The 72,089-nt window shown below is 34.9% G+C and overlaps 3 protein-coding genes across 3 annotated transcripts; all 3 read left to right on the forward strand.

Moving 5' to 3' along the window:
* Positions 1 to 1,530: 1,530 nt before the first annotated feature.
* On the forward strand, positions 1,531 to 7,743 carry LOC143620953 (serine/threonine-protein kinase 12-like). The gene is made up of 11 exons (XM_077092514.1): positions 1,531 to 1,926; positions 3,465 to 3,539; positions 3,679 to 3,774; positions 3,855 to 3,940; positions 4,020 to 4,140; positions 4,226 to 4,305; positions 4,894 to 4,956; positions 5,063 to 5,175; positions 6,458 to 6,546; positions 6,635 to 6,756; positions 7,249 to 7,743. Exons 1-11 carry the CDS (start codon positions 1,627 to 1,629, stop codon positions 7,448 to 7,450), a joined length of 1,347 nt encoding a protein of 448 aa, XP_076948629.1. The 5' UTR covers positions 1,531 to 1,626; the 3' UTR covers positions 7,451 to 7,743.
* A 26,365-nt stretch (positions 7,744 to 34,108) lies between these two features.
* LOC143620895 (phenylalanine N-monooxygenase CYP79D16-like) lies at positions 34,109 to 36,147 on the forward strand. The gene is made up of 2 exons (XM_077092477.1): positions 34,109 to 35,105; positions 35,366 to 36,147. Exons 1-2 carry the CDS (start codon positions 34,176 to 34,178, stop codon positions 35,996 to 35,998), a joined length of 1,563 nt encoding a protein of 520 aa, XP_076948592.1. The 5' UTR covers positions 34,109 to 34,175; the 3' UTR covers positions 35,999 to 36,147.
* Positions 36,148 to 50,476: 14,329 nt separating this feature from the next.
* On the forward strand, positions 50,477 to 52,513 carry LOC143620896 (phenylalanine N-monooxygenase CYP79D16-like). Its single transcript, XM_077092478.1, has 2 exons — positions 50,477 to 51,473; positions 51,734 to 52,513. The coding sequence occupies exons 1-2, from the start codon at positions 50,544 to 50,546 to the stop codon at positions 52,364 to 52,366; spliced, it is 1,563 nt and encodes a 520-aa protein (XP_076948593.1). The 5' UTR covers positions 50,477 to 50,543; the 3' UTR covers positions 52,367 to 52,513.
* Positions 52,514 to 72,089: the final 19,576 nt, after the last annotated feature.

Here is a 72,089-nt window from a genome sequence, read left to right on the forward strand (position 1 = left end):
CTAAAATCAGCGTGTTCGGTGTGAACAGAGTGACCATCTTCCTGCGCGCGCGCCATTTTTGTTGTTCCCTGAATGGTTTGTTTATCAAATGCGAGCCTTTGTGTTAAGTCGGCTAACTTTTTGTGTTTAACCAGCTCATTGTATTTGTCCATTAAACGTCGTTGTTCGTTTATGAGCCATTCTTTAGGGTCATTGGTTTCAACTTCCGGACCCATTGGTCCTTTTTGTTTTGCACCAGTCAGATTTTGGAACGTGAGATCGTCTGGAGGAGTTTCAGTCTGGCTATGAGGTGTTGTGATGAAGGGATGGTTACTGGTGGTGCGCGCAGTATCACGCGGCGCCCTCAGAAACTGCTGTCTCTCATTAACATCCTCAAGCTCATTATCCTCCAAAACTTGATCGCTGTTTCGAACACCGGAAACCATGGTGAAGATTTTCAGAGAGAACTGATGAGATAGTGGTTTTGTTGCCGTTGTAACAGGTGATGGCGCCAATGAAGAAACGTGGATCGACTTACTGGTAGACGATCAACTTTCCTCGGGTATGAGTATGCTATATCACCGATGGTTTTCCGGAGTATGAATTCTTCCACCTACAAAACGAGCAGCACCGTGAACTTACCCCTCAGAAAGGGACAGAGGGGTCCTCTTTGGGGTAACCCTCCGGTGTGAGAATAAGATATTGTAGGAGAAGATAATAATAATCAGAAAGTGAGTAAGGATTTAGAATGTATTTTCTTGCTTACCTCCCCTTGTGGAGGTGGTGTGGTATTTATAGTGTTAGGGTTTCCAATGATTGGGCTCAGACCCAATTAGGGCCTTTTTGGCCTCCTCCTATTGCTTCGCGCCACGTGTCCTTAGGACACCTGGTGCTTTTTCATTGACTATTCTCTGACCAAGGTATTTCACCTGACCCATGTGCAATCACGTGGTAGCACATGGGTTTTGCTGAGTTGTCCACCCTTCATTGGCAGCTGTCAACATCAGCATATTCTTTATTCCTTAAAGGATACCTTCTGGAATGTTGTCTGATGAGCACAATCATGGTTGTCCTTATCCTGATTTGGATAAGGACGTGGTTGATTATGTGCATGTGTGATATGCGCCTATCCTGAGGATGCGCGAGGTCTTCTCTTTATTCTCACGCGCAGATGTTTCATGCGCAGATGTGATATGCGCAAGCATATGTAATATGCGTGAGCATATGTGATATGCGCCACGCGCAGATGCGCCATGCGCAGTTGTGATATGCGTGAGCATATGATGCGTGAGCATATATGATATGCGCCACACGCAGATGCGCCACGCGCAGATGTGATATGCGTGAGCATATATGATGCGTGAGCATATGTGATACGCGTGAGCATATGTGATGCGTGAACATATGTGATATGCGTGAGCATATGTGATATGCGCCACGCGCATAGGTTTTGGCTTTGTGTCTTCATGACATCCTGATTTTAAGCCTCTTGTCTATATCTTGTGGGTTGACCCGCCCCGCTCGATGTTAAGGCGGGTGCATACCTCTCCATCTTCCAATACACAACAAACCCACTTCAATTCAATCCCAAATCCACCCAATTCGTATTCAGTTTTGAATCTTGAGGTCCAATTCGTTATTCTTGAGATGGAATTAAACCCAAAAGTGAGGTTTAGTTTAGGAAAGCAGTCTTCGATGAAGCCCGAAAGGGGTTCGGGTTCAGAACTGGAGGAGATTGATCCAAGGGTGAGGTTAATGTTCTTGGCAAGTGAGGGTGATTTGGAGGGGATTAAGAAGCTTTTAGGCTCAGGAACGGATGTGAATTTCAAAGATATCGATAACCGGACCGCGTTGCATGTTGCGGCTTGTCAAGGGTTTAGTGATGTGGCTGAGTTGTTGCTGGGAGCTGGTGCTGAAGTTGATCCTAAAGATAAATGGGGTAGCACGGTACGGTTTCGTTATTATGTTTGTTTAGTTGAGTTTATATAATGTGATTGGTTTTTGTAGGGATTGATATATTTTAGACACATTTTGTTGTTTGGTAATTGTTAGGATAGGTAATGGTTATACATTCATGTAGGGGCAGTTAGCATAGGACAAGTATTTGTGGGCGGGAGGTGGGTTCGGTTTGTTATTGTACCGTCATTCGCTATAGTAAACAACGTGTTTAACATGCTAAGTTTAACATTTATCTAAAATTCTGCATTAAAAAAAAACTAGTAATTTTGCCTCATAGAAGCGTATTTAAAAAAAGTAAGAATTTTGTGGCCGAAGTTGAGAGCCTGAAAGTTTTGTGGCGAAAGTTGGAATGGGAAAAATATTGACGTTGCGAAGTTGAAAATGGAGAAGCGTTGGGGTGGTTAAAAGCGAAAAAGTTTTTTGTGACCAATTTGTAAAAGTCTTAAGTTTTGTGGCAATCGTTGAAAGAGCAAAAGTATGCTGCCAAAGTTCTGTGGCCGACATGTAAAAGTATAAAAGATTTGGGGCGAAAGTTGAAAGAGCAAAGATTTGTGATAGCTTACTTATCCGATAAAATAATTATAATTATTTGTTGATTAATAATTGTTATGGAAAATAAAATATCTTGCTAGAATCACAGGGACTAAATTCAAGTAACCAAATTTGAGTTGCCGAAATTAACATATAGGAGCAGTTAATATAGGATACCTAAATGATTAGTTCTAATGTTAATTGTTATGGTGTCAAATATTGGGCATATTAGGTAGGAAGGAAGGAGGTAGTACTAGGCTAAATTACTTGCAATGTAGGCTCCAAGTTTAAGGATATGGTTTGACTTTTGCTGTCAAGTTGTGTGTGTTATATATTCAAAGTTCCTTATCTATCTTTATATATTGGTGTAGTTGTGCTTTGTTGAATATTATAATTATTAAAGAATAACTGTGACATGATGACTGTTTAAATATCCAAAATTAAATCAGCATACCGTTTAAATCACCATGTGTAGAACAAGTCAAGTAAATGTGATATAAGGTGCTGCAACTTGTTGACATTATGTGATAGCATTATAGATCCTTAAGCATATATACTTATCCGTTAGAATAATTATAATTAATGTAAGTGTGTATTTAAGTCTTTCATTCAGTTGACCTTTTTAAATTTAAACCAACTAGGATCTTTTCATGTATGAATATAAGCCACAAACCTTGATAATGACACTTGATGTGCATCTTTTATTGACTTTTGCATTTGGGCTTTGGTTGACCTAATCAATGTGATCTAAGTCCACAACCACATGTTCGTAAACTTAATACAGTAGTGAAAATTAGGATTAAAAAGCAGGTAATGAGAATCAAAACTAACAGAAAGATGAAAGTTAATTAAATGGTTTCTGTTTATTCTCATCTCTTTGAAGTTTTCAACATTTTCTTGATTTGTTACACTATTCTATGAAAAAGTTTATATATGTCTTGTTTTAGCAATATTTTGACTGCTATTTGATATATAATGTTTTTTCGATTTAACAGCCTCTTGCTGATGCCATCCATTATAAGCATCATGGTGTGGTTAAACTTCTGGAGAAACATGGCGCCAAACATTTGGTAAGTTATCTTTTCGCGTGTCATTATAATTTTCTTATGCTACATATGTATAATATGTATATATTTTTTAATATCTTATACATTTAGGTGTTCTTCTAAATGTTTATTTTGTTGGTTCATGCTTTTAATTTTCATTTAGATGGCTCCCATGCATGTGAACAATGCCCGTGAAATTCCAGAATATGAAATAGATGCCAAAGAACTCGATTTTACAAACAGCATTGACATTACTAAGGTAAATCATCTTTCATTTTATTTACATACACACACATATTATATGTATATAATATATTTATACGTGTTAAACTTTACCAGGGGACCTTTGCGGTGGCTTCATGGCGTGGAACGCAAGTTGCTGTAAAAAAGCTCGGGGACGAACTTTTTGTTGATGAGGACAAAGTGTGAGTTGTTATCGCTAAATGATCTGTTTTAATGCTTTATAAGCCCTCTTTTGTTAATTCTTTTGTTTTATTTATGCAGGACGGCTTTTAGAGATGAACTTGAATTACTTCAAAAGATACGGCACCCGAATGTGGTTCAGTTTTTGGGTGCTGTAACTCAAAGTAGTCCAATGATGATTGTCATTGAATATTTACCAAAGGTGTGCATTTTGCTATTCATAATTCATATACTATGATCACTTACTTTTAATATCCTAATTTATTAAAATGTTTGCTAAATTTTAGGGTGACTTTGGGGCGTATTTGAAAAGAAAAGGAGCATTGAAGCCATTAACAGCTTTAAAATATGCCTTGGATATCGCTAGGTACCTGCCTTGTCTCAGTTGAATAAGTTTAGGGGTGTCGATCTGGTCGGGTTGATGGGTTGAAGAGCATGATCCATATTTTTATTAGTATCAAAAACATCAACCAGAACATGACCATTTAACCCCTTTATCTAAACGGGCCAAACAGGATGGCAGGTTGATGATTAAGATTAATAATGAAGTTCTAAACGTGTTAATCGGGTTAGTAAGTTGTAAAAATATGGGTTAGCGGGTTGACCTAATTAACTAAACAGGTTAACCAGGTCTTTTAAATAAGCAGGTCAACCCGAAGACGACCTGTTTTAAACGGGTGGGGTGACCTTCTTAAACTTAACCGGTTAAACAGGAAAACTCGAACATGGCTTGTTAAATAAACAGGTCAACCCGAACAAGACCTGTTTTTTAAAAAAAAAAAACTGGTCTACTCAAGCACGGCCCCTTTTCTAAAAGGGTTAGATATGCCAACCCAAAACCGGATTATTTTCGTGCCATGTCGAAAATTGCCACCCCTATATGATTTTTATGGTCGACTTATTATTGCGAATTCAACTAATTATAAATTGTGATTGAACTTTGACAAATGTTCAGAGGGATGAGTTATTTGCATGAAATTAAGCCAGAACCAATCATTCACAGAGATCTTGAACCTTCGTAAGTTTTAAATTTAATATTAACCCTTTCAGTTACGAATGTAGCGAAGTCTTAATCTTCATTAGCTTGTTAAATTCTTTCTTATCGTGCGTTACTATGTTAACAGAAATATTTTGCTGGACGATTCTGGTCATCTTAAAGTTGCGGATTTTGGAGTCAGCGAGTTATTAAAAGGAACGTCCAAACATAAAAAGCTAATGAATTATCAAGATACTTCATGTGAGTATTGTTATTGTTTGCAGTTATTAAAATTATAAACTATTGTATCTACCATATATTAAAAAGCAAAAATGCAATGTATTATTCACCTTTTGCATATATGCAATATTAAATTTTCACTTGGAAATGTAGGCCAGTTATTTAGGGGTATAAATAAGCCGAGCCCGAGTGGATGGAGCTCGGCTCGTTTAGACTTAGGGGAGCTCGAGCTCAGCTCGTTTTGAGCTCTTCTTTTAAAGCTCGAGCTCGGCATGTGAATTGTTTTTTTCAAGTTTGGGCTTGGCTCATTTATTGTTTATTAATTAATTAAATACGTTTTTAATTATTTATATATTATTTTGAGAAAAAAACTTTAAACGAGCCTAAGCTCGACTCAAGCTCGAATTTGAAGTGTAAAACTTATGCATAGAAATCCAAAAGAGGTAAAACTATAAAATACACAAGACTCGAGCTCGGGCACAACAACTAAACAAGCTTTATTTGAGGCTTGAGCTCGAAAAAGCTCGACTCGTTTCGAGTTTTTTTTATCAATTTGAGCTTGAGTAGCTTGTGAGCGGCTTGGCTCGTTTACACCCTACCTGTAAATGAATCAAACATTCAGTGGGAAGTTCATTTATTTAGTAAACAAACGAACATGAACGAAACATTTTGCTCATTTAGTTAATGAACGAACGTGAACGCATGTCCCGTTCACGTTTATTATTTTTAAGCCCAATTGGTGTTGACGTTCACCTTTAACTAGTGCTTGCTCAGTTACATACATTTATGTTTGTTTGCCTATGTTCTGTTATATTCGATCGTGTATGTTCGTTTGCGTTCTGAACTGGTCGTATATACTATCAACGAGCCAACATAAACAAAAAACGAATACGAACATGTTCATTTTCTTAACGAACGAACATGAACAAGAAAACCCTATTTGTTTACTTGTTTGTGTTTGATCATTAATTGGTTAAAGTTTTTTAAATGGTGTTCGCTCAATTATATTCGTTTGCGTTCATGAACCCTCCTTTACACTATTGACGAATGAACATAAACGGAAATGAACACGGGCATGTTCATTTTTTAGTTACAGTTAAGGGAACGAACACAAAAATGTCTTGTTCGGTTTGTTTACAGGCCTAAGGAAATGTAACCATTTTCTAAAAAAAATGCATCTATTTGTAAAAGTTTGTTAAAAAGAAGTTTGTTGCATATATGTAAAAAAGTGATAAGCATGTTGCATTTTCTTGCAGTTTGCTCTTTTACAAACTATAGTTTTTAATTTGGTTACGTGTGACAGCAAGGCGATATGTTGCTCCAGAGGTGTTAAAAAATGAAGATTATGACACAAAAGTGGATGTTTTCTCGTTCGCTTTAATTTTACAAGAGGTATACCTATGAATCAAGTTTAAATATCTATTAATGTTATGTCTTAATTTTTTATTTGACTAATTATGTGTCTTGTGATTTGGTGAAGATGATTGAAGGATGCCAACCGTTTGTTACAAAGGATGAAAAAGATGTCCCTAACTTATATGCTTCAAAAGAACGTCCTCCTTTTAACGCTCCATCAAAGAGTTATCCAGATGGCCTTAAACAGTATGTTCTTTATTCCTTATTTGTAGGCGTGTAAGCGAACCAATGTGAAGCGTTCGGCTGAAAGTTCGTTTACGTTCTTTTATTTAATAAACGAACGAACATGAACAAAAAGTTTGTATTTATTCAATTAGACGAACGAACATAAACACATGCTTCGTTCGTTCATTTATGTTCGTTTATTCTTTTTCTTTTATGTGCGTTTATGTTCGTTCATTTGTTTGTTTGTGTTCGTTTATCTTTGTTTAATTTTGTTCGTTTATCTTTGTTCAGTTATGCTCATTTAGGATCGTGAATTGTTCGTTTTATTTTAAATTAACGAACACGAACATGTTCATTTCTTAAATGAACGAACACGAACACAAATACTTGTTCGATTAAGTGTCCGTGTTCGTTTGGTTCGTTTACAGGCCTACTTATTTATATGTTTCATGAATCATAAAGATATCTCTTTATAGTTTTAATCTCATCTGTTTGTAGTGGTTTTGTTAACAGATTGATTGAAGAATGCTGGCATGAGAATCCATCCAAAAGACCATCATTTAGGCAGATAATTGTGCAGCTGGAATCGATATACGATTACGTTGACCATAAAAACCGTTACAAGATCCAACCGTTTAAATGTTTCGGGCTGTTCACAATGTGTAAAGGAGATGAGGCCGATACAAGTATTCACAGCCGTTCGTCGCGCATCTAATCAAACATTTGTCATGTTTCAAGTAACTTGCAAATAATTCTTTTTGTGACATAGGATGTGGAGTTTGGTATTATTAATTGGTTTAGAGTGATTTGTTATTTTTAAGGAAGGATGGTTAGATCATAAGGATTATTTAAACAAATTTGCATTAAAAAATTTGTGAATTAATTTTTAGTTTTTGGAAGATGTGGTTCAGTGAAAAAGACATTGATGGAGAATATGGGACAATGAAAGTGGGCCCATTGATGGGCTCTAACTGATTGGACAAGTAACAACTTAGATAAGAATACAATTCGTTGAAAATACTTGTCATTTTTCATTTGTTATGGCATAAATAATTAAATGTTTGAAGTTTTAAACTCATAACGTTTTGAACAATTATCAGCTTGTATTAATTTTTTGATTCTGATATTTGTATTTTTTAAGGTTTGTTGATATGACTATGATGGCAATTTATGCATCGTGTCTACATCGAAATAATTAGGTTTCAGGTTGTTCTTTTTGTATTTTATTATTTTATAATAATCCGTTTAATCAAAAAGAGCATTTTTTGGTTAATTTGTTTTAACTTATTTGACGTGTTAATCTGATTAAAACTATTACACATAGTCCAACCCATTTAAAACATTTAAACCCCATTTAAAACATTTAAACCCCTTTACTACCATCCAACCCATTGAGGGTGTGTTTGGGATTCCTTAATTAAATGAAAAGGACTTCTTATTAAAAGACCTTATTAACTTATGAACTTTTTAAAAGGAGTTTTTAAAAAAATGTTTGGATTAACTTATGTGTTGGAGAAAACCAAAATGACTAAAAAGGACACTCTTTTTAAAATGAAGTGTAATGGGTTTTGAGGGTTAGAAGGGTATAATAGGTAAATCAAACACATTAAGTTAATAAGTTAGAAATTCCTAACTTTTCAAAACCCCTTTATTTTGCCTTGCTCATAAGTTAAAGCCCATAAGGCCTTATGGTTTGCCAAATACCTTATACATCTTATTAACTTTTCAAAAAGTTTATAAGTTATAAGTTGATGAAAATAAGGAACCAAACACCCCCTGACTCGCTTAGAATATTGGGTTGTAACTGAAGGGCTTGTAGCCTATCTATATCAAAGAATGTAAAGACGTTCGTTTTTAAGTGGTTGAGGATTCTATCTCATGATATTCTGAAGTAGGTCTAGAGGAGCGTATTTTAAGATTGTCTAAGTTATGTAATGTATTTCAAGCGTGTAATATATGTTACATTTGAATTTACCAATTCAACTTGCCAACCTGAAACCTGTTAACTCACTATGATTATCAACCCATGAAAGTTTAGGGATGACAATGGGATATGAGACATACTTTGGTAATCTCCGTCCTAATCTGACTATTTTTAGATCCCATATTTGTTGATATCCATTAGTCATTACCCATTGGATTCATTGTTATACTAGTTTATAGATATATTACCTACTTGGATGGATTAAATCAAGGGACCTTGGGTATTAACAGTGGACAGTTAGGGAATAACAAAAGTTTTTGGACAAAACCTTCACTAGGAAGTGAGAAATAGACATTTTGGTAATTGTCCCTAAATCCCTCTTTGTTAGGAATGCTCATTACTTATAACCTGATCATAAACTCAATTTGAAAACCAATTTAAAATATAATATATACAATCACGACCTCTAGCAGTTTATAATTTTAATAATTCAAGTTTCTAGCAAATTCAACGCACTTTATCTTAAGATTGTATAATATATATTCATATATTCATTTTAGATGCGGGTAAACGAGTTCGATAATCAGGTTAATATCATTTGAGAGCATCCACAACGTGGCTTATGTGGCCACATCCGTGATCTACAGTTTTTATAGTGTTGAATGAGTGTTTGTTCAAAATTTGATGTGAAGGATTGTAGTCGTTTGGTGCTCGGGATGCTGTAATGCCATATTCGTCCTAAACTCACAATTTTTTTAAAACTAATCCTACATTTAGCCGCATAACCTGAAATTATGTCCATCCTAAATATCTCGGGGGTCTGGGTTTCCTTTGCCTTTATGCATGCAAGTTATCCATTTCTGCATTCTTGCAAATGATTTCTTCCCCAACTTGATATACACACCAGAAAATGGTGTTGTTGTGTTTATTTATTACATGTATACTGATTTTACGACATCATTTAAGTAGTCTTTAATCCAAATTTCTATTTTCAGCATGGTTCTTGGTCCCTTCATCTACCCAACAATCAAGTGACTCTCAAGTAGCTCAAAGGTAGGGCTTGGTACTTTTGCCTGTAGTTCTTATAATTTTATGTCATGTTCTTTTTCAATATCATTCTTTAAAGTTGAACTTTTTATTAAAAATTTGAAGGGCAATTACACATCTTGACATTTTAATCATACATAGTTCCAAATCCAAATCCAAATCCAAATCCAAATCCAAATCCAAATTTTGATTTTGTTTTTGTGTTTTTTTAAAAGAAAGGATTTAAATCTTTAGTCAAAAGTACCAAAAAGATTTATGTATATGCATTTCAATGCATCATTAATGAGGCCATCTAAATTTTTTTTTATGTTTTTCATATTACAATCTACAAAGAAAGGAACAACATATAGTTTGATGTTAATAATTAGTTTAGGGTTGTGACAGGTCTTACTGTTAGGTCATGGGTTGCAGACTTCAACATCACATTTGATCTATTAAAGCTATGGTTTTACTTTGTAATAGTGGTCCCTTGCTCCTTTAAGGTCATTGGGATCTACATGCTATGAAGGAAACCTTAATTGACATTAGTCCTACTGATATCAATTAAATCATTTTTGTGCTTTTGAAACTTTTATAAATTTATTATTTTAAGCATTAACATTACAACTTATAGCTTTGATAAATTTAAGAAGTTTAATTTGATTTTGAAACTTTTATAAATTTATTATTTTAAGCATTAACATTACAACTTATAGCTTTGATAAATTTAAGAAGTTTAATTTGATTTCAAGAAAAAACCGTTGAATTGGTAACTAAGGGTGAGTGCAATGAGGCGACAAAATGGAGGTTTTGGGGCTAAAAATTTGTTGAACACCGTTACATAGGGGCGACAAATGGGGCGAAATGGGGTGGGCGAGGAGTTCATGTCGCCCACTATGTATGTTTGTTATATTATTATTATAATTTGTGTGTGTGATATACATACATATATATATATATATATATATATATATATATGTTTAAGTTCAAGAGACAAATGATATTACTACGAAAAATATGAGAAATGAATATGAGTCACTAGTTTTATTTTAGATTTTAAAAGCTTGAAGATAAATGAAAAAGATGTAAATGCAACAATTAGTACACACACTTTCTCTTCAATTAATACAACTAATATAATCATAAAAAATCTCTCTAATTAATATATCTACCAAATTTAAGTATAATAATTAAAAAGATAAAAACATTAATTTAGTTTTATAATTTATTTACATCTTCTTCATATTATCCAACAAAAATACAATTTATTCATATAATACTAGTTCTTTATATTAAAAAAACAATTTATTTTCACTCAATTTATTAGCATATATTAACGCGTAATTTTTAAAAATAAATATCAAACATAATATATTTTTTTTAATTGATATATCTAGAAAAACTATTGTCATAAATAATAAAAAAATGTCATACAAATGTGTCTATTAAATATAAACAATAAATATACAACCTACACAAAATTATATAAACTACACATGTTTTGAGCAATAAAAAACGTACAACATACAAAAAAACATACAACTTACATACTTAATTCGACATCAACAATTATATAAACTACACAAAGATACACATATCTTACACGTGTGTAGGTTATATGTTTTTTGTGTGTAGGTTATATGTTTTTTTATTCTTAAAACAAGTGTGAGTTATATATTTTTGTGTAGGTTGTATATTTCACAATTAATGCAAACATGTGTAAGATAGTTTTTTGTATTATTCATCATAATGTAACTACGTGTTGATTGATATTGATAAGTTGGGTTGGAAGAAATTGGTTTTAAATAGAAACAAATTTTAGTGTATGAATAAATTGTATTTGTGTAGGATAAAATTTTCGTGTGTAGGTTATATGTTTTCGTGTGCGTGTGTATTTTATTGATGATAAATTGTGTGTAGATTATATGCTTTCTAATTTTTATAACAAGTGTAGGTTATACGTTTTTGTGTAGGTTGTATACTTTTTTGTTGATATTTAATGCAAACACGTGTAAAATAGTTTTTTGTATTATTTATCACAATATAACTACGTGTTGATGGATATTAATATATTGAGTTGGAATAAATTGGTTTTTGATAGAAAGAAATCTTAATGTATTAATCAATTGTACTTGTGTAAGATAAAAATTTAAAACACAAAATTAAGTTATAAAAATAAATGAATTCTTGGTATTTTTCAATTATTGTAATTTGATTAGTTATATTAATTGAATAGAAAACTATTGTGATTTATTAGTTATACTAATTGAAAAGAGAGAATACATTTATAGTTTCTTAATTTTTGTTTAAGTTTTTAGACCATGTGTAGTCATAAAGTCTCACCCCTAGGCATTATGCGCCGTCATCAAAGTCAAAGTTATTAGACGTGGAAGTCAAAGTTTTTAGACCAGTTTTTAGACGTGGCATCCAGTCAAAGTTATGCCTTTATACAAAAACAGGGTGTAGTCATAAAGCCTCATCCCCAAGCATTATGCGCTACGTGGCGCTCATTTCACTTTTACACTTTTTTGTTTTTTTTTAATTTTTATTAAGAAAAAATTAGTTTGTTAGTTATATTATTGTAATTTGATTAGTTATATTAATTGAATAGAAAACTATTGTGGTTTATTAGTTATATTAATTGAAAAGAGAGAATACATTTATAGTTTCTTAATTTATGTTTAAGTTTTTAGACCATGTGTAGTCATAAAGTCTCACCCCTAGGCATTATGCGCCGTCGTCGAAGTCAAAGTTATTAGACGTGGAAGTCAAAGTTTTTAGACCAGTTTTTAGACGTTGCGTCCAGTCAAAGTTATGCCTTTATACAAAAACAGGGTGCAGTCATAAAGCTTCATCCCCATGCATTATGCGCTACGTGGCGCTCATTTCACTTTTACACTTTTTTGTTTTTTTTTTTTAATTTTTATTAAGAATAATCAAATAACAATAATATTCTATTAAATAAATATTACATTAAAATAAAAAAAAACTACTCGTCGTCGTTGTCGTCCTCGTCGTCTTCGCCCTCTTCGTCTTCGCCCTCGTCGCCGTTATCATCGTCTTCATTGTTGCCCTCATTTTGATCATCGGCTTCACCAAGAAAAGATTGATTCATCCAAAGATGTTGGACCAAATCCTCCTTTAGTGCGTTATATATCTCTTTTGACCGCACGAAATCCGAGTTTTCGAGTCTTTGCTCCATACTTGCTGGAGTCTGTGGTGGATTCGGGTCCGGTATGAAAGTTGGACATGTTGCTCTTCCCTCGTCCTCGATGATCATGTTATGCATTATGATACACACATACATAGCACATTTCATTCTTTCTAAAGACCATAGACGATAAGGATTTTTAAAAAAATGCCATCGTTGTTGAAGAACACCAAAACACCTCTCGATATCGTTTCTCGCAGACTCTTGCACTTTCTTAAAATCTTGTCTTTTTTCATCCGTCGGGTCTTTAAATGTTTTAACGATTATCGTATACTCTGGATATATTCCATCACCCAGATAGTACCCATGATGGTAGAAGTTTTCGTTAGCCGAAAACGAAGCGACGGGAATGGTCACAGATATGTGACTCTCCATCACAAGAGACTGCTCTAAGACTGTAATGTCATTGTTGGAACCGGGAATACCAAAGAATGCCGACCAAATCCAAAGGTCGTATGAAGCAATCGCTTGAATGCTGACCGTTGGTCCCTTTTGGTCACCTCGTGTGTATTGACATTGCCATGCAGTTGGACAATTAGCCCATTCACAATGCATGAAATCTACACTCCCTATCATGCGGTGGAAACCATGCACCCTTGTATGTGCCTCGTAAAGACGTTGTAGATCGTTCAAGTTGGGCTCTCTCAGATAATGTGGGCCATATAGTTTCAATATTCCTATATTTTACACAACTTTTATAAAATAATTGATTAAAGTAAACAAGTTATATAATTATTAAAAAAAACGTACCGTAACAAAAATACTCCAAGGTGTCCCGAGTTGTTTTATAGGCCATCTTTAAATACTCGTCGTTGATGTCGGCCGTGTTTCTGTATGCGAGCACGCGTACGGCTGACGTAACCTTCTGAATAGCCGTTAATCCTAGTGTCCCTCGGCCGTCCGGCTTTTGCTTAAAGTAATAAAGCTCACGCTCCAAATCATTGGTGATGCGCATAAATAAATTTTCAGACATCCAAAAACGACGCCTAAAGGTCAACAGGTTGTTGGCTTCGGTACGATCTTGTTCGATATATGCTCTTTTTGAAACTGGGGGGTGGTGGAGAGCTAATCGCACTCGTAACGAAACTCATATAAGTTGTCGCGAGCACAATCACACTCGTAACCGCCTCTTCCTCCGCGTCTTCTTTGGCTTGTTGGTCGGGCCCGAAAAACCGTTTATATATAGATGGAGGATCCATTTATAGTGAAGTTTGTGTGAAGAAATATAAAGTTGAAAGAGATATTTTATAAATTTGATGAGTTTTGATTGGGGATGAATTGATTTAATATATAGAAAATATTTTTTTTAAATTAGTAACGGTCATATGACCGTTCGAATTAAATATTATTATTTTTTATTCCTTTTCCGGCGTTTTACACATAACGCGCAAAAAAAACCCGGGTGTTCTCGGGCATTATGGGCCAAAACGCCGTCCCATAACACGCCACTACGCTTGGTCTTAAAACTTAAATAAAATTAGTGGCTCATATTCATTTCGTATTTCTCGCAGTATTATTATTTCTCTCTTGAACCATCTCATATATATGTGTGTGTGTGAGAGAGAGAGAGAGAGAGACTATAACATCATTACACTCTTAACACAAAAACTCAATTTTTACTGACTGGACATCACATTGTGCAAATCGCCCAATTTTATAACTCCTCCACTACACATAACCTAACAACCATGTATTCAGAAAGTCACCGTCTACATATACATGGGCGGATCTATACGTGTGAGTGCGTGTTCACGGGAACCCACTGAGTTTCGGATTTTATATAGAACTCCGACAAAAAACATGAGAGTGAACCCACATATAAATTGTGATTGAACTCATACTCACAATAGAGACTTGGTCTAGTGGTAAAACCTTGCTTTCCTAAACTAAGAACCTGGGTTCAATTCTCACCCAAAGCAGTTTGTTTTTAGTGATTTAACTCCTTTTAATCGTGTATGCTGTACAGATCCTAATTTTGTTTGATATTCTTACCCTCAGCAGTTTATTTATAGTGATTTAAACTCTTTTGTATGATAAAACAATAAGTCATCATCATTATAATACGCATGTGGCTAAAAATAATGGTTTGTGATTGTATAATAATTATAGTGATGATGCATGTAAGCACACAAATACACATTCAAACCGAGCCGAACCATTGAAATGATCCGAACCTTCAAACCGATCCGAATAGTGAACCCACTGATCCGCCACTGTACATATAATACATAACACACCACTACTCACGGTTGTCATGTAAATAAATTAGTTTTTTGGTTGGGTAACTTGACACCGCAAACTACATTCATGTATTCTTTTCAAAATAAAACGAACTCACATGAAGGTTATAATAACCTAAGTTAAATATAAGTTGATTTGGTTGCATTTCTATTAAAACCAATATCCATTTAAATTAAAATAATTTATTTCTTATATGAGAAAGTGATACTCGTCTAAATTTAGACGTAAAACCCACTAAAACTACGTAATTTTTTATTTATCAGTTAAATGGTTTTCTTAAACTTTACTTTTTTATTTTTTGTTATAATTACCGAAACTTTTTCATGTTTGAAACTTTTTCATATTTAATACTATTGCTTTATATCCATCTTTCGACTTTTGATACCGCGCCTTTAATTTTTTTTGTGTTTACTAATTTATGTTTAAAAAATTGTGTTGGTATCGCCAATACGAACCGAATTTGCATCGGTCGACAGTTGTAACGTGTTGTTTTTTTTGGGGTTTTATATGTGCTAATTGGTTGTATTTTGGTATTGACGGGTTTATTTCTTTTCTTTAGTTCCGATGTCGTAACCTGATACAGACTAATTTTGTGTCGGCTCGCAACACGTTCGTGGTTTAACGTTTTTATGTATGTTTTTCGTTCGGTTTAATGGTCACGTCATGAAGCACATGTCCTAAATACTAGTTTATTATGTTATATAGTATAAAAGAGAAGCTTGGTGACGTAATAGCATGATTGGTCCACTTAGCCTTTTGTGATTGGTCAAGTTATTTATTCTCTTGTATTTCTATTAAATTTGATAATTAAACAGTTATTCGTGTCAATCACCACAGCAACAACTAGAAACGGACTCGCTCGGGTTTTACCGATCCTCCGCCGCAACATTCGGGCTCTACCAACGCCCAAATTTTACCAACCTTATTGTTTTGGTTCTGATACCATAACGAACGTAACTGGAATCGACCTAATTTGGGTTAACTCACCTCCGCGATACCCAAGATAAATAATGCTCGAGTTTTACCGATCGATGCCACCCGATAGGTCCACCTCAATTTTTCTATTTTTTTGTTATGTTTTATTTTGGTTTCAGTAAAGGTATAACGACACACGTGACCAAAATTAACCGATGTAACATCCGAAAATTTATAATGTTGAATAAAGAAAGTTGCGTTTAGTGATTTCGCGTTATTAATTAATTAATATCGAGTAAAGAACGGATCATGGACTTAGATTAATCGAGATGGGTTAAATGAGAATGGGCCTTAGGTCCATGGGCTTTAAGGGATATAAATATCCCCTAAACCAACCTAAAACCCTAAACCCTCATTTCATTTCCATCATAATCTCTACACACACCCAAAACACACACAACCCGAACCAAGATCCAAAGGCGAGGACCCGAGCTTGTTGGTGCTAGATCGTCATGACGAACCAAAGCAACAAGACCAGCTCGTGTTCGTAGTTCGACTCGTTTATTGTACGTTTATATCGAGAACTTGTTCGTTTAGGTTTGGATTAGTATAGAAATGATAGATCTGTGTTTATATGGTAAAAACGAATCCAACAAAGCTAAACTTACTGAAAATGGTTATGATTTGATGGGTTAATCGATTGATAAAAGAACCTGTAACCTATATGCCTAAATCGCACCATTTAAACATCGATGTTAGGTCGATTTGATGGTTGGGGTTTGTAGGCGCTGGTCAGACGATTCCGTTGATACCTAAATCGAGTTATTTGGTTAAGAAACGAAGATGATCACGGGGTTAAGGACGATCAGGCCGATGCTGGGCAACTTCGCCTGCGAACTGGGCAACTTCGCCTGCAAACTGATAACTTCGCCTTCAAAGCTTAACTTCGCCTATGGCAAAGTTCGCCTAGCTGGTAACTTCGCCTAAGGCCAAGTTCGCCTAACTGATAACTTCGCCTAAAGTTAAGTTCGCTTAAGGTTTAACTTCGCCTAAAGCTAAGTTCGCCTAAGGTTTAACGTCGCCTAAAGCTAAGTTCGCTTAAGGTTTAACTTCGCCAAAAGCTAAGTCCGCCTAAGGTTTAACTTCGCCTAAAGCTAAGTTCGCCTAAGGTTTAACTTCGCCAAAAGTCAAGTTCGATTAGAAAATAAATTAAAAACCAAATGGAAAATGTGTTAAGACAGTTAATGAAAATAAAATTTTTCCAAGCTGACCTGGCAGCTCGACCCCAGCCAGGGGCTCTGCCCCTTGGACCCTGCTAGGGGCTGCCACCCCTAGACCCCGCTGCCAGGGGCGCTGCCCCCGGACCCTTGTTCGTTGTGGGTACTAGTTAAGACTAGAAAGATGATATAAGTAGTGATAGTTAATTGATACGTATACTTGTTATACAGTCAGCCGTACACAACTGAAGAAAGGGATAACTATTAACGGAGAGCGTAACATGATCTAGGTGAGTTTCTAGCCCCATTTATGTGTTATGTTTTCGGGGCTGTGTGCATACTCAATATGTTTGTTAATACGCTTATCCTAAGAGATAAGTGTATGCCTTATGTGCATAATGTGATATGTATGAATGACTGCTTGATGGTACGTGAACGATCTTCGGATATTGCACGTACTGTCAGGTTGTAACGCTATGTATAAGGTAAGTATGATATGTTTGCTTATGTGTATGAACGTGATAAAGTTAATAAAAGAAGGAAATGATGGTTGTATGGTTGTATGGTTACGAAAAGGATACCGAGCCCTAATAATACTCGAGGTATGATGTATGGTTGTATGGTAACGAAGAGGGAATCGAACCCTACTAATATTCGAGAACTAGGGAACCGAACCCTACTAATATTCGAGGAAAGAGGGTACCGAGCCCTAATAATACTCGAGGAAAGAGGGTACCGGGCCCTAATAATACTCGAGGTATGATGTATGGTTGTATGGTAACGAAGAGGGAATCGAACCCTACTAATATTCGAGAACTAGGGAACCGAACTCTACTAATATTCGAGGAAAGAGGGTACCGAGCCCTAATAATACTCGAGGAAAGAGGGTACCGAGCCCTAATAATACTCGAGGAAGGAGGGTACCGAGCCCTAATAATACTCGAGGAAGGAGGGTACCGAGCCCTAATAATACTCGAGGAATGTAGGCGTAATGCTCTTTATAACGTAAGATATGAAAGCAAGTTAATACAAAAAAAGAAAGTAAGAAAGTACGAAATTATGAACGAAAGAATATAAGTTTATGTGTATTGTATAATGTATGATTAACTAGAACTCACTCAGCGTAGCTGACTTTTAGTATGCACGCAGGTGAGTAGGATGAGGCAGCTCGCTTGAGGAGACACGTGGCACTGAATAAGAGGCTGGCATCGGAAGACTCAAGACGTTTAAGTTTAATGTTTCGTTTATTTTGAAAGACAAAATGATGTTTTAAGACAAGACGTGTTTTGTTATGAAATGTTTTATGAAAGCTTTTATATTCCGCGAATGTTTTAATTAACTCTGATATTTAGAACTGCGTTTATGAGTAAATCCAACACGAAAGTAGGGCTACCGGTAACGGGGTCTTACAACCGAATTCACGTGACTTACCACCTCAACGCTTGGGAACGACAACACTTGAGTTTTACCAATCTGCCCCGGCGCAACACGTTGGGTAAAACACTAGCTTATAACAATTGAGAAGTTTGGTGCCGCGAAGCCTCCATTAAGCCACATGTCGGTATCAAATTGATATACTATTTGTTTGTTTTTGTTTTTTTACTTTCGGTACAGTAACGAAAATTGGTTGAACGCTAATTTTGTTTATGTTTTTTAGTTCCGACATTGTAATGAACGTGACAGAAACCAGACGAATTCTCGTAGAGTTACTACATTTTGTTTTAATTCCAGTAACGTAACGATGGTAATGAAAACCGATCACATGTCAATTTTGTTTTGTTTTGTTTTAGTTCTTGTACCGTAACGAACGTGACGGAAAGTGACTGAATTTGCGTAGACTCGTCGCCTCAACGCCCGAGATCGCAACGCTCGGGTCTACCCAATGCTCGAGTTTCATAGATCAACGCTAACCCATTGGTTCACCCCGATTTTGATTTTTTTTTTTTTTTGCTTTTTAGTTCCGGTAATATAACACATGTAACCGAAACTGACCGAATTCGTGTCGACTTACCGTCTTAACCTCCGGAACTAACAACACTTGGGCTTATCACCGCTCGGGTTTTACTTACCTGTTGGCTGGGTAAATACTAATTGAAAAAATAAATAATTATACCAAACGACAAGCAACAAATTGAAAAATTAGCTACGAATTGTGCATAGTATAATTCGACCGTCATTATACTTTTTCCCTCAAATCTCAAGCAGAATTTAAATCTTTTATCATTATTTAAATTTATCTTTTTAATAATCTTATAGCCTTCTATATATAGGGCTTCGGTGATGGAGAAGAACTCACCGGTTAAGAAGTAACCATAGAAACGATGGAATTCACTATTTCTTTATCATTACTTAGATTTTTTAATACCTCGTTTCTGTAAAATATATACACGAATACTTTCTGTTTTCTCTGTCTCATTTGTCTTTAGAACTCTGGACACATCTCATATCAATAACCCGACCCCTATCGTCTAGAGGTAGTTTTAGACAAGTTTCTTTTGAAGTATATACACGCATGCCAAGTACTATGGTTCGTAACAATCTATCTTCCGGGACATATGATGATTCTTTCACCATTTGGGGCGTCAATTTACCTACTAAAGTATCACTTGTTTCCACCCAAGATCCCAGTATTACAATTTCATTTTTGTCTAACTTTCGGAGTAAATGGACTTCTCCATAGATTGGATTGAAAACTACACAAATGTTAGAGACAGACTCATAACTCTTAAATAAAAAACCATGCATGTGTTTATTAAAATGTTTAACAACAATTGATCCAAAATCATGTTACAATCAACTATATATGTTAAGAGTGCCATTTGTTAGTTTTCACAAACATGCATCATGTCCATTCACCTCATCACATTTATTAGCAAATCAAGTGGCATGTCAAACCCCATGTTTACAATGTCTCCTTGTTTGGCAAGGAATAGTGACAACTCTTTCCGCATAAAGTGCATACCACAACCCATTGCTCTTGAAAATCCTAACCACAAAGAAAAAGTTTTATGTCTATTTGGGGTTTGTTTAAAATCGTAGCCACTCATTAGAGCAAAATTTATGTTCAAGATATGTATGATTCTTTCTCATCTTTCTAATAATACTTAAATGACAAATCCATGGCATAACATGTGGGTTTATCAGATTATGTTAGTTTTTTAATGTTTTTTGATCCTACAATGTTTGTCCCTTATACGTAACCTATATTACGACCCAAAGGCCTAACATAAGTTAGTTATTTGGTGGTTGTCATAGCCTCGTAGGCCCTTTTATTTAGAATTTTTCATCATGTAACTATTGACTAGTCATGACATCAAATAATAGTTATATGTTACTTTTAGAGAAGTTCAATTTTTATACATTTGACTTTTTTGCGGTCTTAGTCAGGAAAAGATCAATCATTCTTCAAAAGAAGCAACACGAGTACTAGCTTGTATCGTTTTACAAAAAAGTAAATGGTGGTGAGGCCAAACATATATTTTACCTATCCAATTTTTGATAAGTCATAACATCATATGATAGTTCATATAAGGTTCGATCCATCATTTTCCAAGTCATCATACTCTTAACTTCTTACACGAATGCTGCAATTAAGGATTAAAAAGAAAAGAAAAGAAAACAAAAACAAAAATAAAAACAAACTCGAATAAAGGGAATATCTGAAACATATGAGACACGTATTTGGTATGGTAGTAGGTATAGTAATAGTTAGTTTTACTTATGAAAAACCATTGTTTAGTAGATTGTAAGTGTTACAGCCTTGTTAGTACCAATTACATTGAAAAGAATTTTGTATTGAACCAATTAGTTAGAGTTAAAAGTCAATTCAGTAACTATCTAATTTTAATATCATGGTATGAGCATGCATCCCACCAAAGGATTTTTTGTTTTCTTTTTCACGATCTCTAGGGAAACTGGGAAAGTTTATAGGCCTCACAACTTATAAATTCCTTTATAATTATGGACGGTGGTATCTTATAAAAGTTAATAAATTTCATTAGTTTTCAATTTTGGAAGTTACTTACAACCATTCATTTCCTAAGTGAATGGTCAAATGAATGCATACAATTTACCTTTGACATTACATGTCTCTTGTTACTTATTAACCAATACTTTTATTTGAGAAATATAACAAATGTCGTGTTTAATATGTATAACTTTTGCTTTTTAAATCAATTACAAAACATTTACTTAATAATATTTCCTTGACACAACTACATTTGATGCAGACCTTTTGAAAAAAATTGTACTTCAATTACTTTTGCCAAATCTAATAATTTTTACCACATAAAAACCTATTCTTGGTTACCTATGTCATGAACATTCCATAATATAACTAGCAAACCAAGTTATGTACATATCTACCTATCCTTGCTCAATTGGTCATGCCATTGGTCAGCCCGTGGCTGACTCTAATAAGTTTCACTGGTTTTTGCGTGGTCTAGGTTCTTCGTTTGCAAATTTTCCAGTTGCCATTCGTACTACCACCTCTTCCATGCCCTTTCGTGACCTTCTTGTTAGAATTTATGTGTGAATGTGAGTGAGTGTCCCACATCGGTGTGGGGATATAATGAGGAGTGGGATATAAAGGGAAACAAGTAGACTCCATTAAATCTGTTGTTACATTTTACTTGGACACCTACCCGCGCGCAGGGGGGGGTGGAAAATCGGGTTCTGGGTCAGGAAAATTTTCTGAACCAATGCGTCGCCCGCGCGACCTACGGACACGAATGCCGTTCGAAATAACCGGCTCTGCGTGACACCCGTTTTTGTGACTTGATCCGTTTTTTTTTTTATCTCATTCATCAAGTATCTGCTGCATTAAGAGATGTCATAAATCAATTCTTGATTGCTGCTTTAAGAGTATGTTTAATGAACAACTCTTCAGTGGCATATCTGTTATGGTCTTTAAATCAGGCTTTATGATCATGGTAATGACAACTCTTCAGTTGAAACACTGATGAGTATAAAACCCTCTTGATGCTACTGTTTTAGAGAGCTTAGAAACAGAAACACACAACTCACAGATCATATTCGCATTGAAGCCTACCGATCGATTTCAGGCAAGTGTTAGGTCCGGCAGTACGTCTTGGTGCTGTTCGAAACCGGCGTACCCTGGGAACAGACTCGGAATCTGTTTAAGGGAATTGTGTCAAACACAAGCCCGGTTCTTTGTGCTCGTTATTACTATTTCTTGTTTGCAGATTATCCAACAAACTTAAACAGATTATTATTATTATTTTTTTTACTGATGTTTTGCTCGATCGATTTCAGTGATGGATAATCAAACGTCTCAGTCAGTGTTTTCTGCTCCTGTTACGACCTCTGGTGTCGAGGGAGTTCCTCCGGTGTACACAACATCTGTTGCTGTTACCACTGCTTTGGTCGCACCGTTGCCTAATGCTGTGGCAACCCATGCTGAGCGACCCGAGAAGTTCAACGGAGTCAACTTTAAACGTTGGCAGCAGAAGATGCTGTTCTACTTAACGACATTGAATCTGGCTAGGTTCTTGTCTGAGACTGCTCCTGAGGTTGATGAGGACGCCATGACTGTTCATTCAGTCAGCGCGATGCATGCATGGAATCATTCTGATTTCCTATGCAGGAACTATGTCCTTAATGGATTGGTTGATTCACTTTACAATGTGTATTGTAAAGCAAAAACAGCTAAAGAGCTGTGGGAATCACTTGAACGAAAATATAAAACCGAGGATGCAGGTTCTAAGAAATTTGTGGTGGCCAAGTTCTTGAATTTTGCTATGGTCGACTCAAAAACTGTCATGAGTCAAGTTCAAGAATTGCAAGTCATTCTTCATGATGTTCATGCAGAAGGAATGGTGTTGAGTGAAACGTTCCAAGTAGCTGCTATCATTGAAAAATTGCCACCGAGTTGGATAGATTTCAAGAATTATTTGAAACATAAGCGAAAGGAAATGACAATTGAAGACTTGGTTGTACGTCTTCGTATTGAAGAAGATAATAAGGTTGCTATTAAAAAGAATGTCATTCCTGAAATTGCTAAGGCCAATGTGGTAGAGCATGGTAGATCATTTAAAGGCAATAACAATAACAAGCGAGGTGGGTTCAAGAAATCCAAAGGGTCGAATTTTGGACCCAAAGGAGGAATTATGAAAAGAAGATTCCAAGGGAAATGTTACAATTGTGATAAGCCTGGACATAAGGCTAGTGAATGCAAGCTTCCCAAGAAGGAGGTATCTAAACAGGCCAACATGATGAATGAGGTGGATAACCTGGTAGCCATGATTTCTGACCTCACAATGATGATTACTGAAGCAAATATGGTTGGGTCAGATAACCAGGAGTGGTGGGTTGATACCGGGGCCACCCGCCACGTGTGTGCTGATAAAAGTATGTTCAATACTTTTAAAGAAGTGACAAGTGAAGATAAACTTTTCATGGGTAACTCTGCCACTGCTGATATCAAAGGGGAAGGAAATGTGATCCTAAAGATGACTTCAGGAAAGGAACTTACATTGAGCAATGTGTTGTATGTTCCAGAGATTCGTAAGAATCTCGTGTCTGGATGGCAGTTAAACAAGTTTGGTTTTAAATTGGTGTTTGAGTCTGATAAAGTTGTGTTGACCAAAAATGGTATGTATGTTGGAAAGGGCTATGCTTTGCATGGTATGTTTAAACTAAATGTAATGGTTATCAATGGAATGAATAAGACTGGTTCTAGTTCTGCTTATTTGCTTGAGTCTTCTAACACGTGGCATGGTAGACTAGGTCATGTTAATTTTAATTCCATTCGTCACATGATAAAATTAAACTGCATACCAAAGATTGATATTGACTCAAACCATAAATGCGAAACTTGTGTAGAAGCAAAGCAAACTCGAACATCGTTCAAAAAGGTTGAACGAAATACAAGTCCACTTGAATTAATACACACAGATGTGTGTGACTTGAAAGCAATTCCTACGGGAAGTGGAAATAAATATTTCATAACGTTTATTGATGATAGCACGCGATTTTGCTATGTGTACTTACTCAAAAGTAAGGACGAGGCTATTGACAAATTTGTTTTGTTTAAAGCCGAAGTTGAAAATCAACTAAACCGAAAGATAAAAAAGGTAAGGAGTGATCGAGGTGGTGAGTATGTTTATCCTTTTGCAGATTTATGTGCAAAAAATGGGATTATACATGAACTTACTCCTCCTTACTCACCTCAATCGAATGGTATGGCGGAAAGGAAAAATCGAACCTTAAAAGAAATGATGAATGCCATGCTAATAAGCTCTGGGGTGAGAGAAGACATGTGGGGGGATGCGTTATTATCAGCAAATTTCATTCTAAATTTAATTCCCCGGAAAGAAAAGGATATCACTCCATACGAATTATGGACTGGAGACAGACCATCATATAAATATCTACGAGTGTGGGGGTGTCTGGCCAAGGTGGTAGTGACACCACCAAAGCGTTTGGTGATAGGTCCAAAAACCGTAGACTGTGTGTTTATCGGATACACTCAAATGCGTGGTCCTCTTAGGTTTATGGTGTATGACTCCAAAAACCCTGGAGTGTCCAAAGGCACCATATTGGAATCAAATGATGCTTCATGGTTTGAGCACATTTTTCCGTGTTTAAAAGGACCCAAAACGGACTTACAAAATTCATCCGAAAAGAATGTCCCAGACATGGAAAATATGTTCAGAGAAAAGGTTGGAAACAACGAATCTCAAGGACAATCTGAAATTGATAACAGTGATATTCGAAGGAGTAAAAGACAAAGAATCGAGAAATCGTTTGGTCCTGATTTCCTCACCTATATGGTTGAGGAAGAACCGCGAACTTATCAAGAAGCGGTAAACTCCTCAGATGGACCTCAATGGAAGGAGGCAATTAAAAGTGAAATAGATTCTATTTTACAGAATCATACTTGGGAGCTAGTGGATCTTCCTGCTAGATGTAAACCACTAGGATACCGATGGATTTTCAAGAAAAAATTGAAGCCAGATGGTACCATTGAGAAGTATAAGGCAAGATTGGTAATCAAAGGATTTAAACAACGAGAAGGACTGGATTACTTTGATACGTATTCGCCAGTAACGCGAATAACTTCCATCAGAATGGTGCTTGCCATTGCAGCTATTAGAAATTTGGAAGTTCATCAAATGGATGTGAAAACGGCTTTCTTAAATGGAAATCTAGAGGAAGAGATTTACATGGAGCAACCCGAAGGCTTTATAGCCAAGGGACAGGAAAAGAAAGTTTGCAAGCTTGTCAAATCTTTATATGGTTTAAAACAAGCTCCAAAACAATGGCATCAAAGGTTTGATCATGTCATGCTTAACTCCGGATTTAAGATAAATGAATGTGACAAGTGTATATATGTAAAAGATACACCAGACGGATATGTCATATTATGTTTGTATGTGGATGACATACTCATTGTAGGAAGCAATGAAAAAGTGATAACTGGAACAAAGAATATCCTGAGAGCAAGATTTGATATGAAGGATATGGGTTTAGCGGATGTGATTTTGGGCGTTAAAATCACGCGAATCCAGAATGGACTTGTTTTAAGTCAGTCTCATTATGTGGATAAAATTCTTGAGAAATTCAATGCAAATGACTCTAATGTGGCTAGAACTCCGATTGACACGAGTCAACATCTAGCCAAAAATCGAGGTGAGCCTGTGAACCAATTAGAGTATTCAAGAATTATAGGTAGCTTGATGTATCTAATGAGTTGTACCAGACCAGATTTAGCATATGCTGTAAGTAAACTCAGTAGATACACAAGCAATCCAAATGAAATTCATTGGAGGTGTGTGACAAGGGTGCTTAGGTACTTGAGATTCACACGAGACTACGGGCTGCAGTATAATAGATATCCAGCAGTTATTGAAGGTTACTGTGATGCAAATTGGATATCTGATACGAATGATTCCAGGGCAACGAGTGGATATGTGTTCACACTCGGAGGTGCAGCAATATCGTGGAAGTCGTCAAAGCAAACGGTTATTGCTAGATCCACGATGGAATCAGAATTCATCGCGTTGGATAAAGCAGGTGAAGAGGCAGAGTGGATACGTCAATTTGTTGAGGATATACCAAGGTGGCCGAAGCCGGCATCGGCCATATGCATACACTGTGATAGCCAATCGGCAATTGGCAGAGCTCATAGCACAATGTATAACGGTAAAAACAGACATATAAGACGTAGACATAATACGGTACGACAACTAATCTCTACAGGAGTTATCTCTGTTGACTATGTGAAGTCAAAAGATAACATTGCGGATCCGCTAACAAAAGGCTTAAATAGAGAGTTAGTTCAGAAGTCGTCCATGGGAATGGGACTAAAGCCCTTGAAAAATTAAGTTCATACGAAGGAAACCTAACTCAGCTGACTGGAGATCCCAAGATCTGAGTTCAATAGGACAACCTACTTGTAGGAACAGACGAGGTCACTGTGGGGAAGAATTGTTTAACACCCACCCTTTAAAAGGGGAGTTCACTAAAAAGATTTAGTAATCTTCCTAGTCCATTCCTAAAAGTGACAAAGCTTGAGGTTAAGTCTATGACTTTTAATGATTCGACTAAGGTTAACATTTCTAGTGAATCACCTATGTGAGAGAGAAGTGGGGTCGCTTCAAAGGGTATTGGCGGGGCACAATACCTAAGAGCTCTCACAGAACCAGGCACGTGTCCATGACCTTAACGGACACAACTATGAGGACTTGACGTTGTCAGGGAGAGTCTTGTGTGAAATGTACTGTCGTCCACATAAACGGCAAACGAGTTCAAAGACATCGAGTTCTACTCAGTGCTAGTGGGCCAAGTGCACTTCATAAGCGAAGGTTCAAAGAGTTAGATCTACCTATCGTATGCAAAACTCAACTGTTGAAATCGGAAGGGTAATGTTTCTGATAGTATCTCCCATTCATGTGGGGGATTGTTAGAATTTATGTGTGAATGTGAGTGAGTGTCCCACATCGGTGTGGGGATATAATGAGGAGTGGGATATAAAGGGAAACAAGTAGACTCCATTAAATCTGTTGTTACATTTTACTTGGACACCTACCCGCGCGCAGGGGGGGGTGGAAAATCGGGTTCTGGGTCAGGAAAATTTTCTGAACCAATGCGTCGCCCGCGCGACCTACGGACACGAATGCCGTTCGAAATAACCGGCTCTGCGTGACACCCGTTTTTGTGACTTGATCCGTTTTTTTTTTTTATCTCATTCATCAAGTATCTGCTGCATTAAGAGATGTCATAAATCAATTCTTGATTGCTGCTTTAAGAGTATGTTTAATGAACAACTCTTCAGTGGCATATCTGTTATGGTCTTTAAATCAGGCTTTATGATCATGGTAATGACAACTCTTCAGTTGAAACACTGATGAGTATAAAACCCTCTTGATGCTACTGTTTTAGAGAGCTTAGAAACAGAAACACACAACTCACAGATCATATTCGCATTGAAGCCTACCGATCGATTTCAGGCAAGTGTTAGGTCCGGCAGTACGTCTTGGTGCTGTTCGAAACCGGCGTACCCTGGGAACAGACTCGGAATCTGTTTAAGGGAATTGTGTCAAACACAAGCCCGGTTCTTTGTGCTCGTTATTACTATTTCTTGTTTGCAGATTATCCAACACTTCTAACCAAAGCCGAAGGTCATGAACAGCTCCTTCAATCGCTCACCCCACAAGTAGCCACTCCTGTTGCCTTTGCAGCACAACAACGCCCTCGTAACTCACATCAAAAGACAAGCAAGAACCGACCTCACTCCTATGCACGTGCTTCTCAATCTTCCTCCCGTGGTTCTCGTTGCCCTCCTCATTTTCAACTATGCCGAACTAACGGACATTATGAAAATAATTGTCCCAACTTGGCTTCCTGTGCTTCTGCCTCCAATAATGAGGCTAATTTGGATCAAGCCTTTCAAGCCCAGTGCCATGTCAGCACGGGCTCTCCGGATAGGGTAGCGGACTCCAGTGCTACAACTCACATGGCGAACTCCACCGGACCTCTTCACATCACCAAACCTTATTCGGGTAATTCTAATGTTACCTTCGGTAATGGTAATTCGTTACCGATTTCACATACCGGCCATTATTCCTTGAATAAAAACCTATCTTTAAATGATGTCTTGGTCATTCCTAAACTCATAAAAAATCTATCATCTGTAAGCCAATTAACCAATGATTATCCCGTTGACGTTTTGTTTTCTCAACCTTTTTTTACTATTCAGGACCGCAAAACAAGTCAACCCCTAGCTCAAGGTTGGTGTGAAAACGGGCCATATGTACTCCGGGATGGAAATCTTGCCTTGTTGCTTCTGTTTCCACAAATAAAGTTTCATTTGTATTATGGCATTTTCGTTTAGGTCATGTGGCATCTGATACTCTTAAATTTTTGGATAAATGTGGTTGTTTATCTGTTACCTCTATTTTGCCTAAACCAATTACTTGTTCATCATGGCAACTTGCCAAGGCTCATAAGATGCCTTTTGATTTAAATGGAAACGTTCTTTGCACCCAGTAGACCTTGTTCATTGTGATCTATGGGTCCATCACCAATTATGAGTGTTGATGGATACTGTTATTTTGTGGTTTTTATAGATGATCACTCGCGTTTTTCATGGTTTTATCCTTTAAAAACCAAAACTGCTTTTTATTCGATATTATCCACATTCTTACGTCTCGTTCAAACACAATTTTCAAGGAAAGTAAAGGTGTTTCAAAGTGATGGTGACACATATCTTTGATGAAAATGGGAGATTTCATAGGCTTTCATGCCCGCATACTCCTCCACAAAATGGTCGAGCTGAACGAAAGCACCGTCACATTGTTGAGACTAGTCTAGCCATGTTATTTCATGCTCATATCCCGGCTACCTATTGGGTTGAGGCATTTAGCTCCGCCACTTAAGTAATCAATCGCTTACCCTCTGATGTTTTACAAAACAAATCACCATTTGAAATGTTATATGCTACAACAACGGCATATGCCAGCTTCCGGGTCTTTGGTTGTTGAGTATACCCGTATCTCCTTGATTAGTACTCCTCACATAAGTTGGCACCTCGTAGTATCCTATGTATATTTTTTATACTTTTATCATTATTATTTCCCTCTCCTTCAATTACAACCACTTTCAGAAAATATTAAAATATTATACAATGTGAACAATGTAACCCCAAATTTAACTTTCTCGTATAACGTTTTCCCTCTCCTTGACTCACAACCACTTATAACCGTATCATATAATTTACAAATTCCCCTCATATATTTTTTTAGGAAATAGGTTGAGAATGTTCATATGATGTGTAATTTAGAAGAATGTTACAAATGATTTAGTAGTAGTTCATTTACGTCACGGTTACAACATTTAACCAAAATGTTAATGATTTAACTTTTCTAGCCGTAATTATATTTAAAAACTATAAGCGGCAAAATAAATTTATTTTTTAACATTACTAATTTAAAGTGAAATATGTTGAGAAAGTAATATTTATAAAGCCTTAAAGGTATATATAGTGAAAATATGAGTGGTGGTAGAAGTTTATAAATCTTGGAATAGAAGGCATGAATTTATAGTAGTAATTAACAAGTTCTGGTAATGGAAAATCATTTAAATTATTATTTTTTTCTTTGACCATCAAATTTATGGCTTTTATACTTACAACTATGATTGAATTTTAATTTTTAAATCACTTAATTAGAAAACAAAAACAAAAAAGCAGATTAATAATTTGGATTAATGCATATGTGGATCCTATGTAGGCATCTTAGTGTGGTAATGCCCACAATAGATTTGGTTTAATAAAGTAGGAAGATAAAAGAAGAGAGAGAAAATTAAAATTTTTATTATAAATGGTTATTAGATTATGTGTAGTGGAGAAGTTATAAAATGAAGCATTTTGTGACATGTGATCTACAATCAATAAGCGGGGGCGGATTTACGTATTCGATTGCGGGTTTACGGGAGCCCACTGAGTTTCGGATTTTATATAGAATGCCTATATAAAATATGAAAGTGCACCCATATGTAAATTATAAGTGAACATATAGACAAAGTAGTATTATGTTGTAGTGGTAAACTCCACACGTTCTTAGTTTGAGTACTTGGGTTCAATTCTCTCCTACAACAAGTTCTGTTATTTTTGTTCTTTTTTCTATAAACTTGGTTACTTAGTTAGATGCAACTCTTTATATTATATATTCTGCTTTGAAGAACTTAGTCTATGCATATGATTTTTCTGAATTCCATATTATAGTTGAAGTTAATATATTTTCATCATATGCAATATATACCCTGCTAAAGTAAATTATGACCCTTTACATTTTTTAATTAAGAATCGGTATCGGCTTAATAACAAAAATCAGCATTTTAACATGTAAAAGTCTCCGATGAAACGCGCCTCAAAGCCAAATAGTTATGAATACTAAGAGATATTATATGTTTTCTTTTAATTTATAATAAGGATGTTTGTTTTTTTTTGTTATTGTGTATTTTTGTTATGTGGTAACCCTTAACCGACCCGACCCGACCCGAGTTTTCGAACCGATCCGAACAGTCGAGCTAACCAGAATAGTGAATCCACTGTATTTAATCAAATGTTAGTTATTATATGTTTATTATAACACCAACTTTTAACTCCTGTATTACGGGGTTGTTTTACATTATTATTCGATTATAATATTTATATATTATTGAATTTTAATTTTATTTATTGCAAGGAAACTAATAATATACTTAAGATTTGATGATGAAAGTATTTCATAAATAAATGAGATGTTATAAAATGGGTTTGGTGATACTCATGACCCACTTATTTATTTTACTGTAAAGTAACATCTTTTTTTTAAATTGAACTGACTCAATTCTTGGGCAATCGCACCAAAAACTCGAGTTCCTTTTGGATTTCCTTCTTAATCAATCACAAGTACATCATTGTCATCATATCGTATTATCATACCGTTGTCACGTTTAAGTTCTTTACTAGTATGTGCAATTACAGCTCTTACCACCTCTGATATTTCTAGAGGCATGTTTGGAACTGCGTCTTTGATAACAGCAACAATAACGTCACCAATATGAGCATATCAACGATTGCTAGCTCCTATGACTCGAATACACATAAATTCTCGAGCCACGGTGTTATCTGCTACATTCAAATGGGTCTGAGGTTGAATCATATCATTTTATTTTATTTTTTTTATTTGTTTTTTACAATACAAAGTTCTTTACAATAAAAAGTTCGAAGAAAAAAAGAAATATTATTTGTTTAAAAAAGAAACACGCACCCGCTATTTTTAAGGTCTATTTCTTTTTTATCCCGAAATGATGAATTGAGCTCGTATAGGCATTTTAGACGCTACTATTGAAATAGCCATTCTGGCTATATTTTCTGTTACTCCACTCATTTCATAAAGGATTCGACCTAGTTTAACAACAGCTACCCAATATTCGGGAGAGCCTTTACCTGAACGGCCTTACTGTAACCGGTTTATCTGAAAATATACGGACCCATATTTTTCCACCGCGACGTGCATTTCGTGTCATTGCTCGTCGACTTGCTTCTATTTGTCTAGATGTGATCCAAGCGGGTTCAAGTGCCTGAAGAGCGTATTTACCAAAACAAATAGTATTACCTCGATAAGACATTCCCTTCATTCTTTCTCTATGTTGTTTACTGAATGTGGTTCTTTTGGGTTATAGTTGATGGTTTTTTTTTTAATTTCATCTCTACTACAAAATTGGACGTGAGAGTTTCTTCTCATCTAGCTCCTCGTGAATAAATCAATTCAAATTCAAGATTTTGAATTCAGTTCATATAGAAAATAAGTTGAATTAAGTTTAATAAATAATATACTGAATCATGGATTTCATTTAATCTAGATCAAATATATTGTTAATTTGTATATCTTTTTTTATTGATAACTAAATCCCACTGGAAAAAGTTTCTAGATTGTCACTGTAAGTAAGTGATGTGTTTTTGTTTATGGGTGTAATGATGTTGCAACCCTATATATATATATATATATATATATATATGGGATGGATCATGCGAGAAGCCAAGTTACAGCGTGAAATGCGAATCAATTTGGACCATTGTTTATGTGTAATTATGAAAATATTAATTTACCAATATATTAATGAAGAAGGGTACTTTAGTATTTGTTTTTTAGACTTTTCAAAGTAAACTTAAGTAATTAATAACATTTATTTGTTATTATTACTAACTAATTGAAAATTACCTATAATTTATTTTAATTTTATTAATTGATGTTATTGATCAAAATAATGTTAAACAAATATAATTTTAATCAAACACTATAATATCTTCAATCATATTTCTTTAAATGTGTTAATATTATATATTGCCTACACAAATTTAAGTATTATATACACATGATTGTGTAGGTGGAATCACAAATGCGTATGTAAAATTTTACAATTGTAGGTGGTTTACTTGATTTATTATTTATTATATGTAGTATAATATGAAAAATCAAAAAAATAATTTATTTTGTATTGTGTAAGGTTTATATATATGTACTATTTAAGTGGTATCACGAATGTGTATGTGAAAATTTCTAAGTATAGGTTATTATCATTATTCGTTATTTATTTTATATAGTTTAAAGTAATAAAAAAAGTTTATTTCTTACTATGTAGGTTCGCATACGTACTGTGTAGGTACGTATATGTACTGTGTATATGGTATTTCGAATTATGTATGTATAACTTTTATCGTGTGTAGGTTCGTATGTACTGTGTAATTTCATATATTATTGTGTAGGTTAATATACGTATTGTATATGTGGTGTTTCCAATGGTGTATGTATAATTTTTATCGTGTGTATGTTCATTTATGTACTGTATAAGCTCGTATATTTACTATGCATGTGGTATTTTGAATTGTGTATGTGTAATTTTATTCATGTGTATGTTCATTTATGTAGCGTGTAATTTGTCGGCGCTATTGAATTTAAGAACTATTATCTGGATAAAGGTATGGAATTCAAATTATGAGAAATAATATTGATAAATCAACAAAATTGAATTTGATAAAATATCAAGAAAAGAATTTAATATAGGTTGATTCGGCTATATCTAAAAAATATAAAAAAAATTAATTGTAACTTCTCCATACATTATGACCTACCAAATATGAAGAAATGCATATTTTACTATAAAACCTTTGTCATTAAATAAATGATAAAATGAAAGAAAAAATATGATTTGTTAGATTTATTTCTTGCACTTCTTCAATAAAAAACACTTCTGAAATGAACCTAATCATATATATATATATATATATATATATATATATATATTGATTTCTTTTGAGAAACACTTTGAGCTTTAAGAACTCAACGTAACAATTTTTTTTTGAATTTTTTTACATATATGTAATATGTAAGTGTAAGTAACGTGAAAAAGATTACAGTAATTTTTTACACACCGAATCGACTTTTTACACATATGTAACTAACATTTAAACTTGTGTAATCATCAAAAAAATTTATTATCTCTCTTTATTCATTTTTAATTAAATTTAATCATAGACACATATTCTATGTTTATTTAATTAAATGTGTGATCCATATTGAGTTCTTAAGTTTTGCAACTCAATACACACACAACAATAAAATAATAATATTTTCTCAAACCTCGCAGACGACAAAAACCCGTCGCCGAGGGGGCGGTGTTCTCACCCTCACGCCCCTTGTCGCCTATATTGCCCCACTACGCATACCTTTAAATCTTAAAGTTAACCATAATTAATATTGTTAGTAGATTAAGGTGTGAAAAGAAAAATTATTCTTGTTTTCAGTGCCATTCCAAACTTTTTGCCATTATATAAACGCTTCCTTGACATGATTTCTAATTCACATTCCAACATAGTATTTCTTCAACATCAGTAACCATGTCTTTAGCTAGCATTCTCATTGTCTCCATGCTCATAGTCATATGTGTTGGTATGTTTTTAAACAAGAAATCTTCTAGCAACTCACATTCATTACCACCTGGCCCAACCCCTTTAGCGTTTTTCGGATGCATCATCCAAATGCTTCTAAATAAACCAACTTTCCGATGGATCCATAAGCTTATGGACCAGTTTGACACCCCAATCCTTTGCATCCGTCTAGGACCATCAACCCACATCATTGCGGTTTCATCAACAGATATTGCATGTGAGCTCCTCAAGAGGCAAGATGACATATTCATTTCAAGGCCAGATGCCATTTCAGCCTATGTGGCAAGTGGTGGATATCTCACTACAGTCATGTCCCCATTTGGGGAACAATGGATGAAGATGAGAAGAGTTGTAAGTCGGGAGCTGCTTTCACCATCAATACAAAAATGGCTCCAACCGAAACGTGACGAAGAAGCAGATCAACTGCTTAGCTACATATGCAACCAAATAGAGAAACAAGATGCTATCATTGAAGGGGCGTTAATAAACGTTCGTGCGGTTACCCGTCACTTCTTTACAAACGTAATGATGAGTATTATTTTCGGGAAAAGATTATTTGGGCGGGAAATGGAAGATGGAGGGCCAAGTGAAGAAGAAGCCCAACATGTTGATGCGTTCTTTAACATTCTGGAGTATATTTACGCGTTTAGCATCACCGATTACTTCCCATGGTTAAGAGGGAAGATTGACTTGGATGGCCATGAAAAGATAGTAAGGACTGCAATCGAAACTATTAGGAAGTCTCAAGATCCATTGGTCGATGAACGAATTCGAATGTGGAGCAACGGAGCTAGAAAGGAAAAATGTGATATGCTTGATGTTCTTATTAAACTTGAGAATCCTAAGCTTACGCCAGAGGAGATTAAAGCCCAAATTGTTGTAAGTTTAAAGTCTCTCGCATGCATATGACACACTTTGAGGCTGATTGTTATTGTTAGTATTATAATTGTCTTTATTTCTAATACTATATATAAAGACTAGTTTTGGTTAGTATAATAATACTGTTAACGTTAATATACTTAAGCATAATAAAAATAATTTAATGACTAATTAATTACATGATTATCTTGAATTTATCATGACAAATGTTAACTATGTTATAATAAAATCTAAAGTATCCGCGTCTTATATATTTTTAGGAAGTAATGATCGCTGCAATTGATAATACATCTAATGCAATAGAATGGGCAATGGCAGAGATGATCAATGAACCTATGATCCTAAAGAGGGCAGTCGAGGAGTTGGAGAACATAGTAGGTCACCAAAAGCTAGTTGAAGAGCAAGACATACCCCAACTCAATTATATAAAAGCATGCATCAAGGAAGCTTTTAGGTTGCACCCTTTTGCACCTTTTATGCCACCCCATCTTTCATTATCGGATACTACGGTTGCTGGTTATTTTATACCCAAGGGTAGCCATGTATTCGTAAGTCGGTATGGGTTGGGAAGGAATGCAAATGTGTGGGTGGATCCATTGCGGTTTAACCCAGATCGACATCTATGTGGAGAAGGAAAACAAGTGGTTCTTTCAGATGATAACTTAAGGTTGATCTCGTTTGGCACGGGGAAACGTGGTTGTCCAGCAGTAACATCAGGCACAATTATAGTTACAATGGCGTTTGCAAGGATGCTCCACGGATTCACTTGGGAGGCCTCGGGCAATAAACATTCTATTGATCTTGTTGAAAATCTTGATGACATTCAGTTGGCTAAACCACTCGTGGTAATTGCTAAGCCAAGGCTGCCACGTTACATGTACCCTGCATATTGACTAGAAAAAGTACCGGTTTCGACAACGAAAATGTCATAAATAAGAGCATTATCTCATTCTTTTGCAAGGTCATCTTCAAATCGTTATATGCAAGTTCATGTGAAATATAAGTTCCTTTATATCGTCCCAAACTTATAATTCCAAATTCTGCTTTACACACACACACAGATATATATATATAACAAGTAAATTTTTCCTAAAAAGTGTAGAAAGTGTGCTTTCACCCATTAGATCTAATAAAACACACCGCACAAGAAACACACTTTCCATATCCACCGTTAGATCAACATATCTAACACAACACATTACTTCTTACACTTTTTAGACACACTCCACTTCTTATTTTAACTCCACCATATATATATATATATATATTGGGGTGAGATCAAGAGAGAACTAGAGAACTTTATTATAACCATTGATCTTAAATGATCAAGGGCTTAAAAGGAGGATAAATTAGAAAAATAAGAGGTTTTTTAAAGAAAGGAGAGCAAGATTGGAATTTGAGAAATTTGATTCAGTACTAATTGTTTCCTTATATTACTCAAACTTAGACCATAACTCTCAATTCTCTCAATTGGCCATGAAGCAAAAACTAGGGTTTATGAAGATTGACAGTTTAATCTTCTAATTTGTCTAATTGACTACAATATCAAGCAAAAAAGAACACAAATAGGTATACGATTGTAACCATTGATTTTCTGTATTTTTAGTGTCAATTGAGTGTATTAAACACAAATAGGTATTCGATATGCTCCGTTTTTTTGTTTAATCGAGTAACGGTATAGCGTGGTTGAACATTAGCTTGTAGAATGATGCATATATTGACTAATAAATATATTTAACATGATTTTTCAAGTATTGCATATATGTTAGACTGCATACTACTTGTATATGCAGTGTTGATGCATTGCGTATATGCATTTTATATACATAGTTCCGATTGTCGTTCAATTTACACATTATCAGTGTTAAATAGGTGCTAGTAGTTCGATCATCGAATTTGTCCAATCAATCGTGATGAAATCAAGCAGAAAGTTGAAGAATACTAACATGCACGTACTCATAATCGTTCAATTCACACATTATAAGTGTCAATTAGGTGCATTACATGCATATAGTGTGGATCCTCTGTTTTTTTATCAAATTTGTGAACGATCGTATACGTATTATCATATTTTGATATTACTTTAGATGTCTTACATGAGTACTCAGATATGATATATATATAGGGAGAGGATCATGAGAGAACTTCATGTTATGGGAAGAACTAAAGAATTAATAATAAAGTATTTTTAATTTAATTAAAAAAAATTAAAATTTTTTTCTTTCATCCTTTTTTTATGTTGTTATTCTTCATCACAAAAAAATATAAAAATTAAAAAAAACAAAAAAAAAACCGTTGTAATGCATATATGCAATACATTGACTTTTTTATAATGCATATGTGCAATAGTGTGCATTTTGATATTTGAAATAGTGTTGAATAGCATATATATATAGTTGTTTGTATTGTATATTTGCAATAGTGTTATATTATATACAAAAATTTAAAAAAATCGATATAGTGCATATGTGCATTAGTATTGTATTACATATATGCAATAATGTGTTTTGCATACAATTATTGCTTAACGTTTTTCTTTCAACAGAAAAGTCCACATGAAACGAGAAAAATCATCGATCAAGAAGAACACATAACGATTTCCAGCTATAGTAGCATGAGAGATGGGCCCGCATAAATCTCCATGGATTATTTCCAATCGGGTAGCTCTGAAAATCGCTGATTTCGGAAACGGTTTCGTACTTTGCTTCCCGACTAAGCACGAGTCACAAATTTGATTTTCTTGATCAAATTTCGGCATTCCAATAACCATATTAGTTTTCACCATTTGTTTCATAGACTCGAAATTTAGGTGTCCTAGTTTCACGTGCCAAAGCCAATTCTCGTTATCAATTCGGGCCTGTAAACACATTGGTTTCCCCGTTTTTAATTTAATTGTATAAAGACGATTCTTGAATTGAGTAACCCGCACAAAAAATTTTCATTGATCATCGTATATTAACAAGTAATCGTCTTTCATACGAATATCACAACCACTTTATGTTGCTTGCCCAACACTAATAATATTACTTTTTATACTAGGAATATAATAAATGTCGGTCAATAATCGTTGCTCCCCCATTTTACCGACTAGCAATATCGACCATTTCTAACAAACATCAACATAAGACCCATTTCCGAATTTATCTTTGCAACTAGCAGGCTTATTTAATTCAGAGAAAAAATATAAATTACCCGTCTCATATGGTAGCTCGCTAAGCTATCCAAATACCAAAAGTCATGTTCGTTCGAACCATCCTCGTAATCTTTTGGTAAACCTTATGTTCATTCAATTACACTTTTTATTGAACACATTGCACCATATAGATGGACATGTCTTCTTTTGCGTCGGCCAAATTTTCTTGATTATCTTTTCTTCATTTCGGACACCTGGAAACGAAGTGACTAAATTCATCACAATGAAAACATTGAACTTTAGAGTAATCCTTTTTACCCATATGTTTATCCCCTTCATAGACCCTCCTTGTGAACCATGATTCTGATTGCCACGTCCATTACCATGTCCTCGGTTCAAACCTTTCCCGTGCCCTACTCGATTTGCGTGAAAACTACTTTGAATTCGAAGAGATTCGGAATTATTAAACAAAATTTTGCCTTCCTCATAAGACAACATATGTCCTTTGATATGTTCACCCAACCTGAGGTGAAAATGCCGGGGCGTGAGCTGATTGCTCACAGCTCTCAATGTATTATCATGCAATATTAAAAGTGGAAATATCTATTTAGTTTAATTAAATAATCAAGTACATCAAACTCATAAACAAACAAGTAAAATAAACATCCAAAATTAAATTCTTGTATCTTCTTCTCTGTAACATCCTAAAATGATTCTAGTATTAAATAAAGAAAGTTGCGTTTAGTTATCGAGTGTTAATAATTAATTTATGCTAAATAAAGAAAAGATCATGGATTGGGATTAAATAAGATGGATTAAAGGGTAATGGGCTTTAGGTCCATGGGCCTTGGGGAATATAAATATCCTCCTAAACCACCATAAAACCCTAAACCTCATTTCATTCCATCTTAATCTCTACACACTCCAAACACACACACACCATACGCGGCTGAGCGAGAGAGGGGTGAAGTCTGAGCAAGAAAACGTGATTCAAGATTTATACAAGATCCAAAGTTCATAAGCTAGCTAACCGAGAACAAAACGAAAACATAAAGGTATGATTTCGATCTTAAAGTTCATATTTTAATAGACGGTTAGCCATGAAACTTGAAACTATAATAGATCGGGTCTAAACGAAACGTAAAGTAACGAACTTGAAGCTAGCACGAATCCAATGAACCCATAAACAGATATGGTTCGTATAGGATAACCGTAAATCTTGTATTGAACGTTTTTGAACTTAAAGGTCCAAACTTTACGTGTTTTCGGGTCAAACCTTATCCAAAAACGACAATAGTAATGATCGCGGGTTAGTCAAATACCATACCCATGGATTTCTCGGTAAAATGATGATGATTTTGGGGATTAAAGATGAACAGCGGCGACTGCTGGCAACTTCGCCTGCAAGCAAGTTCGCTTGCAAGCAAGTTCGCCTAACTGATAACTTCGCCTAAGGCCAAGTTCGCCTAACTGATAACTTCGCCAAAGGCCAAGTTCGCCTAACTGATAACTTCGCCTGGTGATAAGTTCGCCCATGATAACTTCGCCTGGCATAAGTTCGCCTAGGATTAACTTCGCCGATCACTAACTTCGTCTATGCTTAAGTTCACTTAATGATAAGTTCGCTGGAGTGAGCAAATTAGAAAATAAATTAAAAACCTAATTGAAAATGTGTTAAGACAGTTAATGGAAATAAAATTTTTCCATGCTGACCTGGCTGCTCGACCCCAGCCAGGGGCTCTACCCCTTGGACCTTGCTAGGGGCTGCCGCCCCTAGACCCCGCTGCAAGGGGCGCTGCCCCCGGACCCCCGTTCGTCGTGGGTTATATAAAGATAGAAATACAACATGAGTAGTAGTAGTTAATTGATACATGTAAATATTATACAGTTAGCCGTGCACAGCTCAAGAAGGGAATAACGATTAACGGAGAGCGTAACAGGATTCAGGTGAGTTTCTAGCCCCATTTATGTGTTATGTTTTCGGGGCTGTGTGCATACTCAGTATGTTTGTTAATACGCTTATCCTAAGAGATGAGTGTATGCCTTATGTTAAAAATGTGAAATGTATGAATGATTGCCTGATGGTACGTGAACGATCTTCGGATATTGCACGTACTGTCAGGTTGTAACGCTATGTATAAGGTAAGTATGATATGTATGCTTATGTGTATGAATGTGATAAAGTTAATAAAAGAAGGAAATGATGGTTGTATGGTTACGAAGAGAGTACCGGGCCCTAATAATACTCGAGGTATGATGTATGGTTGTATGGTAACGAAGAGGGAATCGAACCCTACTAATATTCGAGAAATAGGGAACCGAACTCTACTAATATTCGAGGAAAGAGGGTACCGAGCCCTAATAATACTCGAGGAAAGAGGGTACCGAGCCCTGATAATACTCGAGGAAGGAGGGTACCGAGCCCTAATAATACTCGAGGAAGGAGGGTACCGAGCCCTAATAATACTCGAGGAATGTAGGGCGTAATGCTCTTTATAACGTAAGATATGAAAGCAAGTTAATACAAAAAAGGAAAGTAAGAAAGTATGAAATTATGAACGAAAGAATATAAGTTTATGTGTATTGTATAATGTATGATTAACTAGAACTCACTCAGCGTAGCTGACTTTTAGTATGCACGCAGGTGAGTAGGATGAGGCAGCTCGCTTGAGGAGACACGTGGCACTGAATAAGAGGCTGGCATCGGAAGACTCAAGACGTTTAAGTTTAATGTTTCGTTTATTTTGAAAGAAAAAATGATGTTTTAAGACAAGACGTGTTTTGTTATGAAATGTTTTATGAAAGCTTTTATATTCCGCGAATGTTTTAATTAACTCTGATATTTAGAACTGCGTTTATGAGTAAATCCAACACGAAAGTAGGGCTACCGGTAACGGGGCCTTACAACCGAATTCACGTGACTTACCACCTCAACGCTTGGGAACGACAACACTTGAGTTTTACCAATCTGCCCCGGCGCAACACGTTGGGTAAAACACTAGCTTATAACAATTGAGAAGTTTGGTGCCGCGAAGCCTCCATTAGGCCACATGTCGGTATCATATTGATATACTATTTGTTTGTTTTTGTTTTTTTACTTTCGGTACAGTAACGAAAATTGGTTGAACGCTAATTTTGTTTATGTTTTTTAGTTCCGACATTGTAATGAACGTGACAGAAACCAGACGAATTCTCGTAGAGTTACTACATTTTGTTTTAATTCCAGTAACGTAACGATGGTAATGAAAACCGATCACATGTCAATTTTGTTTTTGTTTTGTTTTAGTTCCTGTACCGTAACGAACGTGACGGAAAGCGACTGAATTTGCGTAGACTCGTCGCCTCAACGCCCGAGATCGCAACGCTCGGGTCTACCCAATGCTCGAGTTTCATAGATCAACGCTACCCCATTGGTTCACCCCGATTTTGATTTTTTTTTTTTTTTTTTTTTTGCTTTTTAGTTCCGGTAATATAACACATGTAACCGAAACTGACCGAATTCGTGTCGACTTACCGTCTTAACCTCCGGAACTAACAACACTTGGGCTTATCACCGCTCGGGTTTTACTTACCTGTTGGCCGGGTAAATACTAATTGAAAAAATAAATAATTATACCAAACGACAAGCAACAAATTGAAAAATTAGCTACGAATTGTACATAGTACGTAATTCGACCGTCATTCTACTTTTTCCCTCAAATCTCAAGCCGAATTTAAATCTTTTATCATTATTTAATTTTATCTTTTTAATAATCTTATAGCCTTCTATATATAGGGCTTCGGTGATGGAGAAGAACTCACCGGTTAAGAAGTAACCATAGAAACGATGGAATTCACTATTTCTTTATCATTACTTAGATTTTTTAATACCTCGTTTCTGTAAAATATATACACGAATACTTTCTGTTTTCTCTGTCTCATTTGTCTTTAGAACTCTGGACACATCTCATATCAATAACCCGACCCCTATCGTCTATAGGTAGTTTTAGACAAGTTTCTTTTGAAGTATATACACGCATGCCAAGTACTATGGTTCGTAACAATCTATCTTCCGGGACATATGATGATTCTTTCACCATTTGGGGCGTCAATTTACCTACTAAAGTATCACTTGTTTCCACCCAAGATCCCAGTATTACAATTTCATTTTTGTCTAACTTTCGGAGTAAATGGACTTCTCCATAGATTGGATTGAAAACTACACAAATGTTAGAGACAGACTCATAACTCTTAAATAAAAAACCATGCATGTGTTGATTAAAATGTTTAACAACAATTGATCCAAAATCATGTTACAATCAACTATATATGTTAAGAGTGCCATTTGTTAGTTTTCACAAACATGCATCATGTCCATTCACCTCATCACATTTATTAGCAAATCAAGTGGCATGTCAAACCCCATGTTTACAATGTCTCCTTGTTTGGCAAGGAATAGTGACAACTCTTTCCGCATAAAGTGCATACCACAACCCATTGCTCTTGAAAATCCTAACCACAAAGAAAAAGTTTTATGTCTATTTGGGGTTTGTTTAAAATCGTAGCCACACATTAGAGCAAAATTTATGTTCAAGATATGTATGATTCTTTCTCATCTTTCTAATAATACTTAAATGACAAATCCATGGCATAACATGTGGGTTTATCAGATTATGTTAGTTTTTTAATGTTTTTTGATCCTACAATGTTTGTCCCTTATACGTAACCTATATTACGACCCAAAGGCCTAACATAAGTTAGTTATTTGGTGGTTGTCATAGCCTCGTAGGCCCTTTTATTTAGAATTTTTCATCATGTAACTATTGACTAGTCATGACATCAAATAATAGTTATATGTTACTTTTAGAGAAGTTCAATTTTTATACATTTGACTTTTTTGCGGTCTTAGTCAGGAAAAGATCAATCATTCTTCAAAAGAAGCAACACGAGTACTAGCTTGTATCGTTTTACAAAAAAGTAAATGGTGGTGAGGCCAAACATATATTTTACCTATCCAATTTTTGATAAGTCATAACATCATATGATAGTTCATATAAGGTTCGATCCATCATTTTCCAAGTCATCATACTCTTAACTTCTTACACGAATGCTGCAATTAAGGATTAAAAAGAAAAGAAAAGAAAACAAAAACAAAAATAAAAACAAACTCGAATAAAGGGAATATCTGAAACATATGAGACACGTATTTGGTATGGTAGTAGGTATAGTAATAGTTAGTTTTACTTATGAAAAACCATTGTTTAGTAGATTGTAAGTGTTACAGCCTTGTTAGTACCAATTACATTGAAAAGAATTTTGTATTGAACCAATTAGTTAGAGTTAAAAGTCAATTCAGTAACTATCTAATTTTAATATCATGGTATGAGCATGCATCCCACCAAAGGATTTTTTGTTTTCTTTTTCACGATCTCTAGGGAAACTGGGAAAGTTTATAGGCCTCACAACTTATAAATTCCTTTATAATTATGGACGGTGGTATCTTATAAAAGTTAATAAATTTCATTAGTTTTCAATTTTGGAAGTTACTTACAACCATTCATTTCCTAAGTGAATGGTCAAATGAATGCATACAATTTACCTTTGACATTACATGTCTCTTGTTACTTATTAACCAATACTTTTATTTGAGAAATATAACAAATGTCGTGTTTAATATGTATAACTTTTGCTTTTTAAATCAATTACAAAACATTTACTTAATAATATTTCCTTGACACAACTACATTTGATGCAGACCTTTTGAAAAAAATTGTACTTCAATTACTTTTGCCAAATCTAATAATTTTTACCACATAAAAACCTATTCTTGGTTACCTATGTCATGAACATTCCATAATATAACTAGCAAACCAAGTTATGTACATATCTACCTATCCTTGCTCAATTGGTCATGCCATTGGTCAGCCCGTGGCTGACTCTAATAAGTTTCACTGGTTTTTGCGTGGTCTAGGTTCTTCGTTTGCAAATTTTCCAGTTGCCATTCGTACTACCACCTCTTCCATGCCCTTTCGTGACCTTCTAACCAAAGCCGAAGGTCATGAACAGCTCCTTCAATCGCTCACCCCACAAGTAGCCACTCCTGTTGCCTTTGCAGCACAACAACGCCCTCGTAACTCACATCAAAAGACAAGCAAGAACCGACCTCACTCCTATGCACGTGCTTCTCAATCTTCCTCCCGTGGTTCTCGTTGCCCTCCTCATTGTCAACTATGCCGAACTAACGGACATTATGAAAATAATTGTCCCAACTTGGCTTCCTGTGCTTCTGCCTCCAATAATGAGGCTAATTTGGATCAAGCCTTTCAAGCCCAGTGCCATGTCAGCACGGGCTCTCCGGATAGGGTAGCGGACTCCAGTGCTACAACTCACATGGCGAACTCCACCGGACCTCTTCACATCACCAAACCTTATTCGGGTAATTCTAATGTTACCTTCGGTAATGGTAATTCGTTACCGATTTCACATACCGGCCATTATTCCTTGAATAAAAACCTATCTTTAAATGATGTCTTGGTCATTCCTAAACTCATAAAAAATCTATCATCTGTAAGCCAATTAACCAATGATTATCCCGTTGACGTTTTGTTTTCTCAACCTTTTTTTACTATTCAGGACCGCAAAACAAGTCAACCCCTAGCTCAAGGTTGGTGTGAAAACGGGCCATATGTACTCCGGGATGGAAATCTTGCCTTGTTGCTTCTGTTTCCACAAATAAAGTTTCATTTGTATTATGGCATTTTCGTTTAGGTCATGTGGCATCTGATACTCTTAAATTTTTGGATAAATGTGGTTGTTTATCTGTTACCTCTATTTTGCCTAAACCAATTACTTGTTCATCATGGCAACTTGCCAAGGCTCATAAGATGCCTTTTGATTTAAATGGAAACGTTCTTTGCACCCAGTAGACCTTGTTCATTGTGATCTATGGGTCCATCACCAATTATGAGTGTTGATGGATACTGTTATTTTGTGGTTTTTATAGATGATCACTCGCGTTTTTCATGGTTTTATCCTTTAAAAACCAAAACTGCTTTTTATTCGATATTATCCACATTCTTACGTCTCGTTCAAACACAATTTTCAAGGAAAGTAAAGGTGTTTCAAAGTGATGGTGACACATATCTTTGATGAAAATGGGAGATTTCATAGGCTTTCATGCCCGCATACTCCTCCACAAAATGGTCGAGCTGAACGAAAGCACCGTCACATTGTTGAGACTAGTCTAGCCATGTTATTTCATGCTCATATCCCGGCTACCTATTGGGTTGAGGCATTTAGCTCCGCCACTTAAGTAATCAATCGCTTACCCTCTGATGTTTTACAAAACAAATCACCATTTGAAATGTTATATGCTACAACAACGGCATATGCCAGCTTCCGGGTCTTTGGTTGTTGAGTATACCCGTATCTCCTTGATTAGTACTCCTCACATAAGTTGGCACCTCGTAGTATCCTATGTATATTTTTTATACTTTTATCATTATTATTTCCCTCTCCTTCAATTACAACCACTTTCAGAAAATATTAAAATATTATACAATGTGAACAATGTAACCCCAAATTTAACTTTCTCGTATAACGTTTTCCCTCTCCTTGACTCACAACCACTTATAACCGTATCATATAATTTACAAATTCCCCTCATATATTTTTTTAGGAAATAGGTTGAGAATGTTCATATGATGTGTAATTTAGAAGAATGTTACAAATGATTTAGTAGTAGTTCATTTACGTCACGGTTACAACATTTAACCAAAATGTTAATGATTTAACTTTTCTAGCCGTAATTATATTTAAAAACTATAAGCGGCAAAATAAATTTATTTTTTAACATTACTAATTTAAAGTGAAATATGTTGAGAAAGTAATATTTATAAAGCCTTAAAGGTATATATAGTGAAAATATGAGTGGTGGTAGAAGTTTATAAATCTTGGAATAGAAGGCATGAATTTATAGTAGTAATTAACAAGTTCTGGTAATGGAAAATCATTTAAATTATTATTTTTTTCTTTGACCATCAAATTTATGGCTTTTATACTTACAACTATGATTGAATTTTAATTTTTAAATCACTTAATTAGAAAACAAAAACAAAAAAGCAGATTAATAATTTGGATTAATGCATATGTGGATCCTATGTAGGCATCTTAGTGTGGTAATGCCCACAATAGATTTGGTTTAATAAAGTAGGAAGATAAAAGAAGAGAGAGAAAATTAAAATTTTTATTATAAATGGTTATTAGATTATGTGTAGTGGAGAAGTTATAAAATGAAGCATTTTGTGACATGTGATCTACAATCAATAAGCGGGGGCGGATTTACGTATTCGATTGCGGGTTTACGGGAGCCCACTGAGTTTCGGATTTTATATAGAATGCCTATATAAAATATGAAAGTGCACCCATATGTAAATTATAAGTGAACATATAGACAAAGTAGTATTATGTTGTAGTGGTAAACTCCACACGTTCTTAGTTTGAGTACTTGGGTTCAATTCTCTCCTACAACAAGTTCTGTTATTTTTGTTCTTTTTTCTATAAACTTGGTTACTTAGTTAGATGCAACTCTTTATATTATATATTCTGCTTTGAAGAACTTAGTCTATGCATATGATTTTTCTGAATTCCATATTATAGTTGAAGTTAATATATTTTCATCATATGCAATATATACCCTGCTAAAGTAAATTATGACCCTTTACATTTTTTAATTAAGAATCGGTATCGGCTTAATAACAAAAATCAGCATTTTAACATGTAAAAGTCTCCGATGAAACGCGCCTCAAAGCCAAATAGTTATGAATACTAAGAGATATTATGTGTTTTCTTTTAATTTATAATAAGGATGTTTGTTTTTTTTTGTTATTGTGTATTTTTGTTATGTGGTAACCCTTAACCGACCCGACCCGACCCGAGTTTTCGAACCGATCCGAACAGTCGAGCTAACCAGAATAGTGAATCCACTGTATTTAATCAAATGTTAGTTATTATATGTTTATTATAACACCAACTTTTAACTCCTGCATTACGGGGTTGTTTTACATTATTATTCGATTATAATATTTATATATTATTGAATTTTAATTTTATTTATTGCAAGGAAACTAATAATATACTTAAGATTTGATGATGAAAGTATTTCATAAATAAATGAGATGTTATAAAATGGGTTTGGTGATACTCATGACCCACTTATTTATTTTACTGTAAAGTAACATCTTTTTTTTAAATTGAACTGACTCAATTCTTAGGCAATCGCACCAAAAACTCGAGTTCCTTTTGGATTTCCTTCTTAATCAATCACAAGTACATCATTGTCATCATATCGTATTATCATACCGTTGTCACGTTTAAGTTCTTTACTAGTATGTGCAATTACAGCTCTTACCACCTCTGATATTTCTAGAGGCATGTTTGGAACTGCGTCTTTGATAACAGCAACAATAACGTCACCAATATGAGCATATCAACGATTGCTAGCTCCTATGACTCGAATACACATAAATTCTCGAGCCACGGTGTTATCTGCTACATTCAAATGGGTATGAGGTTGAATCATATCATTTTATTTTATTTTTTTTATTTGTTTTTTACAATACAAAGTTCTTTACAATAAAAAGTTCGAAGAAAAAAAGAAATATTATTTGTTTAAAAAAGAAACACGCACCCGCTATTTTTAAGGTCTATTTCTTTTTTATCCCGAAATGATGAATTGAGCTCGTATAGGCATTTTAGACGCTACTATTGAAATAGCCATTCTGGCTATATTTTCTGTTACTCCACTCATTTCATAAAGGATTCGACCTAGTTTAACAACAGCTACCCAATATTCGGGAGAGCCTTTACCTGAACGGCCTTACTGTAACCGGTTTATCTGAAAATATACGGACCCATATTTTTCCACCGCGACGTGCATTTCGTGTCATTGCTCGTCGACTTGCTTCTATTTGTCTAGATGTGATCCAAGCGGGTTCAAGTGCCTGAAGAGCGTATTTACCAAAACAAATAGTATTACCTCGATAAGACATTCCCTTCATTCTTTCTCTATGTTGTTTACTGAATGTGGTTCTTTTGGGTTATAGTTGATGGTTTTTTTTTTTAATTTCATCTCTACTACAAAATTGGACGTGAGAGTTTCTTCTCATCTAGCTCCTCGCGAATAAATCAATTCAAATTCAAGATTTTGAATTCAGTTCATATAGAAAATAAGTTGAATTAAGTTAATAAATAATATACTGAATCATGGATTTCATTTAATCTAGATCAAATATATTGTTAATTTGTATATCTTTTTTTATTGATAACTAAATCCCACTGGAAAAAGTTTCTAGATTGTCACTGTAAGTAAGTGATGTGTTTTTGTTTATGGGTGTAATGATGTTGCAACCCTATATATATATATATATATATATATATATATATATATATATATATATATGGGATGGATCATGCGAGAAGCCAAGTTACAGCGTGAAATGCGAATCAATTTGGACCATTGTTTATGTGTAATTATGAAAATATTAATTTACCAATATATTAATGAAGAAGGGTACTTTAGTATTTGTTTTTTAGACTTTTCAAAGTAAACTTAAGTAATTAATAACATTTATTTGTTATTATTACTAACTAATTGAAAATTACCTATAATTTATTTTAATTTTATTAATTGATGTTATTGATCAAAATAATGTTAAACAAATATAATTTTAATCAAACACTATAATATCTTCAATCATATTTCTTCAAATGTGTTAATATTATATATTGCCTACACAAATTTAAGTATTATATACACATGATTGTGTAGGTGGAATCACAAATGCGTATGTAAAATTTTACAATTGTAGGTGGTTTACTTGATTTATTATTTATTATATGTAGTATAATATGAAAAATCAAAAAAATAATTTATTTTGTATTGTGTAAGGTTTATATATATGTACTATTTAAGTGGTATCACGAATGTGTATGTGAAAATTTCTAAGTATAGGTTATTATCATTATTCGTTATTTATTTTATATAGTTTAAAGTAATAAAAAAAGTTTATTTCTTACTATGTAGGTTCGCATACGTACTGTGTAGGTACGTATATGTACTGTGTATATGGTATTTCGAATTATGTATGTATAACTTTTATCGTGTGTAGGTTCGTATGTACTGTGTAATTTCATATATTATTGTGTAGGTTAATATATGTATTGTATATGTGGTGTTTCCAATGGTGTATGTATAATTTTTATCGTGTGTATGTTCATTTATGTACTGTATAAGCTCGTATATTTACTATGCATGTGGTATTTTGAATTGTGTATGTGTAATTTTATTCATGTGTATGTTCATTTATGTAGCGTGTAATTTGTCGGCGCTATTGAATTTAAGAACTATTATCTGGATAAAGGTATGAAATTCAAATTATGAGAAATAATATTGATAAATCAACAAAATTGAATTTGATAAAATTTCAAGAAAAGAATTTAATATAGGTTGATTCGGCTATATCTAAAAAATATAAAAAAAATTAATTGTAACTTCTCCATACATTATGACCTACCAAATATGAATAAATACATATTTTACTATAAAACCTTTGTCATTAAATAAATGATAAAATGAAAGAAAAAATATGATTTGTTAGATTTATTTCTTGCACTTCTTCAATAAAAAACACTTCTGAAATGAACCTAATCATATATATATATATATATATGATTGATTTCTTTTGAGAAACACTTTGAGCTTTAAGAACTCAACGTAACAATTTTTTTTTGAATTTTTTTACATATATGTAATATGTAAGTGTAAGTAACGTGAAAAAGATTACAGTAATTTTTTACACACCGAATCGACTTTTTACACATATGTAACTAACATTTAAACTTGTGTAATCATCAAAAAAATTTATTATCTCTCTTTATTCATTTTTAATTAAATTTAATCATAGACACATATTCTATGTTTATTTAATTAAATGTGTGATCCATATTGAGTTCTTAAGTTCTTGCAACTCAATACACACACAACAATAAAATAATAATATTTTCTCAAACCTCGCAGACGACAAAAACCCGTCGCCGAGGGGGCGGTGTTCTCACCCTCACGCCCCTTGTCGCCTATATTGCCCCACTACGCATACCTTTAAATCTTAAAGTTAACCATAATTAATATTGTTAGTAGATTAAGGTGTGAAAAGAAAAATTATTCTTGTTTTCAGTGCCATTCCAAACTTTTTGCCATTATATAAACGCTTCCTTGACATGATTTCTAATTCACATTCCAACATAGTATTTCTTCAACATCAGTAACCATGTCTTTAGCTAGCATTCTCATTGTCTCCATGCTCATAGTCATATGTGTTGGTATGTTTTTAAACAAGAAATCTTCTAGCAACTCACATTCATTACCACCTGGCCCAACCCCTTTAGCGTTTTTCGGATGCATCATCCAAATGCTTCTAAATAAACCAACTTTCCGATGGATCCATAAGCTTATGGACCAGTTTGACACCCCAATCCTTTGCATCCGTCTAGGACCATCAACCCACATCATTGCGGTTTCATCAACAGATATTGCATGTGAGCTCCTCAAGAGGCAAGATGACATATTCATTTCAAGGCCAGATGCCATTTCAGCCTATGTGGCAAGTGGTGGATATCTCACTACAGTCATGTCCCCATTTGGGGAACAATGGATGAAGATGAGAAGAGTTGTAAGTCGGGAGCTGCTTTCACCATCAATACAAAAATGGCTCCAACCGAAACGTGACGAAGAAGCAGATCAACTGCTTAGCTACATATGCAACCAAATAGAGAAACAAGATGCTATCATTGAAGGGGCGTTAATAAACGTTCGTGCGGTTACCCGTCACTTCTTTACAAACGTAATGATGAGTATTATTTTCGGGAAAAGATTATTTGGGCGGGAAATGGAAGATGGAGGGCCAAGTGAAGAAGAAGCCCAACATGTTGATGCGTTCTTTAACATTCTGGAGTATATTTACGCGTTTAGCATCACCGATTACTTCCCATGGTTAAGAGGGAAGATTGACTTGGATGGCCATGAAAAGATAGTAAGGACTGCAATCGAAACTATTAGGAAGTCTCAAGATCCATTGGTCGATGAACGAATTCGAATGTGGAGCAACGGAGCTAGAAAGGAAAAATGTGATATGCTTGATGTTCTTATTAAACTTGAGAATCCTAAGCTTACGCCAGAGGAGATTAAAGCCCAAATTGTTGTAAGTTTAAAGTCTCTCGCATGCATATGACACACTTTGAGGCTGATTGTTATTGTTAGTATTATAATTGTCTTTATTTCTAATACTATATATAAAGACTAGTTTTGGTTAGTATAATAATACTGTTAACGTTAATATACTTAAGCATAATAAAAATAATTTAATGACTAATTAATTACATGATTATCTTGAATTTATCATGACAAATGTTAACTATGTTATAATAAAATCTAAAGTATCCGCGTCTTATATATTTTTAGGAAGTAATGATCGCTGCAATTGATAATACATCTAATGCAATAGAATGGGCAATGGCAGAGATGATCAATGAACCTATGATCCTAAAGAGGGCAGTCGAGGAGTTGGAGAACATAGTAGGTCACCAAAAGCTAGTTGAAGAGCAAGACATACCCCAACTCAATTATATAAAAGCATGCATCAAGGAAGCTTTTAGGTTGCACCCTTTTGCACCTTTTATGCCACCCCATCTTTCATTATCGGATACTACGGTTGCTGGTTATTTTATACCCAAGGGTAGCCATGTATTCGTAAGTCGGTATGGGTTGGGAAGGAATGCAAATGTGTGGGTGGATCCATTGCGGTTTAACCCAGATCGACATCTATGTGGAGAAGGAAAACAAGTGGTTCTTTCAGATGATAACTTAAGGTTGATCTCGTTTGGCACGGGGAAACGTGGTTGTCCAGCAGTAACATCAGGCACAATTATAGTTACAATGGCGTTTGCAAGGATGCTCCACGGATTCACTTGGGAGGCCTCGGGCAATAAACATTCTATTGATCTTGTTGAAAATCTTGATGACATTCAGTTGGCTAAACCACTCGTGGTAATTGCTAAGCCAAGGCTGCCACGTTACATGTACCCTGCATATTGACTAGAAAAAGTACCGGTTTCGACAACGAAAATGTCATAAATAAGAGCATTATCTCATTCTTTTGCAAGGTCATCTTCAAATCGTTATATGCAAGTTCATGTGAAATATAAGTTCCTTTATATCATCCCAAACTTATAATTCCAAATTCTGCTTCACACACATATATATATATATATATAACAAGTAAATTTTTCCTAAAAAATGTAGAAAGTGTGCTTTCACCCATTAGATCTAATAAAACACACCGCACAAGAAACACACTTTCCATATCCACCGTTAGTTCAACATATCTAACACAACACATTACTTCTTACACTTTTTAGACACACTCCACTTCTTATTTTAACTCCACCATATATATATATATATATTGGGGTGAGATCAAGAGAGAACTAGAGAACTTTATTATAACCATTGATCTTAAATGATCAAGGGCTTAAAAGGAGGATAAATTAGAAAAATAAGAGGTTTTTTAAAGAAAGGAGAGCAAGATTGGAATTTGAGAAATTTGATCCAGTACTAATTGTTTCCTTATATTACTCAAACTTAGACCATAACTCTCAATTCTCTCAATTGGCCATGAAGCAAAAACTAGGGTTTATGAAGATTGACAGTTTAATCTTCTAATTTGTCTAATTGACTACAATATCAAGCAAAAAAGAACACAAATAGTTATACGATTGTAACCATTGATTTTCTGTATTTTTAGTGTCAATTGAGTGTATTAAACACAAATAGGTATTCGATATGCTCCGTTTTTTTGTTTAATCGAGTAACGGTATAGCGTGGTTGAACATTAGTTTGTAGAATGATGCATATATTGACTAATAAATATATTTAACATGATTTTTCAAGTATTGCATATATGTTAGACTGCATACTACTTGTATATGCAGTGTTGATGCATTGCGTATATGCATTTTATATACATAGTTCCGATTGTCGTTCAATTTACACATTATCAGCGTTAAATAGGTGCTAGTAGTTCGATCATCGAATTTGTCCAATCAATCGTGATGAAATCAAGCAGAAAGTTGAAGAATACTAACATGCACGTACTCATAATCGTTCAATTCACACATTATAAGTGTCAATTAGGTGCATTACATGCATATAGTGTGGATCCTCTGTTTTTTTATCAAATTTGTGAACTATCGTATACGTATTATCATATTTTGATATTACTTTAGATGTCTTACATGAGTACTCGGATATGATATATATATAGGGAGAGGATCATGAGAGAACTTCATGTTATGGGAAGAACTAGAGAATTAATAATGAAGTATTTTTAATTTAATTAAAAAAAATTAAAATTTTTTTTCTTTCATCCTTTATTTATGTTGTTATTCTTCATCACAAAAAAATATAAAAATTAAAAAAAAAAAAAAAAACCGTTGTAATGCATATATGCAATACATTGACTTTTTATAATGCATATGTGCAATAGTGTGCATTTTGATATTTGAAATAGTGTTGAATAGCATATATATATAGTTGTTTGTATTGTATATTTGCAATAGTGTTATATTATATACAAAAATTTAAAAAAATCGATATAGTGCATATGTGCATTAGTATTGTATTACATATATGCAATAATGTGTTTTGCATACAATTATTGCTTAACGTTTTTCTTTCAACAGAAAAGTCCACATGAAACGAGAAAAATCATCGATCAAGAAGAACACATAACGATTTCCAGCTATAGTAGCATGAGAGATGGGCCCGCATAAATCTCCATGGATTATTTCCAATCGGGTAGCTCTGAAAATCGCTGATTTCGGAAACGGTTTCGTACTTTGCTTCCCGACTAAGCACGAGTCACAAATTTGATTTTCTTGATCAAATTTCGGCATTCCAATAACCATATTAGTTTTCACCATTTGTTTCATAGACTCGAAATTTAGGTGTCCTAGTTTCACGTGCCAAAGCCAATTCTCGTTATCAATTCGGGCCTGTAAACACATTGGTTTCCCCGTTTTTAATTTAATTGTATAAAGACGATTCTTGAATTGAGTAACCCGCACAAAAAATTTTCATTGATCATCGTATATTAACAACTAATCGTCTTTCATACGAATATCACAACCACTTTATGTTGTTTGCCCAACACTAATAATATTACTTTTTATACTAGGAATATAATAAATGTCGGTCAATAATCGTTGCTCCCCCATTTTACCGACTAGCAATATCGACCATTTCCAACAAACATCAACATAAGACCCATCTCCGAATTTATCTTTGCAACTAGCAGGCTTATTTAATTTAGAGAAAAAATATAAATTACCCGTCTCATATGGTAGCTCGCTAAGCTATCCAAATACCAAAAGTCATGTTCGTTCGAACCATCCTCGTAATCTTTTGGTAAACCTTATGTTCATTCAATTACACTTTTTATTGAACACATTGCACCATATAGATGGACATGTCTTCTTTTGCGTCGGCCAAATTTTCTTGATTATCTTTTCTTCATTTCGGACACCTGGAAACGAAGTGACCAAATTCATCACAATGAAAACATTGAACTTTAGAGTAATCCTTTTTACCCATATGTTTATCCCCTTCATAGACCCTCCTTGTGAACCATGATTCTGATTGCCACGTCCATTACCATGTCCTCGGTTCAAACCTTTCCCGTGCCCTACTCGATTTGCGTGAAAACTACCTTGAATTCGAAGAGATTCGGAATTATTAAACAAAATTTTGCCTTCCTCATAAGACAACATATGTCATTTGATATGTTCACCCTAACCTGAGGCGAAAATGCCGGGGCGTGAGCTGATTGCTCACAGCTCTCAATGTATTATCATGCAATATTAAAAGTGGAAATATCTATTTAGTTTAATTAAATAATCAAGTACATCAAACTCATAAACAAACAAGTAAAATAAACATCCAAAATTAAATTCTTATATCTTCTTCTCTGTAACATCCTAAAATGATTCTAGTATTAAATAAAGAAAGTTGCGTTTAGTTATCGAGTGTTAATAATTAATTTATGCTAAATAAAGAAAAGATCATGGATTGGGATTAAATAAGATGGATTAAAGGGTAATGAGCTTTAGGTCCATGGGCCTTGGGGAATATAAATATCCTCCTAAACCACCATAAAACCCTAAACCTCATTTCATTCCATCTTAATCTCTACACACTCCAAACACACACACACCATACGTTGCTGAGCGAGAGAGGGGTGAAGTCTGAGCAAGAAAACGTGATTCAAGATTTATACAAGATTCAAAGTTCATAAGCTAGCTAACCGAGAACAAAACGAAAACATAAAGGTATGATTTCGATCTTAAAGTTCATATTTTAATAGACGGTTAGCCATGAAACTTGAAACTATAATAGATCGGGTCTAAACGAAACGTAAAGTAACGAACTTGAAGCTAGCACGAATCCAATGAACCCATAAACAGATATGGTTCGTATAGGATAAACCGTAAATCTTGTATTGAACGTTTTTGAACTTAAAGGTCCAAACTTTACGTGTTTTCGGGTCAAACCTTATCCAAAAACGACTATAGTAATGATCGCGGGTTAGTCAAATTCCATACCCATGGATTTCTCGGTAAAATGATGATGATTTTGGGGATTAAAAATGAACAGTGGCGACTGCTGGCAACTTCGCCTGCAAGCAAGTTCGCTTGCAAGCAAGTTCGCCTAACTGATAACTTCGCCTAAGGCCAAGTTCGCCTAACTGATAACTTCGCCTAAGGCTAAGTTCGCCTAACTGATAACTTCGCCTAAGGCCAAGTTCGCCTAACTGATAACTTCGCCTGGTGATAAGTTCGCCCATGATAACTTCGCCTGGCATAAGTTCGCCTAGGATTAACTTCGCCGATCACTAACTTCGTCTATGCTTAAGTTCACTTAATGATAAGTTCGCTGGAGTGAGCAAATTAGAAAATAAATTAAAAACCTAATTGAAAATGTGTTAAGACAGTTAATGGAAATAAAATTTTTCCAAGCTGACCTGGCAGCTCAGGGGCTCTACCCCTTGGACCCTGCCGCCCCTAGACCCCGCTGCCAGGGGCGCTGCCCCCGGACCCCCGTTCGTCGTGGGTTATATAAAGATAGAAATACAACATGAGTAGTAGTAGTTAATTGATACATGTAAATATTATACAGTTAGCCGTTCACAGCTCAAGAAGGGAATAACGATTAACGGAGAGCGTACCAGGATTCAGGTGAGTTTCTAGCCCCATTTATGTGTTATGTTTTCGGGGCTGTGTGCATACTCAGTATGTTTGTTAATACGCTTATCCTAAGAGATGAGTGTATGCCTTATGTTAAAAATGTGAAATGTATGAATGATTGCCTGATGGTACGTGAACGATCTTCGGATATTGCACGTACTGTCAGGTTGCAACGCTATGTATAAGGTAAGTATGATATGTATGCTTATGTGTATGAATGTGATAAAGTTAATAAAAGAAGGAAAGGATGGTTGTATGGTTACGATGAGGGTACCGGGCCCTAATAATACTCGAGGTATGATGTATGGTTGTATGGTAACGAAGAGGGAATCGAACCCTACTAATATTCGAGAACTAGGGAACCGAACTCTACTAATATTCGAGGAAAGAGGGTACCGAGCCCTAATAATACTCGAGGAAAGAGGGTACCGAGCCCTAATAATACTCGAGGAAGGAGGGTACCGAGCCCTAATAATACTCGAGGAAGGAGGGTACCGAGCCCTAATAATACTCGAGGAATGTAGGGCGTAATGCTCTTTATAACGTAAGATATGAAAGCAAGTTAATACAAAAAAGGAAAGTAAGAAAGTATGAAATTATGAACGAAAGAATATAAGTTTATGTGTATTGTATAATGTATGATTAACTAGAACTCACTCAGCGTAGCTGACTTTTAGTATGCACGCAGGTGAGTAGGATGAGGCAGCTCGCTTGAGGAGACACGTGGCACTGAATAAGAGGCTGGCATCGGAAGACTCAAGACGTTTAAGTTTAATGTTTCGTTTATTTTGAAAGAAAAAATGATGTTTTAAGACAAGACGTGTTTTGTTATGAAATGTTTTATGAAAGCTTTTATATTCCGCGAATGTTTTAATTAACTCTGATATTTAGAACTGCGTTTATGAGTAAATCCAACACGAAAGTAGGGCTACCGGTAACGGGGCCTTACAACCGAATTCACGTGACTTACCACCTCAACGCTTGGGAACGACAACACTTGAGTTTTACCAATCTGCCCCGGCGCAACACGTTGGGTAAAACACTAGCTTATAACAATTGAGAAGTTTGGTGCCGCGAAGCCTCCATTAGGCCACATGTCGGTATCATATTGATATACTATTTGTTTGTTTTTGTTTTTTTACTTTCGGTACAGTAACGAAAATTGGTTGAACGCTAATTTTGTTTATGTTTTTTAGTTCCGACATTGTAATGAACGTGACAGAAACCAGACGAATTCTCGTAGAGTTACTACATTTTGTTATAATTCCAGTAACGTAACGATGGTAATGAAAACCGATCACATGTCAATTTTGTTTTTGTTTTGTTTTAGTTCCTGTACCGTAACGAACGTGACGGAAAGCGACTGAATTTGCGTAGACTCGTCGCCTCAACGCCCGAGATCGCAACGCTCGGGTCTACCCAATGCTCGAGTTTCATAGATCAACGCTACCCCATTGGTTCACCCCGATTTTGATTTTTTTTTTTTTGTTGCTTTTTAGTTCCGGTAATATAACACACGTAACCGAAACTGACCGAATTCGTGTCGACTTACCGTCTTAACGTCCGGAACTAACAACACTTGGGCTTATCACCGCTCGGGTTTTACTTACCTGTTGGCCGGGTAAATACCAAACGACAAGCAACAAATTGAAAAATTAGCTACGAATTGTACATAGTACGTAATTCGACCGTCATTATACTTTTTCCCTCAAATCTCAAGCAGAATTTAAATCTTTTATCATTATTTAAATTTATCTTTTTAATAATCTTATAGCCTTTTATATATAGGGCTTCGGTTATGGAGAAGAACTCACCGGTTAAGAAGTAACCATAGAAACGATGGAATTCACTATTTCTTTATCATTACTTAGATTTTTTAATACCTCGTTTCTGTAAAATATATACACGAATACTTTCTGTTTTCTCTGTCTCATTTGTCTTTAGAACTCTGGACACATCTCATATCAATAACCCGACCCCTATCGTCTTAGGTAGTTTTAGACAAGTTTCTTTTGAAGTATATACACGCATGCCAAGTACTATGGTTCGTAACAATCTATCTTCCGGGACATATGATGATTCTTTCACCATTTGGGGCGTCAATTTACCTACTAAAGTATCACTTGTTTCCACCCAAGATCCCAGTATTACAATTTCATTTTTGTCTAACTTTTGGAGTAAATGGACTTCTCCATAGATTGGATTGAAAACTACACAAATGTTAGAGACAGACTCATAACTCTTAAATAAAAAACCATGCATGTGTTGATTAAAATGTTTAACAACAATTGATCCAAAATCATGTTACAATCAACTATATATGTTAAGAGTGCCATTTGTTAGTTTTCACAAACATGCATCATGTCCATTCACCTCATCACATTTATTAGCAAATCAAGTGGCATGTCAAACCCCATGTTTACAATGTCTCCTTGTTTGGCAAGGAATAGTGACAACTCTTTCCGCATAAAGTGCATACCACAACCCATTGCTCTTGAAAATCCTAACCACAAAGAAAAAGTTTTATGTCTATTTGGGGTTTGTTTAAAATCGTAGCCACTCATTAGAGCAAAATTTATGTTCAAGATATGTATGATTCTTTCTCATCTTTCTAATAATACTTAAATGACAAATCCATGGCATAACATGTGGGTTTATCAGATTATGTTAGTTTTTTAATGTTTTTTGATCCTACAATGTTTGTCCCTTATACGTAACCTATATTACGACCCAAAGGCCTAACATAAGTTAGTTATTTGGTGGTTGTCATAGCCTCGTAGGCCCTTTTATTTAGAATTTTTCATCATGTAACTATTGACTAGTCATGACATCAAATAATAGTTATATGTTACTTTTAGAGAAGTTCAATTTTTATACATTTGACTTTTTTGCGGTCTTAGTCAGGAAAAGATCAATCATTCTTCAAAAGAAGCAACACGAGTACTAGCTTGTATCGTTTTACAAAAAAGTAAATGGTGGTGAGGCCAAACATATATTTTACCTATCCAATTTTTGATAAGTCATAACATCATATGATAGTTCATATAAGGTTCGATCCATCATTTTCCAAGTCATCATACTCTTAACTTCTTACACGAATCAATTTGGACCATTGATTATGTGTAATTATGAAAATATTAATTTACCAATATATTAATGAAGAAGGGTACTTTAGTATTTGTTTTTTAGACTTTTCAAAGTAAACTTAAGTAATTAATAACATTTATTTGTTATTATTACTAACTAATTGAAAGTTACCTATAATTTATTTTAATTTTATTAATTGATGTTATTGATCAAAATAATGTTAAACAAATATAATTTTAATCAAACACTATAATATCTTCAGTCATATTTCTTCAAATGTGTTAAATATTATATATTGCCTACACAAATTTAAGTATTATATACACATGATTGTGTAGGTGGAATCACAAATGCGTATGTAAAATTTTACAATTGTAGGTGGTTTACATGATTTATTATTTATTATATGTAGTATAATATGAAAAATCAAAAAAATAATTTATTTTGTGTTGTGTAAGGTTTATATATATGTACTATTTAAGTGGTAGTAGGTATAGTAATAGTTCTTACACGAATGCTGCAATTAAGGATTAAAAAGAAAAGAAAAGAAAACAAACACAAAAATAAAAACAAACTCGAATAAAGGGAATACCTGAAACATATGAGACACGTATTTGGTATGGTAGTAGGTATAGTAATAGTTAGTTTTACTTATGAAAAACCATTGTTTAGTAGATTGTAAGTGTTACAGCCTTGTTAGTACCAATTACATTGAAAAGAATTTTGTATTGAACCAATTAGTTATAGTTAAAAGTCAATTCAGTAACTATCTAATTTTAATATCATGGTATGAGCATGCATCCCACCAAAGGATTTTTTGTTTTCTTTTTCACGATCTCTAGGGAAACTGGGAAAGTTTATAGGCCTCACAACTTATAAATTCCTTTATAATTATGGACGGTGGTATCTTATAAAAGTTAATAAATTTCATTAGTTTTCAATTTTGGAAGTTACTTACAACCATTCATTTCCTAAGTGAATGGTCAAACGAATGCATACAATTTACCTTTGACATTACATGTCTCTTGTTACTTATTAACCAATACTTTTATTTGAGAAATATAACAAATGTCGTGTTTAATATGTATAACTTTGCTTTTTAAATCAATTACAAAACATTTACTTAATAATATTTCCTTGACACAACTACATTTGATGCAGACCTTTTGAAAAAATTTGTACTTCAATTACTTTTGCCAAATCTAATAATTTTTACCACATAAAAACCTATTCTTGGTTACCTATGTCATGAACATTCCATAATATAACTAGCAAACCAAGTTATGTACATATCTACCTATCCTTGCTCAATTGGTCATGGCTTCCTCATTGTAAGCAACAATTTCATAATATATTTGGGTACGTCTTTAACACCTACCGACCCATTGCCTTTAGTTCCAACAAATCATGAGTTTTATTGTTGAACATGTTCATCAAGATTATGTAGGTTTGAGATAATGTGAAAACCTAAGGTGAAATTAGGATCCAGTAAATACTCATTATTGGATTGATTAGTTACCTTTTAAGAGTTATATTATATACTAGCTTTAGAATCCCGCGTAATACATGAGATGATTCAAATAATAAAAATACAAATAAAGTTAAGTAATAAATACATAAAACATATACAAATCATAAGTCAGTATACTTATGACAATACATTAAATTACCTTTTTATTGAAACCCTACAATGATGATTTATAAAAAAATGTATTACATGATAACGTACCATGCGTATTACTCGGATCAAATACATGTAATTTTACATTTTTTTTGTTGTGCTTCAAATATTAAATAGTTAGCTTGTGTAACATTAACAATGTTAGCTCATAGCACGAGAGGATAATTCAATTACAAGATACAATATGGTTTAAAGTAAATATTTAACTAAAATGAAATAACTTTTATGAATTGAACGGACTGAAACTAAAGATATTCAAATGGTAGAACCCTGAAAAATTACATTACAACACAAGTTTCTATCATTGCTACTATATAGTTCAACAATTAAATTTAGCATGAAAACATAAAGTACAACCTATAAATCATGATAACATTGGCTTATGGTGTTTGCCTCTTGTATGTTTATCCTTCTAGGTAAGAACAAAGTGTCAATATAGATAGAAATGTTAATGCTAAACAAAAGGACCCAATTACAATAGAGAGACAAGTAATCGGGTAACAAGCTACTTCACACCCTGTTTTTGAATGATAAAACTGAACCTATTGAAGACAAAGTTATACTTTTTCGACGTCAATAAGTTACTGTGATGATCAACTGAACTCTTTCAGAAACGTAGCATCTTTGGAGGTAAGAGACTCAAATGTACCAACATCAAAATGAATGAATACATGTTGATTGTCAACTTATGTTTTCTCGTGCTTAGAAGTTCATCTTGATTTTGCCTTCAACATAGCCTGCCTAGCCAAAAAAACTCGCCCCCTCCCCAAATCAAATACTAAAATGATGTGGTTTGAAGAAATGTCACATCTCATTTAAAAAGCATAACAACATTGTATTCACTTTTCTCTATACCCAAATTGCATGTATATGCTTTGGTTTTGAGCTAGTCTCGTTATATTGTTTTGGTTTTAAAACCAAGATTTTATATATATGATACAAGAGAGTTATACTTGACGAAAATTGATGATTTTAGCATCTTGGTATTTTCTTTAGTTGTTTTATCTTTCAGTCTCCATTCGTAATATATTTTTGGCAGGGCCGGCTCAACGAATGTGAAGGTCTAAATCGAAACAAGATTTTTGGGCATTTTCATAATAATTGTTAAGAAAAAAAATTGATTATTACAAGTTTTAAACTCGTAACCTATACTTTAGTAACAACCAAGCCTACCACCATACCAATACATTACTTTGAGTTTACTATACCCATTATAATATATCTATATATATATTTTTTTTGGATTTAAAGGCCTTAACTGAGTGTGGACCTAAAGCCCTAACTTGTTTTAGCTGTCCTACGATACACCCCTGATTTTTGGACTAAAATGGTTGTTTAACTTTTGATATAAAAGTTAAAACTTTTGAGTTTGACTAAAAAAATTTCAAAACTATACTTGATCGAATTTAGAGGTTGTTGTGTCACTTTAAAGACAAATTCATTTTCTAGTAAAACAGATAAGTAAACTAACATGTCATGTAATTTCGCCCTCTATATATATCTATAACGTGGCTGGTGTCGGCGTTGGGGGATGTTGACGCCTTTTGAGGAGCAATGATAGCTGCCGCGATGGAGGTGGCGGCAGAGAAAACGATGGTAGAGCCAGGGATGATGACGGAATGTTAATAGCGTATGTGTATTTACGATTGAGTGCAAAAATAACGAAGAAACACGATGTGAAAATGAGTCTTCGGCCAAAAATACCAAATGGGGGAGTGTTTAGACTTTTAGTGTTATAACTGACTTGGGATGGGCCGAAGCAGCTATGGCCTGTTGCTTGTTGGTAGACAGGTCCGCTGCCTTAAAATGTAATAGAATATAATTATTAACGATGCCAAGAACAGTCCTTACAGTTGAGGTGCACAAATCGAATTTTATAATACCCAGTTTCGGGTATAAATCGGGTTCGGGTATGACCGGACATTCGAAAATTCGGTACTGGCAATACCCGGGTCGGGTATAGAACCGGGTAATTGAATACTCTATTTTCGAGTATTGTAAAAACCCTATTTTTCGGTTTTTATTTGTATACCATATTTCCGGGTATTGAAAAAAAAATAATACTATTTTCGGCTTTTTAGGGTATTTGTGGTGTATAGATTGGGGGTTTTTAACTGGTTGCATTTTTTTGAGGTATTTTTCGGGTAATTTCGAATATAGATTGGGTACTTGAAAAGCCCGGTTTCGGGTATTAGAAATACCCGGTTCCGGGTATGGAACCAATTCTGGTTTTCGGGTTGTATCGGGTAAAAATTGGATCTGGTTCGGGTACGGGTTTGATACTGAACTGCATACCCTAGGTCCATACCCTATGAGTAGGGGATGGGCGAGTTCGGGTATTAAAAACCCATGTATAAAAAAAACGAGGTTCCGGATTATTTTGGGGGTCTGGTTTCATGTTCGAGTTTTTTTTACACCTCTACTTACAGTTCATAATATTAGATTTTGGAGCTCTTATTTATAAAGGGGTCTGTAATGGGGTGTTTTTTTCATCAAAACATCTCCATTCGCTACGGGCGTTTTCATCCACTTTGAGCCCATTGCATTGTTGAGATGACGGTGTTTGGGATAAGATTTCCCAAAAAAAGGCCGTTGAAGGGAGGGCACCGTTGGATCAACTAAAAGGTAATAAACTATTTGTATTCTATATAAATAAATAACTATTAAGAGCATTCCTAGCCTATTCTATATATTTTCCCTATAATTTAACTAAAAACATCATTTTATAAATTTATATATCATTTTTCAACAATCTTCCACATTCAATTCCCTATTCATATTCATATATTCTTTTTTTATTATTTTTTTTCTCTTTTGTCTTGTTATATAGTATATGATGATTGGGAGATAGTTGATATATTATATGGTATGGATCAAAAGTGAGACCCTATATTTAGATTTTTACTTTAGATGCCATATAACTCATTCATATAATAAGGAATGGATTTGAGAGGTGATTTTAATGGTTTTCTCAAAATTTACATTAAATTATATGAGTTTAACAACTTCAGAGAATGGGCTGAGAATGCTCTAATGTTTGTTTGGTATGTGGTAATGAAATGAGCGATGAAATGGAATGGGTGAGGAAATGGAATGAACGAGGTAGTGGAATAAATAATTACCATTCCATTGAGATGTTTAGTTACCATGTGGGAGATAAAATGAATTATTGTCTTGTGTTGTTTGACAAGTTAGAAAAAACAGGAATAAAAAAATGGTAGTGAGTCCTAGTAGGTAGTGGTGGTGGACGACGAGTATTAATGGTGGCGATGGTGGGTGGTGGCGGTGATGGGAGGAAGCTGGGAGCGATGGTTGTTGGTGGCAGGTGGTGGTGGTTGGCAGCGGTCAATGGTGGTGGGTGGCAGGTGATGGTAGTGATGGTCGGGAAGGATGGTTGGTGATGGCGGTGGTGGGTACTTGTAGGTGGTCGGGGAGGGTTGATGATGGTGGTGGGTGGGTGGTGGTGGCGGCAGTGGGTGATGGTGGTGGTGGTAGACGACATAGACGGTGGTGGGGTGATGATAGTTGTGGTGAGAAAGCAATGGGTGGCGGTGGTGGGAGGGTGGTGGATGTGATATAGTGTGAAAGAGGGATAAAATGAAAATAAAAACAAAATGGGGGTGAATGAAATGAATTTTAGGTGTTTTAGGAGGAATGCGGTGGACATGGTAATGAGTGATTCTACTACATTGACCAACCGAACACTTTTTTCTCATTACTTCGTGATGGTCCATTCCATTCCGCATCTCATTCATGCATACCAAACGCTACATTGATCTCAAATATTTACCAAGCATTCTATCCCCTACTCTCGCATTTCATAGTTTTTAGTCATTTGCTTTTTGGCATTCGATTCCATGGATCCCAACCACTCGTTCTTTAACCAAATTAACAACCTCAACGACCTATTCAATCCAAATTTAGTTTACCGCCTTGTCTTTCTATCGAACCAATCGATTGCACCAATTGGGCCACATTTCTAAACCAACAAAACACATTCTTAGCCCTAAGTAATGACATTTCACACCCAAGCAACATCCGAGGTTGACTCGGAAACCTAACCCAATCCGTTTGCACCACCAACACTTAAAAGACTACAAAAAGAAAACACAAAATAAGGATGTATCATCTACCGTGGTGGATGATGAAACACCGAGAAAAAAACCACACTGAAATTGGACGAGGACAGAGAATTCGCTTTAACAGGCGTGTGGGTCGATGTTTCAGAGGACTCGGTTATTGGTATTAACTATTTATATTTTGACTTGGTTATTGGTATTAACTATTTATATTTGCTTCTATATTTCAAGTTCGTTAGCTAATTTATACTTTTAATATTTATTGGACAATCAATTGGGTACAATATTTTAGCAATGTGTTCTTAAGAATTGTTTTGGTGCTATGGGCCAGGATGAATACCGAAACTATGTGAGCGTATATGTATATACAAATACGTCAAGACATATACGTCGTATGTGTTATACGACGTATAACATATATGCTCATAGAAACCTCAATAGTTTATCGTCCAAGTGGAGGAATGTGGTCTTCACGTCGGAAAGTAATAGCATACATGCATCACTTTTGTACACTTCGTCTTAGGTTAATGTGTTTATATGGTTATATCCCCTTCTTGTAAAGGAAGTTATTGTGTTTAGATGGCCATTGTTTTTGATCTCCTTTTAATTGTATGAATTTTTACTCAAGCATCTTCCTAAACTTTGTTTTTCGAACATTAATAAAACTTTATTGCTATAAAAGGAATTTTGCTCTAACCTTCACTCTTTTCTAGTCTAATTTAGTGAAAGAAAGGAAAAGAAAGTGAGAAGAATTAGGAAAAAAAGGTGTTTCTGAGTATTTTTAAGAAGGGAAACAAAAAGAAAAGAATTAATCTGGAAGGAAAATTGACCATAATCTCAATCTTTCCAAATCGGAAAGAATTGGAGACTAGAGAGAAAGAAAAGTGGAACAAGATTAATCAAACTTAAATTACAAAGATACCCTCATCCTATTAATTTTAGGTCTTGATTGTTTTTTTTAACGGTAACCAAATTGTCGCCTACTCCGAAGTCTCAAGCACATCGGCCACCATCTGCAAATCATTTCTTGTGACTATTACTTCAATGAGATTATGATTGCCAATCAAAACATAACTCTTTTTTTCTTTTTATTTCTTTTTTTTGGACATTGGGTTCGAGACTTTCAAATGATATGCATCGATGACTTACATATATGTTGCTTTCGATTCAACTTAGGTTATTATATATACGATTATTAATGATATTATTAGGTGATAACTATTAGTATTATCATTATAGAATATGTACTATAAGTTATTTAATTAGGATATAGTTATTTAAATTGTAATTTGAATTCCTAATACTATTTTTGGCTCGTATGTAATATTGGAGCATAGTTTAATTTACAACTTTTTTTGTGTGCGTTATGACTCAATAAGCTAACCAAAGTAGGAATTATAATTTTGTACTGAAAGTTTGTATATTTTTGGATGCAAAATTGAAAAACAGATGAGAGGTTGTTTAAGAATACAAATGTCACCGTGAAGCTCATAGTATAACTGAATACTTGTAAGAAACAAGGGTATGGTTGTAAAATTGCAAGTTTCCTTTTTCTTTCTTTTCAACTCAGGAACACATGAAAGCTTTAATTTATTTTCATTTCCTTCAAACTCGGGAGCACGATAGTAACTTCTATGTTTTTCTTTCCATCTCTTTCTTTTCTTTTATTAATTCCCTTTTCTTTCTTTTCTTTTATCTATTAAACTCGAGAACAGTGTGTTAAGGTTTTATATGTAATATATGTTAAAAAAATGATGCATATCACTAGCTTACAATTATACGAGTGAACATTGTAACGCGTACTTTATGTATATAATGAAGGAATTGCATTGAGAATGTCGTGTTCTTTTTAGATGACAAAAAATGATTTTCTGGATTAGGAATTATAGTTTTAATAAATTTCATAGGAGAAAAATAAAATATAAAATTGTTCCACAATAGTTTAGTTGGTTCCATGGAAGCACCGGTGGACTAATTTACACTAGCTTGGTGCCCGCGCGATGCTGCGAGATACACGCTCAAACACGACATCGAACGTATAAGCGGTGATCTCACTATAGTGCGCACGTAGTCTGACTATAGTATGCATGTAATGCGGTGTTGGACGTGTAACCATTCGTTGGTGAACGAGTAAATCGGTCTGAAACATGACCCAAGCCCACCAGACCCGTTGCGGCCCCAATGGCATGTCACGTAACATGTTATTTTTTTAAATTTTAATAAGTATAGGAATATCATACTCAAATTAAAGAGAATAAAATGCTCGTTTTTATGTTGTAACTTTTTTAAAAAAATATTAACATATAAAAAAGTTATTGTCGTTAAAACTTCGTGGGGTTGTTGGTTTAGAATAAGAGGGTTAATATGTAACTATTTAATAAGTTAACAAAACCTACCCCTAAGTTTAAGGACCATAATTGTAAGTATGTTTCAAACTATATTAGACCAGGTGTAGTGGCACGTTGTGCCGGACGTTATGGGCTATAACGCGGGGGGTACACCGCCCCCCTGCGTTATGTTGAATTTTTTTTTGCGCGTTGTATCTAAAACGCGAGAATGGCACGCGGATCAAAAAAGTTACCGTTGGTTTGGAGCCGTTGGAGTTTTAAAAAAAAATTAATTATATTTATACTATATAAACAAACCAAACATATATTTTTTAACACATTCCTTCCAATCTACCAATTTACACAAATATTTATATCTTTTACACTAATATTTCTACCATCATATTTCCAAACAACAACCAAAATATTCTCGGTATCGGTCAATATGCCCGTCAAGCCAACCAAAATCCACAACCGAACCAATCTACCGCCCCGACGCCAACTGTACCCGTCCCGCAAATGTATGACCCGCAAATGGCCGCGTACTTTGCACTTCTACAAAACTCTATGCCAAATGCGGTGCCCGGTTTCCAAAACCCAATGACAAACATTTTTGCGGGTTCGGGTTCTCAACCCGCCCCGGAGACCCAACCCGAGGTCGAGTTCGTGCCGGAGACACAACCCGAGGGCGGTTCGAGCCAACGCGGACGTTCGAAAAAACACGCAAAGAAGCCCGCCGGCGAACCTCGGGTTAAAAAGACGGTGATATCATGGAGTATCGACGAGTGCGTACTATGTGCTCGTGCTTGGTGCCAAATATCGGAAGATGCCAAATGCGGTAGGTTTTTAAAATGCATATATATTTTTTTAAATTTCTTATAACAAACATTAAACTTGTAATGTTTTTATTTTTTTAGCGAACTATTAAAAAATGGGGGTATTTTGGCACAAAATTATAGAGAGATTTCACAACCTTGGCGGGGACTCGCGTCGAGAAAAAGATTCGTTACTGTCGAAATGGGGCGACATAAACACCAAATGCATGGCTTTCCATACGGTTTTCTCTCGGATGAATCGAACTAGGAGTAGCGGTGTCTCGGACGCGGAAGTCATGGATAACGCGTTGGTTGAGTTTCAACATAAGGTCGGCGGGACCTTCAACTACTTTGGCATTTGGAAATACCTCTTGAGGTTTCACCCAAAATGGGGCTTGGTGTTGGATGCCGAAGCCGAAGGCGAAGGTGGTCCGCGTAAAAAAAAGTCTAAAACATCATCTTCGGTTGATTTACACCAACTTGGAACCCAACGACTTCAAGTAAATTTGGACGCCGTCGACCTACTTCGAAGGAATGAGATGCACAAAGACATCGAGATTTTATCAAACGAGCTATCCGAAGACGACCCGGTAGTCCAATCTCTAAAAGCCAATCGACGAGCGAAAATTTTAGAAAAATATAAATGAGTTTTAGTGTTATTAGTATTATTTATGTTTTTTTTTATTTTAATTTGATGTATTTTTTTTTTAATTTAGTTCAATGTATTTTTTATTTGGAAGTTTAATGTAATTTTTAATTTTATGTTAATTTATTTAAATGAATTATTATTTAAAAAAAACAAATAAAATTATAATGACTGGGCGCCACGTGGCGCATAACCCCTGGATGTGGAGAGTTATGACTACAGCCTGTTTTTGTACAAAACCATAACTCTGACCGGGCGCATAACCCCTGGATGTGAAGCTTTATGACTACACATGGTCTTAACATTAACCGTACATGATGATCATAGTAAGCAAAGACTATACTACCCCTAGATTTTCAAAATTGATTGCATTAGTGATTATACTTTAAGCAATGATGATTGTACCTCTTAAAATTTAAAAGGCCCTTCACTCATACCTTATATATAGTATAGATAGTAAGAGGGTCGGGGTTGTCTGTTCAAAATATTACCACTGTGACTTTTCAGAATGTTTCATATATATATTCCAAGTGTTTTTGTCTATATAGAACAACCCAATTTCATTGTTTGTCTTACTTAAAGGCTGTAAGCGAAGCGGACGTCCGGTCGTCTGTTCGGCAAGAAGTTCGTTTATATTCACCCGTTTAATAAATGAACCGGACATGGACAAAAAATTTCGTTTGGTAAGCTTAACGGACAATGGCCAAGTCCGTTCGTTAGTGTTTGTGAACGTTCGTCCGATTATGTTCGGTAATGTCCTTTCGGTATCGTAAGTGTTTAGATCTATCAAGTATTATAATTTAATTATGGAATTTCTAGTGTTATTAATCACACTTTTGTATACTACATATGTCTGATGTTTTTTATAATGATCCATTTTGTGTTTATATATTAAGTGTTAAGTATATTGGATGCTATATGATGTAATTCTAAATTTGTAGGTGGCGTTGTCTAGATTTATGTTTGGCATTAATATGTAATTGTTTATAGTTGTCCATTAACGTTCACATGTCCGTTTGCCCATTAATTAGTGTCAGTTTGTCCATTATTGTCTGTTAACGCCAGTTTACAATATTAACGGACGGACACGAACAAACTCAATTTCTTAATGGACGAACACAGACATGAATTTTCGTTCGGTAGAGTGTTCGTGAACCGTCAGTTTTCTGTTAAAAAGCTTATAAACAAACGAACACAGATATGCTCTCGTGTGGTCAGGTTCGGTTCATGTACACCCCTCTCTTACTAGTTAATTATTTTGATATCTGCATGATTCCTAGTTACTTGAAATGATTGAAAACTTAATAAATTCAATAAACAAATCATTATCAATCGGTTATATCTTGAGGAGCGTAACACAATGTTCTATTATATGTGCCGGAGAGAGATCGTTTTAAATTATTTAAGAGTAGAAAACACCCGTCTTGAAATAATACGTTGTAATTTCGATTTACTTTAGCAAGTATACAAAGGGATAGGCTAAACTGCATGTCGCCATTTACGAGGTCGCTGAAACGTTATTTGAATTATTTGTTTTTAAAAATGGTGATTAATATTTATCTTTTCTCTTTTTATTATGACTATTACGAGTGTGGAACCTTAAGGTTCAGAGGCGTACGTAGGAGAGATTAATCTTAACCTCCAGCCTACCAAATGAAGAGCCAATGCTTGCTATTTATAAGGGTTGCTCGCTTGTCAATACTTGGAGACAAAATCTTTGGTTTGTTGGTGCTTTATTCCTTCTTGTCTCTTTATACTAACAACACTAGCATGCTTGTACTAAGCATATTTTCGTCCCCTACTTGTTACAAAAATGGTACAAGCTGAGACTTTTCATCTTTTTCAACTTATTCTTGTCTCATTGTCTCGTGTCTTTTCTTCATTTTATCTTTTCAGGCGCCTGTAGACATGCTAACCAAACTTAGTCACACTTAAACTATATGTTGGTCTGCTTCTTCTCAACTATTAACTATAGAGGTGGAAATGTCAGAGTGGAGGTGTGGAATGGGATGAACGAAGTGCTATAGAGGTCCCAAATAATTTGGGACCTCTATAGCACTTCGTTCATCCCATTCCACACCTCCACTCTGACATTTCCACCTCTATAGTTAATAGTTGAGAAGAAGCAGACCAACATATAGTTTAAGTGTGACTAAGTTTGGTTAGCATGTCTACAGAGATCCCAAATTCAGGGACGGATTTATACACATGAGTACCGGGTCAAGCGAACCAGGTGTTTTTCGAACCGTAGTGGAGCATTTAATAGCGACTTTTTTAGCGAACCATGTGTTTTCTGGGCTGAACCATATATATAATTTGTTTCAAATATATACATAAAACATATACTGGCTTAGTGGCAAGGCGTGCATTGTGTTTGAGTGCAGACCCGGGTTCGAGTCTCACACAACCTTATTTTTTTTTGCCTTTTTCTTTTGTGCTCTATTACCTTTATACACCTTTCTTAAAAACCCTAAACACCCCCAATTTCCCTCCCTGCTCCACCTCTACTGCTTCTGCGTAGAGAAAGAAAGAAGAAGGTGCTATTAAAACTCAAAACAAAATATAAACAAGAGATCCACCATTGGGAACTTTTGTCGAGCACCTTAAATGCACTGCAAAACCTTACATAAGACCCGCTGCGCTGCCGGTGCCAGATCAGACGGTCAACATTGACACATTGTGCACGAGAACTCTTCGATTTCTACTTACCAGAAACTCGCCGTCGCCGATACCCTCCGCGTTCAGGTGCGTTCCCGCCCCTTTTGTAGTTCGTTAGTTAACCCTGAGAAAAATTGATGTGGGTAATTGTCAAATTCCAGATTTTTTTGATGCCAAATTTCCACCATGAATCTTATACTATTTTTCACTGGTTGTCGATTTTTC

The sequence above is a fragment of the Bidens hawaiensis genome, unplaced genomic scaffold (assembly GCF_021521415.1).
Source record: "Bidens hawaiensis isolate Kalapana, Puna unplaced genomic scaffold, B.hawaiensis_p1.1 tig00002735_1, whole genome shotgun sequence".
Classification (NCBI taxonomy): Eukaryota; Viridiplantae; Streptophyta; class Magnoliopsida; order Asterales; family Asteraceae; genus Bidens; species Bidens hawaiensis.

Excerpts from the sequence above, each read along its gene's own strand:
- LOC143620953 (XM_077092514.1), top strand. The coding sequence starts at position 1,627 with ATGGAATTAAACCCAAAAGTGAGGTTTAGTTTAGGAAAGCAGTCTTCG. Across the intron at positions 3,540-3,678 it reads AACATGGCGCCAAACATTTG|ATGGCTCCCATGCATGTGAA; the intron begins GTAAGTTATCTT and ends ATTTTCATTTAG. Across the intron at positions 6,547-6,634 it reads TCGCTTTAATTTTACAAGAG|ATGATTGAAGGATGCCAACC; the intron begins GTATACCTATGA and ends GATTTGGTGAAG.
- LOC143620895 (XM_077092477.1), top strand. The coding sequence starts at position 34,176 with ATGTCTTTAGCTAGCATTCTCATTGTCTCCATGCTCATAGTCATATGT. Across the intron at positions 35,106-35,365 it reads AGATTAAAGCCCAAATTGTT|GAAGTAATGATCGCTGCAAT; the intron begins GTAAGTTTAAAG and ends ATATATTTTTAG.
- LOC143620896 (XM_077092478.1), top strand. The coding sequence starts at position 50,544 with ATGTCTTTAGCTAGCATTCTCATTGTCTCCATGCTCATAGTCATATGT. Across the intron at positions 51,474-51,733 it reads AGATTAAAGCCCAAATTGTT|GAAGTAATGATCGCTGCAAT; the intron begins GTAAGTTTAAAG and ends ATATATTTTTAG.